The sequence below is a fragment of the Haliotis rufescens genome, unplaced genomic scaffold (assembly GCF_023055435.1).
Source record: "Haliotis rufescens isolate VD_foot unplaced genomic scaffold, xgHalRufe1.0.p SCAF_11, whole genome shotgun sequence".
NCBI classification, from domain to species: domain Eukaryota; kingdom Metazoa; phylum Mollusca; class Gastropoda; order Lepetellida; family Haliotidae; genus Haliotis; species Haliotis rufescens.
Window position 1 is genome coordinate 30018954 of NW_025963791.1, and position 72089 is coordinate 30091042.

Below are 72089 nucleotides of genomic sequence, written 5' to 3' on the forward strand. Positions count from 1 at the left end.
TAAAACAAGTCTAACAGAACAGACAAAACATCCAACTGATGACATAAACAATCTGAATTTTTTGTCAAACTGGTCCCATAACTTTCATACAAATCACAACTGACATTTTAGTCTCTGATCTTGGTCCAAAATACAGTTGTATGCAGTTATGTGCAGTAAGAGTTAATGCCAAATAAATGTTTGATTGAATAATACAAAGTAATAATACCTCAATTCTTGCTAGTTCTGCATGAAATAAATGTAAATGGTAGCATGCAAAAGGATAAACATAGTGTGATTGTTATCAATGATATATCCTACTCGTTGAAGAATGATGTAATCAAATCCTGATCCATTTTATTTTGAAGCTATTTCGCGTCACATTCCATACTTTGTATTTGATTTCCATTTTTAGTATACACCGGCCATAAGAGCACATGACTGTAGTTTGTACCTCATATCACTGAGAAAAGTTATAATGGACTTTTGAAATGAACTTAGTTCTTCAAACACTAGTACCTATACAATAGTAAACTGCAATATCTTCAATACCCTCAGCCAAGCAATGAAATAACTAGGATGAAAGTTTACATGTCACTACAAAGAGAGAACAACGTAGTTATAACCATGCCTTTCTAGTATTGAAGTTACACTCACAACCGTATCCTAGGTTAATATAATAAGCACTTTCACATTGGTCTCTGGATATGTTAAACATGGTCTGTTAAGGATTGAGCTGCACAATTTTCACATAACTCACGATGCTTTGTGTTTAGAGGGGAAACACTTGAGAACAACATTTGGATTGGTCAAGATCTTCATGAAACAATCAAAATGAAAGTGTTCTGTCACAGTGCACATACAGTAGAAGATGGTTATCTCAAACACGGAAGTGTACTAACAGTCATGATGAACTATTTCAAAAGTCTGACAGATACATTATCATTTAAGGAAGTCTCATGATGAATTTACAGCAAGCTGATTTTTCCGATTAGAATAATGTTTCACTGATGTGGGAATCATACTGGTCAACAGTGTCAGTCACCATGAGGGAAACAATGTACAACTAATTTTCCCGTTACCGTACTCTAAAGTTATTTACAGTTTTTTCAATATAACCAGAAATATATAATCTATCAAACTTTTCAGATTATCAACTTTGAATGATAAGAATGGCTGGTGAAATCAAAATGGCAGACGTGGTTCCACAAGAAGTGAACAAGGTCTACACCAATCCAATTTCACCAGTCCTTTGGAATTCATTCCAACCATGTTTTACTGTATACACTTTACTGTGAACCCCGGACATTTACAAAGCAGAGAGAAGTAGTGGTACAACTCAATAAAACTTGCACAAGTTGAGATTCTGACAGAGATAGCAGACGGTCAGAATTCAAAACTATGTACAAGACGTTCAGGTCATTTTGTGCTGTCTCCCATGATGATGGAGGAAAACTTCCTTGTTGTAATTTCATTCAAGTGGTAGTTGTTCATGGGCAATACTCTTGTTATCCCAGTTCACAGCAGATGCAAGACCTGAACAATGCTGAAAATAGTCATTGTGAAGTAATTATAAAATTAATAAAAAATATAAGGCTTGTTTGTTTGTTTGTTGTTTAATGCCGTACTTAGCAATATTCCAGCTATATGACAGCGGTCTGTAAATAATCGAGTCTGGACCAGACAATCCAGTGATTGACATCATGAGCATCGAAACCACGCAATTCGGATTCAATGACACACATCAACCAAGTCAGCGAGCCTGACCACATGATCCCGTTAGTTGCCTCTTACGACATGCATAGTCGCCTTTGCAGGAAGCATGGATTGCTGAAGACCTATGCTAACCCGGATCTTCATGGGTACAAAAACATAATTTAAGAACAGTACATCCACTCACGTACATAAAAGATAAAAGATAAAAGATAGAAAACCCTTTCCACATGTAAGATTTCACAAGAATCTCTGCTAAAAGCAGAGGTGTGATGTGATGTGCAGATGACTAGATCTTCACACTAACCTGTATAGCCTAATGAAGGGTGCTGTACATGTCAATCTACTTCATCCGAAAGGTTATCGTCATTGTCCTGAAAAATCAAACAAGAACTTAAACCTTGAGCATAGTAATAAACGTGAGTGAGTGAGTGAGTATGGATTTACGCCGCTTTTAGCAATATTCAAGCAATATCACGGCGGGGGACACCAGAAATGGGCTTCACACATTGTACCCATGTCGGGAATCGAACCCGGGTCTTCGGCGTGATGAGCGAATGCTTCAACCTCTAGGCTACCCGACCGCCCCTAGTAATAAACGGAGGGCACCTTATGCTTGGACTGATTCTGCTACACAGAGATCCATGAGGTCAACCTCTGCCACAGTCCATTCAACAACTTGCACATGTCTTTCATCTATTTCATTATTAAAAATCAACTCATTTAGATAAACAAATCTTTATGTCATGAAATGTTCAACTTTCACTGAAAAAACATAAAATTGTGAAAAACTATTTCAGTTTTCGTATTTGTCCTTTGTTTGCAATGGTTGTACTGTTCCACGGGTAGACATCAAAACCCTATGGATGGTTAGTGATATGGACATTTTGCTGTGCAAAAGATACATTGCCATACTTCTCACTGTCAAAGTTGTTGCAGTATATCCTGACAAATGATTGTGAAAATCAAACTGAAAAGATTCCTCTGTGTCAGACTGTGTAGATGTTGGAATTAGGGCAATTTGTTTACAATCAAAAGGTGAAATGGTGTTCAACTCGCATCAAAGATTACAGCTGCGTGCATGCTTGTGTGTGTGTGGCTACTTGTACCAGTCTGTACTGATGCCAATTCATAGTGCTAGCCCACTGAAAAACCATGCCACAGTTTACCATGAAAACCCCACTCAGACACAGCGTACTGACTCCCAGCCGACCAGTCCTTGTTTTAGCCCCTTAATGCCGAGCGCAAGACAAGGTAACAACAAGTGCCATCATTTAATGTTTCTGGGTATGACCCGTCCGGGGATTGAACCCCAGGCCTTCAGCTCTATGGGTGGACGCTCTACCACTAGACCACGTAGATGGTCTTTCAATCAAGAGAAATGTCCAGACACATGATAAGCAAAACAGCTTGTGGCAGTGGTGTAATGCTGTCCCCACCGTGCCAGAGAGTGGTTGCAGGGGCTGTTACTCACACATATTAAGTCTATGACTGCTGATATTGTACCTTAGATCATTTAAGTATTTTATTTTACACATTTAACAATTCCAAGTTAAGGTTGTCATGTTTGAAACGTAGTCTGCACAGTGAAATTGAACCATCATGATGTTCTTGTCATACATAGGTCACATAACATGCATAAGAATACATGTGGACATGAGTGAACGAAATGTAAATGGTTACATGTGGACATGAGTGAAGGAATTGTAAATGGTTACATTGGACATGAGTGAAGGAATTGTAAATGGTTACATGTGGACATGAGTGAAGGAATTGTAAATGGTAATTTGATATTTTAGTTTGTGCAACAACAACAGTACTTACTCGTTCATATTTAATCTACCAATTACAGGTCAATCACCTCATTACTTTTATATTCAACACAATTTCTTAAAACTCTGTCACCTGAATGTGTTTTCATTCCGTCTGGATCATGTTACAGTAATTACTTCCCACAATGCACTTCCAAACAGTCTGCGCATGCCCAGTAAGACGGACATGATGTCACTGTGTTTACCTTTATTAACCCATCAGCCCCGCACGAGGTTACTTTCTCCATTGTTGCAAGCCACTCAACCGTGTTACCCTCCAGCCACCCCTTAGCTCCTCCTGTCTTCCATGGCTTCATGTATTCATGTGCATCATGTATGTGGTTTCTTGTGGATTCGCTAGTACTAATGTATTGGCATGCATTCCATGGCATTTTATCAGGCGCCTATATATATATATTATGTATATATGTTATCTTCTGGGGCTGCCTCGGTGTCATAAGCCACTCCATACTCAGAGCATGGAAGGCTTGTGGCCCCAAAAGGCTATTTCGGCACCGTCCGGTCAGCACGACCAGGACCAGCTTATCTCTAGGGATCGTCCGGGTCATCGGACCCCAGGACTGACATATCTCTCCCACAGCTACACAGTCCGGGTCCCTAAGACCCATTAGTTGCCTTTTACGACAAGCATGGGTTGCTGAAGACCTATTCTGATGTAAATGGTTATATGTGGACATGAGTGAAGGAATTGTAATTGGCTATATGTGGACATGAGTGAAGGATGTAAATGGCTACATGTGGACATGAGTGAAGGAATTGTAAATGGCTATATGTGGACATGAATGAAGGATGTAAATGGCTATATGTGGACATGAGTGAAGGATGTAAATAGCTACATGTGGACATGAATGAAGGATGTAAATGGCTATATGTGGACATGAGTGAAGGATGTAAGTGGCTACATGTGGACATGAGTGAAGGATGTAAATGGCTACATGTGGACATGAGTGAAGGATGTAAATGGTTATATGTGGACATGAATGAAGGATGTAAATGGCTATATGTGGACATGAGTGAAGGATGTAAATAGCTACATGTGGACATGAGTGAAGGAATTGTAAATGGCTATATGTGGACATGAGTGAAGGATGTAAATGGCTATATGTGGACATGAGTGAAGGAATTGTAAATGGTTATATGTGGACAGGAGTGAAGGATGTAAATAGCTATATGTGGACATGAGTGAAGGAATTGTAAATAGCTATATGTGGACATGAGTGAAGGATGTAAATGGTTATATGTGGACAGGAGTGAAGGATGTAAATGGTTATATGTGGACAGGAGTGAAGGATGTAAATGGCTACATGTGGACATGAGTGAAGGATGTAAATGGCTACATGTGGACATGAGTGAAGGAATTGTAAATGGTTATATGTGGACATGAATGAAGGAATTGTAAATAGCTACATGTGGACATGAGTGAAGGAATTGTAAATAGCTACATGTGGACAGGAGTGAAGGATGTAAATGGCTATATGTGGACATGAGTGAAGGATGTAAGTGGCTACATGTGGACATGAGTGAAGGAATTGTAAATGGTTATATGTGGACATGAGTGAAGTGTTGTAAATGGCTGTATGTTGACATGAGTGAAGGAATTGTAAATAGCTACATATGGACATGAGTGAAGGATGTAAATGGCTACATGTGGACATGAGTGAAGGAATTGTAAATGGTTATATGTGGACATGAATGAAGGAATTGTAAATAGCTACATGTGGACATGAGTGAAGGAATTGTAAATAGCTACATGTGGACATGAGTGAAGGATGTAAAGGGCTATATGTGGACATGAGTGAAGGATGTAAATGGTTACATGTGGACATGAGTGAAGGAATTGTAAATGGCTACATGTGGACATGAGTGAAGGATGTAAATAGCTACATGTGGACATGAGTGAAGGATGTAAAGGGCTATATGTGGACATGAGTGAAGGATGTAAATGGCTACATGTGGACATGAGTGAAGGATGTAAATGGCTACATGTGGACATGAGTGAAGGAATTGTAAATGGCTGTATGTTGACATGAGTGAAGGATGTAAATGGTTACATGTGGACATGAGTGAAGGATGTAAATGGCTACATGTGGACATGAGTGAAGTGTTGTAAATGGCTACATGTGGACATGAGTGAAGGATGTAAAGGGCTATATGTGGACATGAGTGAAGGATGTAAATGGCTATATGTGGACATGAATGAAGGATGTAAATGGTTATATGTGGACAGGAGTGAAGGATGTAAATGGCTACATGTGGACATGAGTGAAGGATGTAAATGGCTATATGTGGACATGAGTGAAGGATGTAAATGGCTACATGTGGACATGAGTGAAGGATGTAAATGGCTACATGTGGACATGAGTGAAGTGTTGTAAATGGCTGTATGTGGACATGAGTGAAGGATGTAAATGGCTTCATGTGGACATGAGTGAAGGATGTAAATGGTTATATGTGGACATGAGTGAAGTGTTGTAAATGGCTGTATGTTGACATGAGTGAAGGATGTAAATGGCTACATGTGGACATGAGTGAAGGATGTAAATGGCTATATGTGGACATGAGTGAAGGATGTAAATGGCTACATGTGGACATGAGTGAAGGAATTGTAAATGGTTATATGTGGACATGAGTGAAGTGTTGTAAATGGCTGTATGTTGACATGAGTGAAGGATGTAAATGGCTACATGTGGACATGAGTGAAGGATGTAAGTGGCTATATGTGGACATGAGTGAAGGAATTGTAAATGGCTACATGTGGACATGAGTGAAGGATGTAAATAGCTACATGTGGACATGAGTGAAGGATGTAAAGGGCTATATGTGGACATGAGTGAAGGATGTAAATGGCTACATGTGGACATGAGTGAAGGATGTAAATGGCTACATGTGGACATGAGTGAAGGATGTAAATGGCTACATGTGGACATGAGTGAAGGAATTGTAAATGGCTGTATGTTGACATGAGTGAAGGATGTAAATGGTTACATGTGGACATGAGTGAAGGATGTAAATGGCTACATGTGGACATGAGTGAAGTGTTGTAAATGGCTACATGTGGACATGAGTGAAGGATGTAAAGGGCTATATGTGGACATGAGTGAAGGATGTAAATGGCTATATGTGGACATGAGTGAAGGATGTAAATGGTTATATGTGGACAGGAGTGAAGGATGTAAATGGCTACATGTGGACATGAGTGAAGGATGTAAATGGCTATATGTGGACATGAGTGAAGGATGTAAATGGCTACATGTGGACATGAGTGAAGGATGTAAATGGCTACATGTGGACATGAGTGAAGTGTTGTAAATGGCTGTATGTTGACATGAGTGAAGGATGTAAATGGCTACATGTGGACATGAGTGAAGGATGTAAATGGTTATATGTGGACATGAGTGAAGTGTTGTAAATGGCTGTATGTTGACATGAGTGAAGGATGTAAATGGCTACATGTGGACATGAGTGAAGGATGTAAATGGCTATATGTGGACATGAGTGAAGGATGTAAATGGCTATATGTGGACATGAGTGAAGGATGTAAATGGCTACATGTGGACATGAGTGAAGGAATTGTAAATGGTTATATGTGGACATGAGTGAAGTGTTGTAAATGGCTGTATGTTGACATGAGTGAAGGATGTAAATGGCTACATGTGGACATGAGTGAAGGATGTAAATGGCTATATGTGGACATGAGTGAAGGATGTAAATGGCTATATGTGGACATGAGTGAAGGATGTAAATGGCTACATGTGGACATGAGTGAAGGAATTGTAAATGGTTATATGTGGACATGAGTGAAGTGTTGTAAATGGCTGTATGTTGACATGAGTGAAGTGTTGTTAAGGGCTACATGTGGACATGGGTGAAGGATATAAGGGGCTATATGAGGGTTATTTTGGGTGTTAGCTGACCTAGCACACGCCATACACCACCTGCCCCTCTTCCAAGCCGGGAGACAGCCAGCTATTATCAGATTAACTCATTATCACATGCACTAGGAGGGCTGGCTCACTCTCCACAGATCATTTTCCTTGCATGTTTACCATGTTTACTGACTATGCTACTGCAATCACAGACAGATCCTGTTCATCTTATATCAAGCCAGATGAAACCCAGCAAATAAATCAGGCTACTTTTGATGATTGTGATCTCAATGTCCTTATATCAATGCAGGTTGTCACAGCAGATGCAAGGTTGTTCATCGTTACTAGATTACATGTCTTAATATACAAGATGAGCAATCATTATAACAGAATTATCCCTGAGAATATGATCACTGACTTACGTTAATTTAGTAATCTAGAACACTGTTACATTTAATGACTTGTCAAACTATTGCCAGTTTGTTTGTTTGTTTGTTTTTTAAGCCACACTCAGCAATATTCCAGTTATATGATGGCGGTTTGTAAATAATCGACCAGATAATCCAGTGATCGACATCATGAGCATCGATCCACGCAATTGGGATATGATGACATGCCATAAGAAGCGACTAAATGGATCCGTTGGTCAGGCCCAGTGACATGGTTGATTGCATATCATCTTAACTCAACTGCATGGATTGATGCTCATGATATCAATCATTTTATTGCCTGGTACATCTGATTGATACAGACCCCCATGATATAGATGCAATATTGCTTGAATGTTTTATAGTGTAGCCCACAGCATTATCATGTTAACATGTAGTTTGAAATATAGTATTAAGCTTTAAATTTTGAAAACATAATGTAACAATGTGTCAACAAGCAAGATGAAGGGGACATATTTTCATCCAAATCTCCATACACTTAAGGTTGCTGGAGTGAGTGAGTGAGTTGGGTCCAACGCCACTTTTAACATTATTCTAGTTACATCACTGCGTGTCAGCTTAATGTGGGAGGTAAGCCCGAAGTGATGCAGGTCTCAGAAGTTTACCACTTCGTGAAACCCACGAGCACGGGTATATTTTCTGGCATGCCCAAGGGACACAACTCTGCACAGCGAATCACGGTGTCTTAGACGACTGGGCCACCCGTGCCCCCTGAAGGTAGCTTGAAGGTATCAAAGGTTTGACATAATCTCATTCAACAGAGTTTGCCATCATGTTGTTGCAGTTTTGGAGAGTTAAGTCAAACATTACCTTTGTACAACTCAACATTGTATTAAACACTGGTAATGAGCAGTGTTACCTGAAGTACAGAGGACAGCCTGGCCAGCTGAGACTTGAGCAGATGGAGTTCGTCCAGGAGCTGACAGTAGGCCGACATGTTCATCATCACCATCTCCTGGCCGTTCACCATGGAGACGGTTACGTCCTGGGGCAGCGTCACACCCGACAACACAAAGCTGTCCTCAGACTCACTCATGCTGTGCCTGGAAAACATAGAAACAAATCAATGACCTTTTCCTATAAATTCTATCGATTGTGACAATGCCAACACTGTCCATTTCTTGTGACAAAAGAACACAGCATTTCGCAGGACTCCGGTATCCTGCATTTTCATCTACATTTACCATGTTTACTCCTTATCAGATTAATGATGAGTTAGACTAGATGCAATATATTTATCAGTTGATACTAGTTCATATACATCCAAGGAACAGAAACAGCGTTTGATAATATTTTTCCACATGACATGTTTCAATCAACATAATGTTCAGGAAGTTACCATATATGACCGTAGATAAGCCATCCCATAGATATTATATAAAGCCGAGGTATTAACTTGGTCCTTGAAATCTGTATCAACATGTCATGTGCAGTAAATAAGCCGGACCCATAACCAAAAATTTCGTCTCGTTATGATCTGTCATCAAAAATAGAATATCAACAAGTCCATATTGAATTAAGCAAGTTAATCATGTAGTTACATATAATATAATATAAAAAAGTGTTTTATAGCATATCTGGACTCATGTTTGTAATCCACGTAATTAGAGAATAAATTTTATTCACCTGAAGCAATACAATGTAGCTTTTTCACCAACAACGAAAAAAGAGTTTGATGAAAGTGTAACCCATACATAAGCCAACCCCTTTCTACAGAATCTTTTTTCTGGTCCTACAGTAATTGTTACATTGGACCCGTGAAGATTCCGGGGTAGAATAGGTCTTCAGCAACCCATGCTTGCCATAAAAGGCGACTACGCTTGTCGTAAAAGGCGACTTACGGGATCGGGTGGTCAGGCTCACTGACTTGGTTGATACGTCATCGATCCCAATTGCGTGGATCGATGATCATGATATTAATCACTGGATTGTCTGGTCCAGACTCAATTATTTACAGACCGCCGTCATATAGCTGGAATATTGCTGAGTGCGGCGTTAAACAACGAACAAACAAACATATTGTTCATGTTGTTATCAATATCTTTTTGGCTAAATGTTAACATTCAAGCTCATGACTCTCCATAGAATATTCAGTGAGTCATGATGACAGGGGCCTGCAGATATGTTAATAAATTTACTTTGGCCTTGAGAATACAACCTTACATGCATATTTACTTGTGATATATATTTGTACATGCAATCCAGTGGCGTATATCAGGACACTACATGACTAGGTCCCATAACCAGGTTGCCAACTACAGAAACATCAGTGCTTCTGTAGAGCGACTGACACAGATGTAGGTCAAGAGTACAGTCTCCATACTTAATGTGCTTAAGGGTCCAATGGTTGTGATGTTTTGATACTTTCTAATGACATTTTCAAAGACATCACATATGATTTGGGAAAACATGTTTAAAACAGAAAGTCCCTTCTTCTAGCTACTTCCATTGAAAAGCATGTTGTCTTTTTCCATAATCACATGCTTAAATATCACTAGTCGGACAAAGGGTCTGAGTTAGCTCTTACAAACATGTCATACCAACACAGGGTGAGTTCAGAACACAAAGAAATTGAACTAGCTCACAAATTACCATTTCAGTGACTTTGACCTTCAATGAATGTCACTCAAAACCTTACAACTTCAATATAACATCCTAAGGATAATATGTACCAAATTCCAATAATCACTGAGTCTTCTTCTACCATTTGCCTACAGTAAACACTTCTTGAGTTAAGAATATACAAAAGTTTTGAGTGTCATCATAACCTTGAGAGTGAATTTGACCTTCAACATGTTCAGTATCACTGACAAATATCTCAAGGCCATACAGCAAAAAAAGAAAAAAAAAAAAAAGGATTCCCTCAGGTGAAATTCAATGTACAACAAATATATAGCATATGCTACCTATCAAAAGTGGGTCACTGTAACATAGTATTGTTATCGAAACATTGTCATTACTTGTCAGCATGTGTATTAAATCATGTAACCATTGCAATTATCTGCCTACAGAACAGCAGCAGGAAAAAGGCTGTTCAGTGAAAATGGCAAACCCACTTTATGCAACAATGTCCCCTTTCCTGTGACCTTGATCTTATACCATGTACATAAAAGTCCTTCAAAACCTCCTTCTGAATGCCCTTTTCCAAAGGATAACAGGCACCAAAGACCTGGAGGATGACCTTGAGGATGACCTTGACAACTGACAAGACGGATCAGCGTAAAAATAATCCAAAGGGCACAAAACATGGTGATAACTGAAATAAAGTCCTGATAATTGACAAGATTTCCTTGACATGTCCTCACTTATCAGCACTGCATGGTCGAAAACATTCTGACAAAACCTTAACATGCTTAAAGAATTCACATTTACATGCAGCTGCTTAATTATCAGGATCATACTCCCATCAGCGAACATCTGATCAACAATAAACTTCAATCCTATGTACAGAAGAACCCTGAAAATTCTGTAAAGCAACTGAATTGCTGATTGTTGCTTGAAATAAAAGAATATAAATTTGTGATCATCTATTGCTTCTCTGATGACTCACACACATTATTAGCAAAATGTGTGACATACATGACCAAGGTCTAGCATTACCTTAGTGCAAATACACAGCAACATGATGAGATCTGAGAGAAACAGCCGGCCCATGGATCTGTATACAATTTGCTTCATAGTTCTTTAATCATCAATCATTGTGTCACACCATGTTTCACTGAACAGGGTTCCGGATTGCTTAGATGCCTTCGTAAGATTCAGACAGTGGGAATTGATTGCGATACTGTAAACTAAACCATTTTGTCAGAAAGTCAATGTATTGACAAGTAAGAGGTGACATGTTTAACATGCCCTTTCAACACATGGTAATGACTACATGTCAACAGAGTTGGAATGGTTGGATTGTTGTTGAACGCCGCACTCTGCAATATTCCAGCTATATCATGTATATGACTGCGGTCTGTAAATAATCGAGTCTGGACCAGACAAAATCCAGTTGTTGACATCATGAGCATCGATCCATGTATTTGGGATTGATGACATGCTTAAAAAAAGTCAGCGAGCTTGACCACCCGATCCCATTAGTCGCCCCTTATGACAAGCAAAGTCACCTTTTACGGCAAGCATGGGTTGCTAAAGACCTATTCTACCCTGGATTTTCACAGGTTTGTCAACGGAAAGGCCTGATTGGGGAGGGGTCTATGGTGTGAGGAGTGAACGCTTTAACCACTGGGCTACACCATCGCCGCGGCAAACTTTAGACCCATATCATGCTTACAATAATGCTTTATTATTTAAATCAGCATGGTAAGCAAGTGATATCCATGCACACTGAAACACATCACTAATATCAGTGAACGAAGCACCACATCCAGATGTTGACAATCATAAAAATTTCACCTACCCGGGTACATACAGGATATATCCTGAAAAATGTTGATCAATATGTCTAATGACTTGTACACCATGTACATTGATCAATGTACATTTGTTTCAGTGGGCCAAATACGTGAGAGTCCACTAGCCTGAACTGATGTTATTGACTATCACCTATTTGTTGAGCTTACAATTGAAAAGTAGTTTACTATACTCTGGCTTCAGATGAGTGGACGGTGCAGCTCACTGTTTTCATTCATCATTAATGGTCTAGAATCGGACAAAAGAATCATCCATCCCCTTCTCTCATAATGACAACTAGAATATGCAATGCTTAACTTAACAATCTGGGAAGCTTGCCGAACAGCATGAGGACTTACAGGTTAAAGCGCTATCTAAGAAAGTTTTAATACATCATCTTTGATAGTGGTGTTACTGCTGTTTGATGAGGGGCAGCATTCTTTGGGCCTGGACCAATATAGACTTGCTGACTATTGGGCTGTTTTGAAGGGTCTGAGTGAGAGTGAGTGAGTGAGTGAGTGAGTGAGTGAGTGAGTGAGTGAGTGAGTGAGTGAGTGAGTGAGTGTTAATGCCGTTTTTAACAGTATTCTAGTTATATCACCATGGAAACATTTATGTTTTCTGTTGCTAGGGATTTTCAAATATTTAAGCAGAGGTAACACTGAACTGGAGTAACAAATCTGATATTAATAGTATTCATTATCCATTCTTTTTGTTTGTTGTTTAACCCAGCACTCAGTTTGAATAACTTTGAATAAGTTGCATGTTATGAATCAACTGCTACCTTCTGATTGACCAATCAGTGTAGTGTATGGTACTGGTAGTTCTAAGTGAAAAAAAATATATATTTCATATCTGCATTCCTCTCAACTCTCACACATCACAGGGTCACCATGCTCATGTCGAGGTGCAAGGATTCTCAAGTTTATGAATACATGTTTTTTCAAACATGGTGTTGTCATTGCTGCATGTCCGTGGGAACCTATCTGTATCCTTTTATACAGAAAACGATCAGAATCAGACTGTTTGGCTAACCCATATCTGTCAAGACAATTTATTAAAAGACATCAACCAGGAAGTTTCGAGTACACAAAGCTTAGATAATATGCTTTGTAAGCATAATCATTGCTCATACCATGCATACTGATCTGATATGACTCTTAACAAAAAAACCACTAAAAATAAGCATGATAGCAATAAAGTTGGTACTTGTAACACTGGAATTATCTTTTTGTATCATGCAGGGTTTTACGTGATGCAAAAATGAGCGTCCAGTACGCACAAATGCAAAGAATGCAGAAAATAAATATACTGCATCCCAAAGGACACACAATAATATTCTTTGTAGCTACAGCATAAAAAGAGCAGCGATGGGTTTCTGTTATTTCATCCATCAATTAATGACCACTGTTCACATGATCATCAGATTCATTATAAGGCTCTAAAGTGAATATAAAGATGTACAGTTCACTACACCATATCATTACTTTACAGGACCCTCATATATTGCCTGCAAGGACCCTTAAAAGAAATTATTGGGGGACCTGGACCCCAAGTTTTGTAAGTCAAGGTAAAACCCTGATCATGCTTATTAAATGGTAATTGTTAATAAATGTTCATAAATTGTGTTCCACTTCAGTGTACTTAGTTGGGCACATTAAATAGCCATGATAGAATATTTTTATTTTCAAACCTAGCTGAATTTCATTCATATTTTTTAAAAGTTGTTATTCACCATCTGTGGTTGTGAAAATCATGAGCCATGAGTACATGAATTGATCCTTGAGATAACATGGACTGCCATGTCTTCATGCTATCTCCATCCTCTTCCCAGCTGGCTCCCCTCCCTGGTGAATCACTCCTAACAACTCCTGGGTATTTATAGATTTATATATCAGATGTTACCTAATGCAGTCGGAGCTGACTCATGGCATATGAAGTTTTTCTTTTTTTTTCTGAAATGCTTATTATGTATTCGGTTCGATGAATGCAGAGATAATATACATGTGCTAACTTGTGGTAATTGCAACCTGCAGGAAATGTTTATAATATACACGAACCTTGCCTATTGATTTGAAATGTAGGTATCTTAAATTGTCAAGGGCCCGTTCTTCAAACGTTCTTAACACTATTGGGGCAGTTAAAGTATAGGACTTTCTTCATGTTCTTAGCACAAGGATCACTTTGGGGAATAGGGCCCATGATGACATTCGAGAATAATCATCAGATCATAACAGCATATGCATACTTGTTATTAATACTTTCATTAAAAGATATACTACAGTAGCTATGGTAACACATTCTCCACAATAACATTAGAAAAGTAGAATGAAATTGTAAACATGGTAAAGATTATAATAGCATAAACTATCAAACATACATAAAATATGTATTGCAGGTTAAAATGTATACTATATTTCTACCAGACAACGTTACGGACTCATAGCCCTTGCATTTAATGGACCATGCCATATTTTACCAGACAATATCCAGTTTATTCCAGGGAGTGGAAACATGCATGGGTTTAGCACCGAGAGACCAAGGATTATGATCACACTCCAGCTCACAGGCTGGGTCTAGGAAGTGCTCAGTCATCTGTAATCCCTGCTAAGCCACCCAGTATGAACGTAATAATCGACACAAGTATGTGTCACCGAGGAGGATATATATATATATCAATCAATACCATATCCAGGGGGTTGTGTTGGTGTGTTGATGGCTGAACACACACCTGACTATACTGCCAGTGTCGGAGATGAACTGGTGAAAACCACCACAGAATACCTCTACACCTGTAGTATGTCATCTACACAAGATCACCAATGGCTTGTCACTGACCACACAAACCTGAGCATAGTTTGTTTGTTGTTTAACGCTGCACTCACCAAAGTTCCATCTATATGACGTCATGATTGACATCATGAACATCGATCCATACGATGGCATGCATCAACCAAGTCAGCGAATCTGACCACCCGATCCTGTTAGTCGCCTCTTAAGACAAGCATGGGTTAATTGCTGAAGACCTACTCTAACCTGGATCTTATGGGTTCCTGAGCATAGTGCCTGTGTCTACACCATGCACAATGTACTTGCATAAACACAAAGTCAGTGACTTGGATGGTTCACGTGTCATGGGTTCAACCCATTTCTGGTGTGCACCACCATGATATTTGAAGGGATACTGCTAAAAGCAACATAAGACCACTCACTCAATCAGGCAACACAAACCTCATCACAGAACTAGCAAAAATAATGTCAGGGTGTAAGCCACACAAGAATACATCTACATCCTGCACAGTACAAGCATGTACACAAAGTCACCCATGGCCTATAACTGATCAATAATGGATTCCTACAACATAGCCCAGCTGGGAAGTGTCTTAAACTAAATGGACCATTTCCCGGTTTGGATTAAGGTCTGAAATGGGCTGACCTTTGTTTGAGGATGTAACATCATGACCTGTGAGTGAAGAGTTGATGTTGCTGCAGCTGATACCAGGAAGTAATGAAGGCTGATGCACCTAAATATCAGCAGGTCCTGAAAGATCAGGTTTTAATGTCTGTTGTGGTTCCTGTTACCGTACCAACCTATCATGTTACCTCAGTACTCAGCCCATACTGTGACAATCCCTATATATATCTCTATGTAACAAATGTTATGTTTGGGATAACACTTTCTTAGTAAAATACAGATTGAAGTACTTTTGGGGGGTAAAGTCCCATCCAGGATTCGAACCCATACTGCCAGGATGAGGCACCTGATCGCCAGCACAGAAAGTCAGCAATCTGACCCACTCAGCCACCAAGGCTTCCATATATGTTAGATTGCTGACTTTGTGTGCTGGCGATTAGGTGCCTCACTCTGGCAGTGTGGGTTCGAATCCTGGATGGAGCTCAATCCAAAAAGTATTCGAATCTGTACTTTATTAACATGATCAAGAAAGTGTTATCCCAAATATAACATTTGTTACATTTGACCACTTTCTAAATGGCATTGTGTGTTTATATCTCTATGCTTGTCAACTGTTTTTTTAAAAATCCCATATGGAGGTTTATAATCCTTCCCTTTATCATGATTATGTATAAGGATTTGAGAAACATGTTTACAAAAGAAGAACAACATAGTTTTGAACTTCACCACTGCAATTTGTAAACCATGTGTACTAATCTATCTCAATCTGCTGCCATGGCAACAGCTAACAAAAATCACTCAATCATCATTACTTCAGTGGCATGTGTACATGGTGGAGGTGACAACAATGTGACTACACCTGAGGCACCGTCAGTCAACAGCTGATGGGGATGCAAATTAACCTGAAACCTTTACAAGCCCAAATAGTGATGACATATCAAACACCCCAAAATGCCTTACATTTTAATAGGCCTAAGGACACTTATAACACTAGACAAACTGACTTGGTTAGCAGGCTAATTATGTCTAAGTTCCCACAAGCGAGATGTTATCCTGACATTTCATCAGTAAATGAAGATCAGGGTGCGTTTGTAAAAAAATCCTCAGAGTTACGGCTGTTGTAAGTCTACGTTAAGGAATGGCTGTTACGATCACCTTTGCGCTAAGATTGCTTTGTACAACAGCACCCAGAAACTAAACACCTCACACAAAATGACAATTATGTTGGTTTTTTAATTCTACAGTATATTACCTTTATAACGAACACGCTCATAACAAACTGACGGACATAACAAACTTATTTATTGTGTCCCCGCCATTTGCTTCATATATGCTGTATATGTGCTTATAAAGAAATATGGTTATCAGTCTGGTTATCACAAACTAAACTTAGTGGTCCCTTGAGTTCGTAAAAACCATAGTTTTCTGTGCTACTGTTTTTTTAAAATATTTTCATGCATACTTGTACACGTGGATCTTAAAATTAGGTTATTGAGTTTTTTGCATAAATTACGTAGATAAGAATCTTGTCTGGAGCACTGGCATGCTCTGGAAACAGGAGGGTGGGGACACAACATACAAGCATTCCCTCTTCAACTTCATCAATCTGATGTTGGGGTCTCCACCAGCTCCCTGGTGATGGATGTGTATGTGTGGGTGCTACACTGAGCTGACAGCTGACAGTGGACATGATGGTGACATTGCTAATGGATAAATGATGGAAACCTATCTGCCCAGCCCCATGATTAAATTACACACACGGCCATGATGACTGGTGACCACAAGAGTGACCTTAAAGTATTAGGTCACATTAGCTTCATCGACCATCACAATGGTTCAGACTTCGTATTACCTCACTGTACACATAACATCTGTCAAGGAATTACTTCATGAGCAGGATGAACCAATTATCTGATGGGGGCCATCAGTCACTGATAATGAGAGTACAGCAAGAGAGTGCTCTGCTATACAATATCTATTTGATTGATGTCAGGTCACTTTTCCACACAGCTTGCTAATACTGAACAGTTCATCATAACTCATAATTTGATTTATTTGGCAAAATATTAGAATCTGTTAATGATGTTATTACCCTTAGTCAAAATGCTTTGTAAGCATGGTATGCAATTAAAAGGCAATATGGTATCACTTTTATACATTTAGATACATGAAATGTTGGACTCTTTATTCACAGGGTGTTGTGAATTGTTAACATGGTTAATGGCTGAACTTTTTGTTCCAAAGGGCAATAACTCTCCTTTCGAAATGACTTGAGCGACAGTCCAACTTGTTGCTACTAGTCTGGTTCCCGGAACAATGTGCGATGTGACAACTATTCACATGTAGAGACGAGGCCAAGCTAAAAAGTAACCCTGTTGCACCTTCATCCCAAAACGGATGTTTACTACTGAATATTTTTAACTAGCACATATTTTGAAGTGATTATCAGTTTAGAATATCGACATTTGTTCAGTATTCAACTAAAACGAGAATTGACAGGATGGACGATAGCAGGAAAAGTGCAATGAAAAAAGTTATATTGCCACTGCATTTTCTACGTAAAAAAACAGTGAGGCATTCTGTCAGTCTGGGGTAACATCACATCGGTGAAATAATGCAAACACGTTCTATTTATCAGCCTTTGTGTTATTACCCACTGCAGCATTCAAACATAACAAATATTTATCATACTTATAACCATGGACTTCAATGTAATAAAATTGGGAGATACACCTTCATTTACAGCACACGAACATCGGATATATAATTACTATACATCCGTGCCTTTATCATGTTTATTAATAATTGAGGAATAAATAATGTTCAGAATAAAACAAATGATTTTAAATGTTACTTTGATATCAACACGTCCTCTTACATCTGATTTCATGGCTTTTTTATTCTGACAATATTTTCTAGAAATATACCAAATGAAAATCTACCATGCATCCAGCAACCAATCAGTTACCCAGTTGCAATATACTGTAAATCGTGAAATTAATGCGCCTCCAAAAGAATGCGACCACTGGACCGTAGCCAAAAATGTGACTCAATATGAATGCGACACCCCCTCCTGCTCAAGCATCAGTGGATTTCTATCTAAAGATGTCCTCAGTCAGGTTTAGAATCCTTAGGCTCACCTTAATCCAACCTTACATTAATCGAATCACACACCAAACAGCACCGCTTACTTACTTACTTACTTTGGAGATTTAACGTGCGCTTTCCGACTGATGCATATTTCGCACACGGGCCCGGCCAGGCCATTTAATGTGTTTCCGAAAGGGGCGAAAGTGGTGTATGCAACCCAAGAGGGGGCTTAGGGGTTGCATATATAGAATTTGGGAATTTTGAGATTTGGAATAGATGCCTATGGGGTTGGGGAGTAGAACTAAGGGAGCTGGGTATGGTGGATGTTTGTTTGTTTGTTTCTGTGATTTTGAATTGGTAGATTATAGTGTGTTTAGATGCGTTTTATTAGTACCGCTTCTTAGCGCTGAGTAAAGTACTTCTGCAAAAACAATACATGCGCGCTGGCTCGTGTCGGCCTTTGACGCAGCACCTGGACTTGCAGGTGTGATCAGTGATGACATAAGTGAGCATGGTGAGTAGAACTCTTGTCTTGACACCAGCAGTGATAATTCACAGGACGTTATTAGTGTTTGAATGACATTGTTTATATACTTTTTATACAAGTGCTGCTCAATAAACAGTGGTGTGGAATACATCAGCGTATGTCTAAGTTGGTATTTTTGCTATCCAAAATGTCTTATTGTTGATATAAATGTGATGTTTAAAAATGTGAGCAAAGACCACTAGCATTTTTCGCATTTAATTGATCATAGTTTAAACAGTTGAAATAAATGATTTATTCAGATTATTCTGGCCCTTGTAAAATGTGTCCCATCATTTATCATGTTTATATTCAGTGCTTTGAGTCATCACATCACATTCATTGATCAGTTGATACATCATTTCTTACATAATTCTGATACTCTTAAAATAGTAGTAAATTACATATATTTGTCCCAACCAATAACAAATCATTCTGACTACCCCACAAGATGTGTATGATACATAAATAGATGTAAACGATAGTAACAGCTTCTTGTTTTGGCAACATATTGTGTTGACAAGTTATTTCCCTTACAACCCATTCACTATCCTTCTATGGCTATATATCCTGATTTTCACTCCAAAGTGCTTTTAGACACTTGTAGCATTTAGTCTATTTATTAGATATTATGATATAGCAAATGTGATTTTAGAAAGTAATATCTAATACTTTTATCATGACACAAATGCAAGTTTAAACCCACAATCATTTGATGTAGGTATGTCTAATACATTTATTTGTTATTTGTTTTCATATAAAATAGATTATACTTCTATATTATGACTGCTAAAAAGTCATGCACGTGTAATTTAATACTAGTACACATGCACAAGTCTACCATGTCTACAAAGATATCAAATTCAATTATAACATGGTGCAATCCAGATGACCTGGCAACATGGACAAATTGTTTTAAAGATTAATGTAATTCCACACCCTCTCCCGGAGTATTGGTGTAGAGCAGGTATGTCTGATAAAACAGGTTCAGTTACAATCAATAATCTAAACCAAAAGGTACCTAAATATATAATAAACACTTGCTATGGGAACCACTGATTGTGTAGCTTGACATAGTGAGATGTGATCTACGTGATCAATCCTGTATACATGGTATATGCTGATTGAGAATTTACGTCTCAACAAGCACATTTTTGTCGCAGACCAATCATGAACTACGTGATACACACTGACAGGACTATAAGACCAGTGCAACATACTTGTAAATGTTAATGCAAGCCACCCGATAGTCTGTCTCTCAGACCCTGAACCATATTATTTCCACTTCCGACCAACGGGTGCAGGCTAAAACGGCACCTCAGCAAAATGTCACTGGTTTCCCTGGAGAAAATGGCAACGCATTTGGCGAAAACGGCTACTACGTTTCGCTGAAAACGGCACCTCTATTTTTAATAACGATAAGAACAATTTATGTAGTATTAGATCTTCATCGCCCCATGTACCACCGAGCATTGTGATAGTAGCTGACTCAGCTAATTTCTCGGTAACGGGCCAGAGAAAGTCCGGTACCACATACACGATGGGTCCACTGGTCACAGTTGTCACAAGATACAGCGTTTTGATTTTTTCTGACATTCTTCTCGCATGCAACACATCGAAAGGCCATTGTGATCTGACATCACCATGTGAGGCCTCTTTTTTTTACAGTTTTAAATGTGATTTCAGCTTGACATTGAGTTAAATTGAGTAAAGGTACTTAAACTTCAAAGCGTATAGTGTTATCACAATAAGTTGGCTGCACCTCCCAATCAGAGTCGGATAGTAAATTGGAGTAGGGGGCTAATTTCTAAGGTAAACTTGTTTAAACATTTCGCAATTATTTGTGTTTGTAAGTGACAATGTGAGTTTAATTTCATTTATTTTACTTTAAAGCATGTTATGTTTTTACAATAAGTTGAGTTGCATATAGGCTAAGTTGGAATATAGTTGGAGTAGAGGCTAATTTCTAATGTAAACTTGTTTTAACATTTCACAATTATTGGTGTTTGCAAGTTACCATGTAAGTTTAATTCCATTTATTTGACCAAGGTAAAAAACAAATAAGGTGTCGTTTTCGGCAGGCAATAGTAGCCGTTTTTGCTTGAAGCGAGGTGCTGTATTCGCCAATCGGTGATGTTTTGCTGAGGTTCCGTTTTAGCTATAACCCCGACCAACCCTTTGTGTAATTTGTAAAGCAAAAGCTCTGAATGAAGCAAGTCTAGGTTTTCTAATCTCCCATCTCGCTGGGGCTCCTTTTCAGTGTAAATGGGGTTATTTGTTTCTATCAAATATATATATATTTTGAGAGAGTTAGCATTAATCATAGGAAGCAAGTTAAGGAACAAAGATTTGTTATATTTCAGAGGATTCAATCCCCAAATCCCATCAGTGTTTGATCATATGAATGCTAAGACATTATCTAAAATATGTATTAAGATTCCTTGTTACTTTCCAGCAATAGTAAAGAGTCTATACCAGCATCCATGGTTGAGTGTCCAGATGTTTTTTATGATGAAACGTTAAACGACTCAAGTACGGCATCATGAGCATGACATCAATATTCTTTTAAAAGTTAGACACAAATGACGAAATACTGCTTAACATAAATTAGAACTTGCTGCTTATTGCAACAAAGTAGACAAACAAAATGTCACCTAGACTTGATCTAGGTCCCACTAAGTATTTTCAATAATAACCTTCGAACATCGAATCGATGGTGGTCGGTTCAAAGACAACTATTACGAAAAACAATCTTAGACATAATGACGTAAACATTACCCTGTTACACCCTTCTGATACAAAATAAGATGTCAAAGCTCATTTGCATTGAGTTTACTGACACAGGGAAATAACAGTCCCAAATCTTACTGCCGGCTGGTTCATGACCACCTCATCAGGGCTCCCATGATATCTGCAAGCATTGAGGCTAAATTATACATTACCTTCTTCCATAAACTCTGATATCCTCAATGTTCCACACACATTAGCTGAGCATAATAACCAACTCTGAATATCATATGATACACCTTCCTGTCAATAAACTGCCTGTCTGCTTTGCTTTTATGGTCAATCTAGTTAACTTCTGCAAGTGTTTACCAATAATACACTGTTCTTCTAATATTTACATACCTTCCTGGCACTTTTATTGCTTGACTTAAGCAATGACGCCAAGCTTTGAAATCTAGCAACATCAACATTAACGACTGAATCATGACAACAAAGCACTATTCACAGAAGTACATGAACAGTATTGTTAGCTGTGATATCGTCAAGTACCTACCTGAAAGAATTAGGTCTTGAGATCCTATCCTTCAAAGAAACTGTTGTGAGAGATGCTGACAATTCTTCCTTGCCATTGCGCGCATAAACTTGACTTCTAGAAATGTCTCCATTCTTCTGTGCATCTCTACTCAGAAACAAAGGTCTAGCCATATCTTTCTTGGAAAATGAACTCCTCAAAACATCCTCGGTAAATCCATTTATGCAACTTTCACTTCGTTCGGGTGAGATCCGTGAATGTTGATCATTATTGTCCTGGTTGTCCTTATCAGTCTGTCCAGTTTCACTTGGTCTGTTCGAATGTACTCCACACTGACATATGCGAATGGTCAAATCTTCAATCTGACTGAGTGTCCTCTCTCTGCGGGATGCATCCTCTGAATCAAGCTGACAATCAACTGAATCAAATGCCGCAAGCGGTGCCCTCAAGCTCACATCATCACCAAATATTTCGGACACAACGCTCTGGGCATTGTCCATGCTGGTCATCATTGCACCAGCATAGTCTAAACTGTCAGAGGATTTGCATGAGAACTGGGACCTTCTTTCTGGTATCCTTCTCCTTCCCCTTTTTGAACTAGGTTTTACTTCGATGACATCGGAATGACGGTAAAATTTAGGGCTATGGGGATGTGTCTTGCATATAAGGTTCTTCTGCCACGTGTGTAATAGGGCGTTTCTTGGTCCACAAGAACAATAGGTATCTGGTTCCGATTTACTTGGCGAACATTTCAGCTGGGTTTGCCCACAGTGTTGGCATGATGTCTGACTCTGCTTCTGATACCGGTGGTTGCACTTCTTGCATGTGTCATCTTGACTTTCATCTGTAGAAGGTCCCAGACTCTCAATCCCGCTGTCTGATGGGACAACACCCTTATCGGCTGCCTGGTCCTCTGTCCTCATCAACTTCTCTCTCTCCTCTTCCTCATCCTTGTCCAGGCTACTGTGGGTTCCATATGCACATGTGTCCTCATCCCTAGTCTTAAAGCTATGGCCTCGTTTCCGCATAAAAGAACCCCTCCGATCTGCGGAGGAGCAGTTCCCCATGATCTTCACTCAGCTGTTACTTCTGAAAAAGGAATCATAATTCATGAAGGATTTGTTTGTTTGTTTGTTGTTTAATGCTGTACTCGGCAATATTCCAGCTATATGACGGTATTTCATGAAGGATATAAATATGATAAATGCATTTATTGATATGGGGCACAAGGATATAATGACATTAATACAAATATAATAATTTACATAATTGAATCAACATGATTAACGTAATGGTAACAATAATGTATTAGAATCTATCTAACACAACTCATGACATTAATAAAAATAACAAACTTAATAATATCATCAATCACAAACATATCCAAAGACATTAAAACAAACATGGAAAGCGTAAAATGTGGCAAACAAGAATTCAAAACAAACTCCTAACAATGCTTAATACACACAAAAGCAGACTTTCTGGAACAAAAGCCTCTACAGCCTCAAAAACGAACCTCTTCAGCTGTTGGCAAACCCAGACATACCATCAGTAAACAATAAAGCAAATAATATCCTCCCAAATGATAACCCAAAGTATCAAATATGACAAGAACAAACAAATGTAACAAAGAGCCGAAGAGCCTGAACAATGTCCAGGGCTCACATCCACCTGTAATCAGCTCATCAACATTACCAGGTGTGTGGCAAGAACTGGCAGCTGCTGACCGGCCGACCTGTATTCCCCCACCTCCCACACCTGGACGTGACAAGTGAACAGCTTTCTCCCAGGATGTGGGAACCTCCACAAGACGGGGACTGTTCTCTGATTGATCCACAGCCCAGTCTACATCACCTTACACACCAGTCATTGTTAGTATGTGATGTTTAGTGTGCAAACAACCAACCCTGAGCACATACCTACTGACCTACATACACATAGCACAGTCACCTAACTTGTTGAAATCAAGCTATAAGATGGTTTTGTTGCAGAAGCCTAAAGTTCCTGAGTCTAATCACTGTAAAAACTTTACATTAACAACAGCTCCTTTGTTTGGAACCAGGGATTAACTTACTCAATTGTTGGCCAAACATAACTTGGAAAAGACAACCTTTTTATCACTGACTTGATGGCAGACAAATTGTTGAAAAAAATATGTTGCCAACTGGATTGAACCTATGAAGTCCACTCAGAAGGCTAAGGAATGTAGTCTTTTGCCACTGCGATATAGAAGTTCTGTGAATTTAACAACTAAATCATGTGTAAATATTTACTAACATCAACTTGTCAACCTCATTATTATAATTTGGAACCTCGCGCTAAAGCGCTTGGTTCAAAATTATAATGAAGGTATCTATTCTACAGTGGGACTACATCAAATTTCAAAACACAGCAGGTTTATCTCCTAATTGGAAAGTAATATTTAAGTTATTGATGAATGTGTTTGAGTAGATCCCATATAAATTGTATACTAGCCCTAAAACTGCATTTCGTCACCCGTCAGTAGCCAGTCTGAGGTGAAAGACTCTGAGAATAACATTTCAGGTGCAGGAACAATTCAGTGTTCTCACAGTTATTTTGATTTTTACAGTCGTCAAAACAATGTTGTTTCACCATTTAGATAGTTAGGTTCTTTCAACAGTGTTCTCACAGTTAACATGGTTAAGCACAGATTTCGTGAATATACAGACGTCAAAACAATGTTGATTCAGCATTTTAGACAGCTAGATTCTTTCAAATTGGTCAATAAAAGCAGTATAAGAAATAGGTTAATCCACTTGGAGCCCTAGCATCTAATCATTAAAATGGTTCACACCAGGTCCTCAAATTTCAATAGCTAATCAATCGTAGAAATAGCACTGAAGCATTCAGTTCTTGTGTCCTGACGTTTACATTCATAGTGTTGAATAAATAGCTTACCAGCTTTAGAAGCCACAATATATTGACTGTTCAAGCAACAAATACCAGCTATGTTGTGAACAGGCAACCATTCTCAACTTCTGTGTAAGGACACTTCTTTAGATGTTACTACACATCTCTCTTTGAATTGATAAGGTCTGACAACACAATGGCCTCCTGCACATACAACAAACATTTGTGATGTTGGTTTCTGCTGCAGACACTAAGCTAATATGTACAATCACATTGTTGAAATAGCATGAAACCTATGTTCCAGTTATTGTTGTTTATCCTTACACAATGTTAACAAGCAGCACATGTTCCCTCCATCACGCTGAGTGAATAACTATTTGTGTGTGCAAAAACAAGTAACAGAGCTGCTGTCAAGACACAACCTTGTCCCAGCACAAGGTTAATGACATAAAATGCCTGTGTGGACGAATGTTCTCACCTGAACTAATATAGATTAGGTTGTCTTCCAAATTAAAACTTGTGTGTTGACAATTTCAATTCCTGAGCTATACTTCTTATGTTTTCTGCTGTGGAAGTTTGCTATGAATACATGATATTTAGTTGACTCACTGGCGTATAACAGGGTCTATTTGCACCGTGTGTGACATGCACCACCACACAAAGCTTCACCTAAGTCTTTCTATTATTCTGAACTCAACTTTCTGGAGTATATCTGGTCAAAGAAACAAAACATCAGCAATATTTTCCAGCTCTGTCAGCTACAGCTGCAAAAACACATATATTTTTTTTTATTAAAGCTACGAGTCGAAATATTTTCTTTCAAAAGATATCTTGCAAACAATGTATTTTTTGTTGCACGGTCTCAACAGTTTGAAGCATTAATATATTTTGAAGCATTGTCTGGAATAATTTATTTTTTTAAAGATAAAATTCCAGCTTTCCCCAGCATATTGATTGGCCAGCCTCTAAATTGTTGAATTTGTTCAGGAGTTAATTATATTGTATACTCCTATTCAAAATTGATATCTTTAATATATCTTACAATTACTTAAGTAAATTGTTCCATTCGAGCTATAAGTTCTCAGCCCTCATATTTGATGCAAAAGAAGAAACTAGAAATATTTATACATGTATTAATAAAACTATTTCTTTCTCATGAAACGATAATAAAGTTGATTTCCAGTAAGTTTCACATTTTACTGCTACCCAATCTTTTCTTCTCCTGCTCAAGTTGGATGGACCATTAAATGATTTGGGGAGGCAGATTTATAAAAGATCTCCAAGAAACCATGTTAATAGCCATGGCTATCTGTTGCTGTAATGAGGCATGGCAAATTGGTGGGAATAACCATACAGTCTATCAAGATCTTTGAGAGGCGTTTAGAAGATGGAAAAGAAAGGATAAGATATGTGGATGAACAACTTCCTTAATACAATTAGGAGTGATGGTTTGGTGTAGGTTCATATACTGTTACAGAGTAATACAGAGTATATTATTCAGTCTATCATCACACAAACTGCAGTAAATGTTCATGCTTAGACGCACTTGAGTGATTTGTGCCTGTCAGTAGCCACATAAACTGCCTCACCTTACTCTAAACACCTTGCCACAGACAAACAGCATCCAGCAGTACACACCTGTCTTTCACACTGGCATAAATACTTATCAATAATCAACACGCTTATTACCAAGGCTTCAATGATTCAACCAGTCCATTTCAATAAACCCGGTGATATGATACACAATATTATTTTGCTTTGATTTAGAATTCTTCTTCCAGTTTGAAGTTTGTTTTACAGAAATATTTAAATTATGAGTTAATTCTGACAGGTTAAGTTTGCTCTAACAAAATAAAAGTCCATATCCCAATCTGTTCATTAACTAATCTTAATTAAAAAGCGTGTCTATTAACCTTCTATAGATACTCACTGCCAAAAGAAACGCGAACCATAGAAACATATAGAGAAGTATGTACGTTATGAACAGATGTTTTCAATGTGTACCACTTACTGATACAACTAACCACCAGTCAAGTGTTTAACCACAGAGTGTCTTTATTCTTATTATGATATGCTGCACATGATTTCCAAACTTAATATGCTCTATGCTATACACTCACATGAAAGGATTTCAAAAATGGTAGGCATGTATTATACACAAGAATACATGGTACAATGAAGAAATATATTCAAACATTTGATGTTTTTATCTTCCTGTCTATAGATATTAACATCCAAAAAAATAATTATATTGGGATGGTCTTAAATCAAAATGAAAAGATTAATATGTACAACTTAGGTGTATGTATCATTTCAGTCCTAGTGTGCCTATTATTACAAGCATAATTAAAGATGAATCAAAGTATCTAAATGTATTAAAATGGTCTCAGTCACCATGTTAGAAATCACTACAATTGAAAATACTAAGCTACAAATCTGTTCAGTGTCTGGAGCCATATGTTCATTTGTCACCAATGTAAGTTATCTAAATAATTCCGGCAAAAATGTCATTCTTAAATATGACTGTATGCTCTTTTAAGATATATATTTCAACAATACATAGATTATGATCATGCTCAACATCCAGGACTTTAGAGGAATAAATTAAATCACAAAAAATTTCATTGTTATTCAAATACATTACAAGTTGACATAACACTGTATACAAAAACACAGGTCTTGGTTATGCATGGTCAGCTGGTCAAGTGTCATTGTTAACAAGCTCTTAATAGTCCTCTAATTGCCTTCCTTCACATGTGTGTCTGCTGCTAGACAATACCAGTTGACTGACATAACTTCTCACGCCTTCCCTACACACATCACTAATTGACTTGGCACCTGGTCAAGTGTAATTAACCATGTCCTGCTGTCAATTAGTAATTAGCACTTGTGTATAGCTGTCATGCAGTGATGTTTGTACACACTTGTCATGCTTGGTATACACATTACTTATTACTTTCCAGACTTGTTTCCGGGTGATTTCATTATGGGTTTGTTTTTGTTTCTTTGTTGTTTAACACCTCACTCAGCAATATTCCAGCGATATGACGGCCATCTGTAAATAATCGAGTCTGGACAAGACAATCCAGTAATTGACATCATGAGCATCGATCCACACAATCAGAGCTATTGAACTGTTAAATGTTGGCTTCCAATTGTCCATTGCTAATCACCTATCAGCGCGAATTAACTGTTGGCTTCCCCTGTTAAGTTTCCACCTTTGTTATCTTATTACTTTTGTTGACTAAGGTACATATTTATTCAACTGACGAAGGAGTAGGAAGTGGACACCTGGAAATTCTCTTCTTTATAATATAATATATATTTTTTAACACTTGTGTGTAAATATATTTACAATAATGTATGTACTGTTGAAATACTTTGAACTTGTAAGTCCTAAGTCCTAAGTGACCTGTAAGCCAAATGATGCCACTCAGTAGTCACTTCCTAGTGAATCAACAAATCAGATATGCAGCAGGTTCTGAGCAAACACCTGTTTGTCATTGATTCTGTATCAGTGAGTGAGGTAGGGCTTAATACTCAGCTTAATGTGGAAGAAAAACCCTTAGTGATGCAGGTGTTAGATCATATTACCACTTTAGTGACATTCTTGAGTAATGGTATGGTGCTGAATAACTAAATAAATAATCAGAGCAATTCTGGAACTTGAACATTTTATGATACGGTTCTGTCGTTTATAAGGACTAAACTCTTCACAGCAAATTCAAAATCAAGGATATATCCATCCGACTACATCATCGCCATTTCCATGCTCTCACATTACCACAAAATGCCAAGAAGCTTGACAGATCAATAGAAGAAACCAGGACAGTGGACTATGTCAACACCTGAACTAACAGCCCTGATTCAGAAGTGTTACAGGAACAACATGCTTAGCGCTTGAACTGTTTGCCTCCTACCCACTGATGCCATTGTCCACTAACTCCAGCGATAGACATGAACAGCTGGAAATTGAAGTCATCAAATCAGGAGGTTAAACTTCACTTATTTCTTAAATAGACTACACACAAAGGAGGTTCATTTCATTGTGAAGATCTAGGTAGAATAGTGAGTGAGTGATTATGGTTTTACACCGCTTTTAACAATATTCCAGCAATATCACCACGGGGGACACCAGAAATGGGCTTCACACATTGTACACATGTCGGGAATCGAACCCGGGTCTTCTGCGTGACGAGCGAACGCTTTAACCACGAGGCTACCCAACCACCCCTCTAGGTAGAATAGTTCTTCAGCAAACCATGCTGCCGATGATAAGAAGCCCAAGTAAAAACATAAAGCCAACAGACAGACAGACAGACTCCCAAAGCATGTCTTAAAAAAGTGTTCACAAAACTCATGACACTAGAGAAAATATGGTACTGAAAGTACTATTCTCCTTGTCAGCCATGGAACCTGTGAAGATCTGGGTTAGAATGGTTCTTCAGCAACCCACCAAGTCATAAGGACGCGACTAACGGTATCGGGTGGTGAGGCTCATGGACTTGGTTGATACATGTTATTATATCCCAATTGCGATGCTCATGATATGAATCACAAGATTGTCTGGTCCAGACTCGATTATTTACAGACTGCCGCCATACAGCTGGAATATTGCTGAGTGCGGCATTAAACAAACAAAACAAATATCAGCCATTGATGTCCAATGTCTACATGAGAATAATCGATTTATTGAATGTTGTTTTGTTCTGTTATCATCACCTTATCCCCTTTCAACAATAGCCCGAAACAGGTATATACCATTTGCTGATAGCAGGGGAGATAATCAATACTATTCATTATTACCACTGACAATTGGTCAGTCAGATCACACACTCCAACCTTCTGATCTTATATTTAGTGAACTCATAATCCCAGAATTCTCACACAATCTAACTATGGATAAATCATTGACCAGAAATGCCCAATGATACTGCCTAAAAAATCAGTTAATTATTTCAAAACCGTGCAAGGACGGAGACGGGTGTTGTCATAAAAGTGGGTATTGATCAGTTATGAGTATGAAAATCACTACTTATTATACTATCACATCAATGTACCAGAAATAATTTAATAATGCTTTAACCACTAGGCTACCCGACCGCCCCTCAAAATTAGAGAACTAAATGTCTGGACCAGACTCGATTACCTACAGGCCATCAGAACCTGCTGGAATAACTGACTGCCACATTTAACAACTAACAGCATGACAGATATGTATGTCAACAAACACAGATGGTGCTCCCTCTCAACATTTTATCAGGAAGGCAAGCATTAACAAAGAATTTTTTTTCTAATACATGTATTTCTAGACAAACAGTACAGGTGAAAAAGCATTTTCTATTCAGCAACTCAAAAGAGCAAGTCCCAGTATCTGAGAATGTCACTGTGGTCATGTAATAGTAGTGACAAGTATGAGTATGGTCAGTAGGTGGATCAGAGGTTATCTAGTAGCTATCTTTCACCCATAATGCAACGCCTAGTGAGCTGGTTTAATGATTACTGATATAGATTAGAAGATCTTGACTATAGCCAGTAATCTTTCATCCATATCCAAGATTGAGCATGAAAGTGAAGGAATCCTTGTTGGTTGGTTTGTTGTTTAACGCCGCACTCAGAAATATTCCAGCTATATGACGGCGGTCTGTAAATAATCGAATCTTGACCAGACAATCCAGTGATTAATATCATGAACATCGATCCACGCAATTGGGATTGATGACATGTATCAACCAAGTCAGAGAGCCTGACCACCCGATCCCCTTAGTCGCCTTTTAAACAAGTATGGGTTGCTGAAGACCTATTCTACCCTGGAATCTTCACGGGTCAGGAATCCTTGTCATAACCCTAATATTAAAAGGTAAAATGTAGAGGTCAAGTATTATAGGAACAAACCACAAGGGCCCGTACTACTTTTAGACTCTTCCTTTCCTACTCCTAGTTATTATGGCCATCATGGCAGGTATAGTATAGTTAGGATCATACAGGATATGCACGCGCCCAGGGTGCCATTGTACAAAGCGACCTTAACGCTAAGGTGATTAGAACTCCCATACTTTAACATTATGAGACTTACGTTTGTACAACGGCACCCTGGCATATAAATCCGTCAACACAGACTGCTATCCTAAGTAATTCATTCTAACACAAAACAGGCTTTGTACTTGTTCCAGTTTTTAACTTTTTAATGTATGTCACTGCAATAAATCTACTTTATTTATAATTCTTGTCAGAATAATAGCTAAATACAGCTCCTAAAGCTAAAATAATCTGATAAAAGTCATTTTATGTGTTAAATGTTCCACAAAGTATCTTCTTTCTTGAAACAAATCCTTTCCTTTTTCATGTTCAGCAGATATGGTTAAACTGCAACCTAGTCAAACGGAACAAAGATCTTACATCTCTCACTGCATATCCCAATCTCACAGAAAGATAACAATCTTTCAGCCTGAATAAACTTTCACCACATACACAAAAAAAAACCCGGTAGAAGTCCTACCTTTATCACAAAAGCTGATAACAGCAATATGTCCTGCCGTGAACAGTACTCCTACCATGGAGTGTTGCGTGACACCAACCCAGTGCACCAGGTACCAAGGCAAATGCAACTTTCAAACTGTACACAAAGCAAGGCGGCAAGCACAGACTGCCTAGTCAGCCCTACACATGCTAAATGTTAGCCAGTCATCCCATTATCTCATAAGACATGGGCTCAACATCTGGGCAAGTCCTGAGCCAGGGAAGTCAGTTCAGGAGCTGACAGCTGTATGCTCCTGTAATTCGATCCATTACTACAGCATCTCTATCAATGAGTTTGCCTGCATGACCCTGTTGAGTTGAGGCCTGTTGAGTTTCAAGCTGACATGGGCTAGTGTTGTACCTCCTGGGATCTTGTTTACATTCTCCACTTCAAAGTGTCCCTTCCCCTGTTAACTTGGAACTTTTGATTGGTAATGGGTGATGGCATAAGATAGAAGGTTCTTTCAAGTTTAAAAATAACTCTTTATCGTTACTTCAAGTTGGCTGTTCTTTGTCAGAACATCATTTTGCACTCTGTTTTCTTAATAATAATAACAACATCAATAACAATAATAACAACAGTTGTAGAAGTAGAAGAAGTAGTATCATAATCGGGGTGCGGGGGGGACCCTGAGGTACCTTGATATGTGACGCCATTGTATTTAAATGCAGCAATGCAACACAATCCGTGAAGATCTAGGGTAGAATAGGTCTTCTGCAACCCATGCTTGCCGTAAAAGGCGACTATGCTTGACGTAAGAGGTGACTAACAGGATGGGGTGGTCAGGCGAGCTGACTTGGTTGATGCATGTCATAGTATCCCAATTGTGTGGATCAATGCTCATGATGTCAGTCACTGAATTTACAGATCGACATCATAAAGCTGGAATAGTGCGACGTTAAACATCAAACAAACAAACAAATAAATGCAGCACCCCCTCCTAAATCTATACTTTTAACATAAGTATTATGACCTCTTGACATTCACTTTTAATTAAACTAACGATTACACACAGTTCTGTAAACATTTGTTGCTAGAAATTCAAAATTGTTATCATTTTGTACAAACAAGAACCAAAATGTATGCACGTTACTTTGTTCATATTCATTAACAGCATATACATTGGGTATACACTTGTTAATATTTCACTTGGAATTTTAGGATGCATGTACAGTAGAACACGGATATAACGAACTACAAGGGACCAGAGAAATCAGTTCGTTATATCAGTTGTTCGTTATACACGTTTTCGCAGTCGAGTCGCAGGATTCAAGAATGGATTCTCTCTTCTTCATAATGGTACTTAATGTTGATTTTGGAATGTCAAATTCCATTGCAATGTTTTTCTTGGTTTTTATGCCCGCATCAACAGCTGTAATAATTCTCAATTTCGTGTCTAAACTGATAGCTTTCCTCTTACTATTGCCCGCCATGTTAGCATATGGAATTGAACTGACACTTGGACACAATCTCGTAAAATTTATATGTTTAATGTTTGTTTTACAGACAAGATTACATGTGCAGGTAAGATTAACACAATGAAAATTTAACAAGGTTGATCCGTCATCGCTGATTGTATTGATTGGCCGCCACTGTGTTGATTCGCCGCTGATTGCGTACAGCCATTTGTCAGTGACACTTGACACTGTGTCAAAATTCTCAGTTCACTATACACGTCACTAATTAGTGATAGATGGGCCTGTCGGTGATCAGATATCAGTTCGCTATATCCGTTAGTTCGTTGTAGAGAGTTCATTATATACGTAAATTATATATGATATTATATAGGAGATAAATCTTGGATTGTTTAACAGTTCGTTGTATCCGTTTGTTGGTTATATCCGTGTTCGTTATATCTGTGTTCTACTGTATTTAAAAGAATTGACAAAGGAAGAGTTAGCATGAGTATCGATACACATAATATACAAAATATCTTTTTTCACCAACTACATTTACTCAATTCAAGATCCCCTACCATCTTACCCATCACCTCGCTCGGGTGACTTTGTACCCATACTGATAGGTGGTGGACAAGTGCTGGAAAACCCCTATTAAAGCACCAGGCACACTGGACGCCGGCCCTATCGTTGAAATTGTGAAGCGCTTCAAACACTGGTAGCCTCAGTGGAGGAATTTTTTGTTTGGAGGATGATTTTGCTTGTCATTTTTTATCTTCCGTTTAACAGTATTTATCTTTTTCAAATTTAATTTCTTTTTTGAATTTGAGATTTGGTATTCCCGAAAGTATTAAATTCTGCAAACTTGCTATGTTGACTTTACTTGCACCTTAAGAATAGGTCTATAATAAGGACCTCTTGACCAGTTGACTTCATGCTTAATCTAAAACACTGTAAAATAGACCCTGAGAGATGTATATGTCAGCGAAGATGTGACATGTAACATCAAGTAGGGCTGGGCTCATAATAGATTAGTGGCATTATATACAGCAAGTAAGTGTTAAGTGAAGTTGGTTAGAGTACAGTTGTAGAACAACTTCCTGGTGTGACATCACCTAAACATCCCTGCTGAACACAACTCCACATTTACGTGTTTTTGCAAGCAGTCATGTGGCGCCTGACATGTTTTCCCAAGGAGTCAATTCAGACACCTAGGAGCCCATCTAAATTCCAGGTAGCCAACATGTGAAGGAATCAAGGCTTATTCAAGATTTCTTGCTTTCCATAGATACAGGGTCATAATGATCATCTGTCCTAACAAAGAGTAATTTCCTCCTGGCACTGCATGGTATTTCAGTGTAATCAAGTTTACCTAAATTTGCGCCCCAAAAATATAAATGTCTATAGCATAATATCTTGAAAATCCACTTAAACAAATTCCATGGGAGTAAAAGACAAAACAGTGAAAACAAGTATTTGTCACAGAAGTGACGAAATGTCCCCCGCCTGTATATACACCAAAATACCAAATATGAAGACAATCCAGCGATTAGTTCTTGAGATATCGCGGCAACACCGTTTTCCAACTCCAAAAGCAGATTTGCCTGCTGTGACCTTGAAAATAGGGTCAAGGTCACCAAAACCGACTGGTGTCTGCGGTGTCTGTATATACACCATAGTTCCAAATATTAAGACAATCCTGCGATTAGTTCTTGAGATATCGCGGCAACACCGTTTTCCAACTCCAAAAGCAGATTTACCTGCTGTGACCTTGAAAATGGGCTCAAGGTCACCAAAACCGACTGGTGTCTGCGGAGTCCGTATATACACCCTAGTACCAAATAGGAAGACAATCCAGAGATTAGTTCTTGAGATATCGCGGCAACACCGTTTTCCAACTCCAAAAGCAGATATGCCTGCTGTGACCTTGAAAATGGGGTCAAGGTCACCAAAACCGACTGGTGTCTGCGGAGTCCGTATATACACCCTAGTACCAAATAGGAAGACAATCCAGAGATTAGTTCTTGAGATATCGCGGCAACACCGTTTTCCAACTCCAAAAGCAGATTTACCTGCTGTGACCTTGAAAATGGGCTCAAGGTCACCAAAACCGACTGGTGTCTGCGGAGTCCGTATATACACCCTAGTACCAAATAGGAAGACAATCCAGAGATTAGTTCTTGAGATATCGCGGCAACACCGTTTTCCAACTCCAAAAGCAGATATGCCTGCTGTGACGTTGAAAATGGGGTCAAGGTCACCAAAACCGACTGGTGTCTGCGGAGTCTGTATATACACCATAGTTCCAAATATGAAGACAATCCAGTGTTTAGTTCTTGAGATATCGCGGCAACAAACAGGTGGGACGTACGGACGGACGTACGGACGGTCGTGAATACTATATCCAGAGATCAACCTACCCTACAGATAGCTTCTGTCACCAGAGCTCCAGATAAGCTGCGTATCTGCGTAAAATACACATCAGAAATGCAGAAATACGCAGTAAAATAAAATCCAAGCGTATCAAATACCCAATAAACATTACAGATACGCTACAAAAATAAAACCTGTGCATATCATCAAAATATTGTGAAGTAACCCTGCATATTCGATTCGCAAATCAGTAACTTATTTTTAAATTATAAACGAGAATTCCGTCAACCTTGCCAAACTCCACGATGACAGTTACATCATGATTATTTGCCATCACACTTTCTTGTGGAAGTATCGTGGTATTTGTGAGTCCTACAAAGAGCTCGAACCCACACGACACCAGTTTACAGGGACTAGATGAATAGTGTTTTTAAATATTTAACTTAAATACCCACATGTGAAAAAACTAGTGGGTAACAGAAATTTGAATACCCAGATAAAATTACTGATACCCAATGATTTTAAAATGCATGGGTAAAATACCCACAACACCAAAAGCTTATCTGGAGCTCTGTGTCACTCACACAATTTGTATAAAAAAGTAAGTGTTTGTTGCCTGACATCAGTACTCCTGCCCTGGGATGGCATCCTGCAGAAAATCATGGCCCTACCAGACAATCCAGTGACACAACAGCTCATTTACTAATTTGAGTTATGCCTGTTGCTTATAAGTAAAGAGTGAGTGAGTGAGTTGGGTTTAACGCCGCTTTTAACAGTATTCCAGTTATATCGTGGCGTATCAGCTTAATGTGGGAGGAAATCCCGAAATGATGCAGGTCTCAGACGTTAACCACTTTAGTGAAACCCACGAGCACGGGTATGGTGCTGACAAACCTAGAAACATAATCGGGGTGAACCGGGATTCGAACCCACAATAATAGGTTTCTGGCATGCCCAAGGGATGCAACTCTGCACAGCGAATCGCGGCGCCTTAGACGACTGGGCCACCCGTGCCCCCTATAAGTAAAGAAATATGTTTGTTATGCAACACAATTGGAGGTAGTTTTAATGTCTCAACCCAAACATTTATTTAGTAGTTGACATAAATTCACATAATTGATAGAAACATTTGAATTATCAATATTCCTTGTTATGAGATGGGATACATACAGCAGTTTACCAGGTTCTGCAATCTTTGTGCTGATCTTATACCTGGGCATTCCAGTTCTTGATATTTTAATCTTGGCCTCCTATCTTTGGCCTTAAGATCTCTCAACTATCCTTCAGTTCGATTTCGATGCTAGATCAGTCTATGGTTCGCCAGTCGGGTTTTGATAACAGTTGTGAAAAGTGCTCCAAACCCCAAAGTGCAGCAGTTCTCTCTCACCATGCTCACCACCTCATTACATATTTTGTAAAACCGAAAACATAAATTAACATATTCATAACAATAACAATATTTCAAAATTAATAAGTGTGTTTGTTACAGATGTGAAAGAAGATACTGTCCACCCGGAGAAAGTCAGGCCTTCAATAACGACATACCAGACCCCAGCATATACTGAAATGTGTGAGTGACAATGTACGTTTTCGAAGAGTGAATAAAACACATTTTGAATCAGAAGTAGATATTGTATTAATTATTTAAAACCCCAATCATAATTACATTTTCATCTATATATGTATGTATTTGTGATCAAAACTGAAACCTACTGTTGAGTTTTCACAAAATGTGTCGGAACTTGGGACAACATTTGGTGCAATATCATATACACTTAACAAAATAAGTTAGGGATCATGAATATTTAGGGGGATATTTTTTGTTGTGAAGACTGAGCAATTTCATAAAATATATCCCCCCAAAATACATGATCCTATCTTTTTTGTTCAATGCTATTGATCTTGCTGATATTATCAACAGTATGTCTCCAACACAATACCTAAGCTCCAGACTTCAGGTGATAATCTACTACAACGGTACTTTAAGCATCACCGGCCATTAGAGGCCACCTGACACTATTTAGGTCAATAGAGTAACAGCCCTCTAGATTTATGGATCGATCATTTATCATAAAGTTGCCTAGTGGCTACCTCATGTCAAGACATCTTGAGGACAACAATTAGTTGTAGGTGGACGATACACAGATGCATTGGTGGATAAACATTTTTTTACTTCTCGATACAATTATCTATTACAATCGCACACTATCTTACCGTAAATGTATTCTTTAATAAATATTACACCAAACACTATATATTAAAACAAATATTTTCATCCTTGTACCATATGTTACACTGCCAACTGTAAATCGTTAGGGTGCCAGGTATTTGGCCATCCTGTCATTGAACAATATGGCTTACTCACCATAGATAAGAGCACATCTAAGTATCGTGATACGTATCGAATCGTGAGGAAGTATCATGATATGCATGATACTATCAGATCGCACAGTTGGTGTATCGTCCCAGCCCTAACAATAACTTCAAATACCATCACCAGTTACCACCTCTTTGGACGTCAAAACAAGGCATATCCATAATATAACAAGATTTTGTGTTTAGAATAGGTCATAACACTGCATCAAACATTTGATCTAATCTACTTATATATATATATATATATGTTTCTTATATTGACATAAACATATCACACTGGCTGTAAGGAAAATATCATTAGGAACAGGGCGACAATGGTAGAAAACAACAGTACGACTGTGAATACATGATAACCCACAGAAACATTTTGACTGCTTTGGTCTTTTCTCCTGAGACTATATTATCATGATAATAAGTAAAGAGGAAACACATTTATATTCCTAAACAGAAACTTGAATGATTGATAAAGGAAGACTAGCTACAAGAGAAACATTTATCTTTGAATACTTTTCTGTAATAGTGAGTGTGTATGGTTTTACGCTACTTTTAGCAATATTCCAGCAACATCACAGCGGAGGACACCAGAAATGGGCTTCACATATTGTACCCATGTTGGGAATCGAACCCGGGTCTTCGGCGTGACGAGCGAACGCTATAACCACTAGGCTACCAAACCGCCCCTTTTCTGTAAATAAATGCCTCCTATAACATGGAGAAGATGACACACAGTCAGAGATATGGTAGGCGGTTTCCAAATTGTGTCTGCTTCAGGGGATTACAGCCTAACACTATTCTATGTCCTGGAGCAGTTCTACACTTAATCAGCAATCATAATTATCAAAAGGCAAAGTCAAAGTCTAACCAAGGTTAAATTTTGGGCTGAGGACAAAAGCAAAATACAGTACTCAAGAGAAGGTAAAAAAACACTTGATTCTTTCATATCACTATGGTTAATCTGTCATGTCAATAAATGGGTATAAGTCAAAATATTTGAAACAATTTCCTGATTATTATTTCAAAGGGATTCAACATGTTCGTCAAAGGTCACTGAATTCAGATCCTCAGATATATCCACTAGTCAGTGACTACATAAGGTCACTATGGTTTATTACATCTAAAATAAAAACATTCAAGCAAGAACATGATCTGGGTTGTATACTCCCCAGGGAGCTGAGAATGCAAATTGAGTGCACCTTGATCAACTGACCAGGGTTATAGTAATGCTTTGAGCATGCTTTAGGATGTGGATTTGGTGCATTTCAAATATGGACTTTATAATCATTATCATATCAAGAAAACAGCACTACTTTTGAAATACTGTAAATCGTGAAATTAATGCGCCTCAAAAAGAATGCGAACGCTGGTCCCAAGCCAAAAATGTGACTCAATATGAATGTGCCACCCCTCTCTCCAGAATCAGTGGATTTATATCTTAAGAAAATGTCCTCTGCGAGGTTTACAGGAGAATCCTCACCTTAATCCAACCTTACATTAATCCAATCACACAACAAAAAGCACCGTTATTAGCGCCGAGTAGAGTACTTCCGCTAAAACAATACATGCGCTGGCTCGTGTTGGCCTTTGACGCAGTCGCAAACAACAAAGACACTGTGTTGCGTGGGTGGCGTCTGTCTGGACTTGCAGGTGTGATCAGTGATGACAAAAGTAAGTAGAACTTGTCTTGACCCAAGCATTGACAATTCAGAGGATGTAATTGGTGTTTGAATGACATTGTTTATTTTCTTGTTACAAGTACTGCTCAATAAACAGTGATGTGGAATACATAGTTGTTTGTTTTCAGCGAATGTCTAAGTTGGTATTTCTGCTTTCGAAAATGTCTTATTGTCAATATAAAGGTGATGTTGAATAATGCGAGCAAAGAGCACTCAAATTTTTCGCATTTAAATCACATTCGCGTTAATTTCAAGATTTACAGTAATTCCCACACCACAACATCCCTACCAGACAGGGCTATCTGACACATATAGAATTCTATCTTGGTGTAATGATACCATGTCAAAGTATAACAAGGTATACAAATAGAGCACGATGAGTCACAGCACTAAGCTGACTGTGTGAAATGGGACAAGTCATACAGGTCATATGAGGCGGCCCTTTCTTATCACTACACCTGCTCTAAACTAATTTCAAGTGGGAAAAGATATCAACTTTTCTCTTTGTGCTTTCCACTGAGTATACACTCGGAATATGTTTAGTGAAAAATATCACCATTCTATCAAATGTGTAGAGATTAGATCGTCAGCAACCCATGCTTGAGGTAAGAGGCAGCTAATGGGATTGGGTGGTCTGGCTCGCTGACTTGGTTGATGCATGTCATCGTATCCCAATTACGTAGATCAATGTACACGATATCAATCACTGGTTTGTCCGTTATACAGATGGAATTGTGCTGGGTGTGGCATTTATCAACAAACAAACATTAAATGTATTATAATTAGATAAAAAAAAACACTCTGGAGTATTGTGTATCCACTACAGCTAGCCTTCAAGCTGAATTATAAATTATAAAACATTACTTCCAAGAGTTTTCGTCAGAGCAAACTGAAACAGGGATCGGATGATTAAAATGTGTGGCCGGGCTGATTCTATGTCATTGTATCCATTGTAGTCAGATGGATCTGGAGTAGGACCTGGGTACCCACAGGATTTCCTGAACCCATAGTTAGTCACATGATATGTAGTATAATGGCAGCGACAGTACTAAAAAATCATTCATGTTTACAATAATAGTCGCTAAATAATTCTGCATGCAGGCATCAGATGCATTTATTCAGAACCCACCATACTTTAGGTGAAATATTGCTAAAATTAACAAAGGATGAAATATTTCTGACTTCTGTATATAAAAAGGAAAAGGTTCAGTCAACGTCAGCAAGATATGAGCATTAAATTTCCCGTTATTTCACCAATCATCCCTGTATGAGTCATTTGTAAACAGGTCTTCAGCAACCCATGCTTGCTGTAAAAGGCGACTAACAGGATCAGGTGGTCAGGCTCGCTGACTTGGTTGATGCATGTCATCGATCCCAATTGCGTGGATCGATGCTCATAATATTAATCACTGGATTATCTGGTCCAGACTCGATTATTTACAGACCGCCGTCATATAGCTGGAATATTGCTGAGTGCGGCGTTAAACAGAAATTTACACTTTATAGGCATTTACTGAATTTGTTGTTCCGAAATGATAAGCCACTCACTTGTCTAATATATACATGGGAGCTTGTACCTACCTAGGATATAACAGTACCCAATATAACTTCAAAGAATTTTAATGCAACAGTCGGAAGAAATTCAATCTGAAACCATAACTGAACCAAAAATAATATATTCTAACATAATGTGACTTTAGAAGCTGTTTTAATTATATATATTTAAAACAAAAAAACATTCATACTCTGGTATATTACTGGTTATTTTCTACATACAAAATAGTTTCCGACAGTCACCATTTTAGATCTACCAATCAGCAATCGCAACAACAGGGTCTCCCAATATTGACATGAAATAACAAATCAGTGAGTGTGAGTGAGTTTGATTTTACGCCGCCTTTAGCAATATTCCAGCAATATCATGGCGGGGGACACCAGAAATGGGCTTCACACAATGTACCCATGTTGGGAATCGAACCCGGGTCTTCGGCATGACGAGCGAACGCTTTAACCACTAGGCTACCCGACCACCCCTAAATAACAAATGACTTGTTTTAAGTTAAAGGATGGCATTTAGGACATATGTTTCCATTCTCTGGCTAGCAGGGTTTGTTTCAAGGCATCAATAGTAATAGTCTGAATGGGGTTGCTGTAAATAAAGGCCTGTTGGTGAAATCTGACGATCAGTTTACAAACTATTTCACCGAAACCAAAGACAATAGTACTGAATGGAATGTTGTATAAAATAAAATAAAAATAGAAGCCAGATATAGAATTAACTCTTTTTTCAGATAGTGTAATAACAGGACTTACTTGAGTAGTTTAGTAAATATTTGTTGACAATATATTTTGGCTGTTATGTGCCAGTGGCTTTGAAGGGAAAAATCAAAGCTTATTGTCTGCATGTAAAATGCACACACCCACTACATAGTTGTAATTAAAATATGTGCATTACACACCAAAATACAGTATTTATTAATGATCTGAATATGAATAATGCTGATGCAAGCAACCACTGTATTTTCTGGGACTAGCATCACAAAATGACCTATAAACAAGTTAAGCTAAGCGCTACAAATGTCATTACTCACATAATCTAACAAAGACTTACGATCGTCGCAATGATAAAGTCCCTTTGTATAACAGACCCATAGCCTTGATTATTTACAGGTAGATGTCCCATTGCCATAAAGTTAACTAAATTTGGTTGCTGCTGTTTTTTTTCCAACTCTCAACACTGTCTTGACATGAAGATGACAGAGTAAGATGTTCACTATATCCTGATCAGCTGATTCTGCAGATTGAAAACATTTATTTGAATGGAAAAAATCCAAGATACCCATGATACCCGTAAGCATGTACAAATAGGAATATTGTCAAACAACATGAAGCATACATAAACACATATTTCTTAGTAATAAGAGATCACGGAAACTCCTAATCACGATCCTACATGCAGTATGCAATCGTCATCACCTAAACTATCCATTCAAACTATCATCACATTTTCCGCCCAAAACGTATTCGCTACAAACTGCTACAATGAAGTATTACATGTGCTACAATGTTGTCGACTGTTCCACACGTTACTACGAAGCAATGAGTGTGTAGACTGTGCTGTAACTTACGTCTGATCGTGTCACTGTTGAGGGGAGATCGGCGAAATAGTTGACACCTAAAACAAACGCCCGAAAGGTAAAATAGAAGAACCACGGTCACGTTGACACGAGCGGACCCCGAGTCAGCGCCCTCTCGCTCGCGTGCAGATTCCAACAAGAGTTACCTGCCCTTCGCTGGAAAAAATAAAACCATTTGGACAAGTGTAGCTCATGAGGAGACCCACGAGGCACCGTTTTACTTGTTAGGGCTCCAAGCCGAAAGGCTGTAGAGCCCTATTGTAATCGTTCGATTTATTATTAGGGCTCCCTGCCATCCTGGCAAGAGCCCTATTGTAATTGTTCGATTTATTATTATTATTATTATTTATTATTATTATTATTATTATTATTATTATTATTCCGCCGATTTTTGTTCCAATCCTACCTCCAAAACTACTGCTCAGAATCTCTTCAAAATTTCCACAAAGATAGCTTAGGTCCTGAAGCAGATACCACAAAAATCTTAAGACTCTAGACTCAAAGACTAAGGGCAGATAACTCAAAACAACTTTAAAAATCGCGATTTCAACAGCTAATATCTCCGCCACGAAAGCTCCAAAGACTTCCAAAATTCTTGAACTGGTGCGCAATCAGATGGCCAACAAATTCTCTACACATCCAATGTAGCGAAATTGCTTCGTTTGGCCTCCAGATCGGATTAAGTGTTTTTGCACTGTTTTTTAGCAGATATCTCAGTACTTGACTCCCAAAATCTCCTCAGCTCAAACTACCAGCTCAAAAGCTTCCAAACTCTCCAGACTTTGGCTCCAAGTACCATACTAACAACTTCAAAGAAAAAATTCTGAGATATGTCTTCAATGGCCGCCATATTGACTGCAACTTCCGGCTGAAAGTTATTTTCAAACTTTTTATAGGACATCTTTAGCAAGCTCTAGCATTGGAAACTTATCAGGTAAGGCACTTGAACAACTTCTGATGAAACTTGCTTTGGTTTCTGAACAAGATCTCTTCTTGCTCTTATGTCAAAAGTCACGTGATGTGGCGGCCATATTGGATTTTGATAGCTTCTAATATTTTTACTTTGCAAACTACGTAGCTGCTAAAGTTCTTGATAGAAAGTGCTACAAATGACCACAATGCACCAGCATCAGACGCTGAACATTTCCTGTTCTTAGCTGTTTGTCAAAAGTTGCGTCATTTAGCGTCCATATTGGATTAAAGACCGTGAAAATGCCAAAAGTGATAAAAACGGCACAAAATAGCATATATCTCCGCCAAAATTGCTCCAATAGCTACCATATTTTGCATGTGACACCGTCATAAGATAGCGATCATTTTCGATCCAGGCCTAAAAATGGATATTTCCAGCCGTTTGGCCGCCATCTTGGATTTAAGTTTTTCTTCGTCAGGTTGCCATGGAAACCAAACTTGACAACGAAATGAATTGATATTCACAGCACTATTAGATACAGACCATGGGAAGATGTCTGCAAAGTTTCAGCTTTGTAAGTTAGATAGTTCGTGAGAAAATGACAAAACAGAGTTTTGGTGGACAGACGCGCGGACGGACGGCGGACATGCATATCATCAAAATTTACCTATACATGTGCTAGAACTGGTCGGGGTAATGCATAATTACCAACCACTTCCACCATACATGCAATAACAGTCGCGTGAGAGCTCGCCAAAAAAAGTACATTTTCGTTTTACGGACCACCTAAATGACCTTGACCCCGTGACCTTGGTGACCTTGATTTTTTTTAAATGGTTTTAGTCCAGCTACCCGATCCCAGGGTCAAAAGTGCCAAAATCGCAAAAATAAGGATTTCTTATTAGGGCTCCCTGCCATCCTGGCAAGAGCCCTATTGTAATTGTTCGATTTATTATTATTATTATTATTTATTATTATTATTATTATTATTATTATTATTATTCCGCCGATTTTTGTTCCAATCCTACCTCCAAAACTACTGCTCAGAATCTCTTCAAAATTTCCACAAAGATAGCTTAGGTCCTGAAGCAGATACCACAAAAATCTTAAGACTCTAGACTCAAAGACTAAGGGCAGATAACTCAAAACAACTTTAAAAATCGCGATTTCAACAGCTAATATCTCCGCCACGAAAGCTCCAAAGACTTCCAAAATTCTTGAACTGGTGCGCAATCAGATGGCCAACAAATTCTCTACACATCCAATGTAGCGAAATTGCTTCGTTTGGCCTCCAGATCGGATTAAGTGTTTTTGCACTGTTTTTTAGCAGATATCTCAGTACTTGACTCCCAAAATCTCCTCAGCTCAAACTACCAGCTCAAAAGCTTCCAAACTCTCCAGACTTTGGCTCCAAGTACCATACTAACAACTTCAAAGAAAAAATTCTGAGATATGTCTTCAATGGCCGCCATATTGACTGCAACTTCCGGCTGAAAGTTATTTTCAAACTTTTTATAGGACATCTTTAGCAAGCTCTAGCATTGGAAACTTATCAGGTAAGGCACTTGAACAACTTCTGATGAAACTTGCTTTGGTTTCTGAACAAGATCTCTTCTTGCTCTTATGTCAAAAGTCACGTGATGTGGCGGCCATATTGGATTTTGATAGCTTCTAATATTTTTACTTTGCAAACTACGTAGCTGCTAAAGTTCTTGATAGAAAGTGCTACAAATGACCACAATGCACCAGCATCAGACGCTGAACATTTCCTGTTCTTAGCTGTTTGTCAAAAGTTGCGTCATTTAGCGTCCATATTGGATTAAAGACCGTGAAAATGCCAAAAGTGATAAAAACGGCACAAAATAGCATATATCTCCGCCAAAATTGCTCCAATAGCTACCATATTTTGCATGTGACACCGTCATAAGATAGCGATCATTTTCGATCCAGGCCTAAAAATGGATATTTCCAGCCGTTTGGCCGCCATCTTGGATTTAAGTTTTTCTTCGTCAGGTTGCCATGGAAACCAAACTTGACAACGAAATGAATTGATATTCACAGCACTATTAGATACAGACCATGGGAAGATGTCTGCAAAGTTTCAGCTTTGTAAGTTAGATAGTTCGTGAGAAAATGACAAAACAGAGTTTTGGTGGACAGACGCGCGGACGGACGGCGGACATGCATATCATCAAAATTTACCTATACATGTGCTAGAACTGGTCGGGGTAATGCATAATTACCAACCACTTCCACCATACATGCAATAACAGTCGCGTGAGAGCTCGCCAAAAAAAGTACATTTTCGTTTTACGGACCACCTAAATGACCTTGACCCCGTGACCTTGGTGACCTTGATTTTTTTTAAATGGTTTTAGTCCAGCTACCCGATCCCAGGGTCAAAAGTGCCAAAATCGCAAAAATAAGGATTTCTTATTAGGGCTCCCTGCCATCCTGGCAAGAGCCCTATTGTAATTGTTCGATTTATTATTATTATTATTATTTATTATTATTATTATTATTATTATTATTATTATTATTATTCCGCCGATTTTTGTTCCAATCCTACCTCCAAAACTACTGCTCAGAATCTCTTCAAAATTTCCACAAAGATAGCTTAGGTCCTGAAGCAGATACCACAAAAATCTTAAGACTCTAGACTCAAAGACTAAGGGCAGATAACTCAAAACAACTTTAAAAATCGCGATTTCAACAGCTAATATCTCCGCCACGAAAGCTCCAAAGACTTCCAAAATTCTTGAACTGGTGCGCAATCAGATGGCCAACAAATTCTCTACACATCCAATGTAGCGAAATTGCTTCGTTTGGCCTCCAGATCGGATTAAGTGTTTTTGCACTGTTTTTTAGCAGATATCTCAGTACTTGACTCCCAAAATCTCCTCAGCTCAAACTACCAGCTCAAAAGCTTCCAAACTCTCCAGACTTTGGCTCCAAGTACCATACTAACAACTTCAAAGAAAAAATTCTGAGATATGTCTTCAATGGCCGCCATATTGACTGCAACTTCCGGCTGAAAGTTATTTTCAAACTTTTTATAGGACATCTTTAGCAAGCTCTAGCATTGGAAACTTATCAGGTAAGGCACTTGAACAACTTCTGATGAAACTTGCTTTGGTTTCTGAACAAGATCTCTTCTTGCTCTTATGTCAAAAGTCACGTGATGTGGCGGCCATATTGGATTTTGATAGCTTCTAATATTTTTACTTTGCAAACTACGTAGCTGCTAAAGTTCTTGATAGAAAGTGCTACAAATGACCACAATGCACCAGCATCAGACGCTGAACATTTCCTGTTCTTAGCTGTTTGTCAAAAGTTGCGTCATTTAGCGTCCATATTGGATTAAAGACCGTGAAAATGCCAAAAGTGATAAAAACGGCACAAAATAGCATATATCTCCGCCAAAATTGCTCCAATAGCTACCATATTTTGCATGTGACACCGTCATAAGATAGCGATCATTTTCGATCCAGGCCTAAAAATGGATATTTCCAGCCGTTTGGCCGCCATCTTGGATTTAAGTTTTTCTTCGTCAGGTTGCCATGGAAACCAAACTTGACAACGAAATGAATTGATATTCACAGCACTATTAGATACAGACCATGGGAAGATGTCTGCAAAGTTTCAGCTTTGTAAGTTAGATAGTTCGTGAGAAAATGACAAAACAGAGTTTTGGTGGACAGACGCGCGGACGGACGGCGGACATGCATATCATCAAAATTTACCTATACATGTGCTAGAACTGGTCGGGGTAATGCATAATTACCAACCACTTCCACCATACATGCAATAACAGTCGCGTGAGAGCTCGCCAAAAAAAGTACATTTTCGTTTTACGGACCACCTAAATGACCTTGACCCCGTGACCTTGGTGACCTTGATTTTTTTTAAATGGTTTTAGTCCAGCTACCCGATCCCAGGGTCAAAAGTGCCAAAATCGCAAAAATAAGGATTTCTTATTAGGGCTCCCTGCCATCCTGGCAAGAGCCCTATTGTAATTGTTCGATTTATTATTATTATTATTATTTATTATTATTATTATTATTATTATTATTATTATTATTCCGCCGATTTTTGTTCCAATCCTACCTCCAAAACTACTGCTCAGAATCTCTTCAAAATTTCCACAAAGATAGCTTAGGTCCTGAAGCAGATACCACAAAAATCTTAAGACTCTAGACTCAAAGACTAAGGGCAGATAACTCAAAACAACTTTAAAAATCGCGATTTCAACAGCTAATATCTCCGCCACGAAAGCTCCAAAGACTTCCAAAATTCTTGAACTGGTGCGCAATCAGATGGCCAACAAATTCTCTACACATCCAATGTAGCGAAATTGCTTCGTTTGGCCTCCAGATCGGATTAAGTGTTTTTGCACTGTTTTTTAGCAGATATCTCAGTACTTGACTCCCAAAATCTCCTCAGCTCAAACTACCAGCTCAAAAGCTTCCAAACTCTCCAGACTTTGGCTCCAAGTACCATACTAACAACTTCAAAGAAAAAATTCTGAGATATGTCTTCAATGGCCGCCATATTGACTGCAACTTCCGGCTGAAAGTTATTTTCAAACTTTTTATAGGACATCTTTAGCAAGCTCTAGCATTGGAAACTTATCAGGTAAGGCACTTGAACAACTTCTGATGAAACTTGCTTTGGTTTCTGAACAAGATCTCTTCTTGCTCTTATGTCAAAAGTCACGTGATGTGGCGGCCATATTGGATTTTGATAGCTTCTAATATTTTTACTTTGCAAACTACGTAGCTGCTAAAGTTCTTGATAGAAAGTGCTACAAATGACCACAATGCACCAGCATCAGACGCTGAACATTTCCTGTTCTTAGCTGTTTGTCAAAAGTTGCGTCATTTAGCGTCCATATTGGATTAAAGACCGTGAAAATGCCAAAAGTGATAAAAACGGCACAAAATAGCATATATCTCCGCCAAAATTGCTCCAATAGCTACCATATTTTGCATGTGACACCGTCATAAGATAGCGATCATTTTCGATCCAGGCCTAAAAATGGATATTTCCAGCCGTTTGGCCGCCATCTTGGATTTAAGTTTTTCTTCGTCAGGTTGCCATGGAAACCAAACTTGACAACGAAATGAATTGATATTCACAGCACTATTAGATACAGACCATGGGAAGATGTCTGCAAAGTTTCAGCTTTGTAAGTTAGATAGTTCGTGAGAAAATGACAAAACAGAGTTTTGGTGGACAGACGCGCGGACGGACGGCGGACATGCATATCATCAAAATTTACCTATACATGTGCTAGAACTGGTCGGGGTAATGCATAATTACCAACCACTTCCACCATACATGCAATAACAGTCGCGTGAGAGCTCGCCAAAAAAAGTACATTTTCGTTTTACGGACCACCTAAATGACCTTGACCCCGTGACCTTGGTGACCTTGATTTTTTTTAAATGGTTTTAGTCCAGCTACCCGATCCCAGGGTCAAAAGTGCCAAAATCGCAAAAATAAGGATTTCTTATTAGGGCTCCCTGCCATCCTGGCAAGAGCCCTATTGTAATTGTTCGATTTATTAGGGCTCCCTGCCTACAAGGCAAGAGCCCTATTGTAATTGTTCGATTTATTATTATTATTATTATTATTCTTTATTATTATTATTATTATTATTATTATTATTATTCCGGCGTTTTTTGTTCCAATCCTACCTCCAAAACTACTGCTCAGAATCTCTTCAAAATTTCCACAAAGATAGCTCAGGTCCTGAAGCAGATACCACAAAAATCTCAAGACTCTAGACTCCAAGACTAAGGGCAGATAACTCAAAACAACTCTAAAAATCCCAATTTCAACAGCTCATAACTCCGCCACGAAAGCTCCAAAGACTTCCAAAATTCCTGAACAGATCCAGAATCAGAAGCCCAACAAAATCTCTACACATCCAATGTAGCCAAATTGCTTCGTTTGGCCTCCATATTGGATTAAGTGTTTTGGCACTGTTTTTTACCAGATATCTCAGTACTTGACTCCCAAAATCTCCTCAGCTCAAACTACCAGCTCAAAAGCTTCCAAACTCTCCACACTTTGGCTCCAAGTACCATACTAACAACTTCAAAGAAAAAATCCTCAGATATGTCTACAATGGCCGCCATATTGACTCCGACTTCCGGCTCAAAGTTATTTTCAAACCTTTGAGAGGACATCTTTAGCAAGCTCTGGCATTGGAAACTTATGAGGTAAGGCATTTGAACAACTTCTGTTGAGTCTTGCTTTGGTTGCTGAACAAGATCTCTTCTTGCTCTTATGTCAAAAGTCACGTGATGTGGCGGCCATATTGGATTTTGCTAGCCTCTCATATTTTTACTTTGCAAACTACCTAGCTGCTAAAGTTCTTGATAGAAAGTGCTACAAATAACCACAATGCACAAGCATGAGACGCTGAACATTTCATGTTCTTAGCTGTTTGTCAAAAGTTGCGTCATTTGGCGTCCATATTGGATTAAAGACCGTGAAAATGCCAAAAGTGATAAAAACGGCACAAAACAGCATATATCTCCGCCAAAATTGCTCCAATAGCTACCCTATTTTGCATGTGACACCGTCATAAGATACCGATCATTTTCGATCGAGCCGTCAAAATCGATATTTCCAGCCGTTTGGCCGCCATCTTGGATTTAAGATTTTCTTCGTCAGGTTGCCATGGAAACCAAACTTGACAACGGAATGCAGTGATATTCACAGCACTATTAGATACAGACCATGGGAAGATGTTTGCAAAGTTTCAGCTTTGTAAGTTAGATAGTTCGTGAGAAAATGACAAAACAGAGTTTTGGTGGACAGACGCGCGGACGGACGGCGGACATGCATATCATCAAAATTCACCTATACATATGCTAGAACTGGTCGGGGTAATGCATAATTACTAATCACATCCACCATACATGCAATAACAGTCGCGTGAGAGCTCGCCAAAAAAAGTACATTTTCGTTTTACGGACCACCTAAATGACCTTGACCCCGTGACCTTGGTGACCTTGAATTTTTTTAAATGGTTTTAGTCCAGCTACCCGATCCCGGGGTCAAAAGTGCCAAAATCGCAAAAATAACGATTTCTTATTAGGGCTCCCTGCCTACAAGGCAAGAGCCCTATTGTAATTGTTCGATTTATTATTATTATTATTATTATTCTTTATTATTATTATTATTATTATTATTATTATTATTCCGGCGTTTTTTGTTCCAATCCTACCTCCAAAACTACTGCTCAGAATCTCTTCAAAATTTCCACAAAGATAGCTCAGGTCCTGAAGCAGATACCACAAAAATCTCAAGACTCTAGACTCCAAGACTAAGGGCAGATAACTCAAAACAACTCTAAAAATCCCAATTTCAACAGCTCATAACTCCGCCACGAAAGCTCCAAAGACTTCCAAAATTCCTGAACAGATCCAGAATCAGAAGCCCAACAAAATCTCTACACATCCAATGTAGCCAAATTGCTTCGTTTGGCCTCCATATTGGATTAAGTGTTTTGGCACTGTTTTTTACCAGATATCTCAGTACTTGACTCCCAAAATCTCCTCAGCTCAAACTACCAGCTCAAAAGCTTCCAAACTCTCCACACTTTGGCTCCAAGTACCATACTAACAACTTCAAAGAAAAAATCCTCAGATATGTCTACAATGGCCGCCATATTGACTCCGACTTCCGGCTCAAAGTTATTTTCAAACCTTTGAGAGGACATCTTTAGCAAGCTCTGGCATTGGAAACTTATGAGGTAAGGCATTTGAACAACTTCTGTTGAGTCTTGCTTTGGTTGCTGAACAAGATCTCTTCTTGCTCTTATGTCAAAAGTCACGTGATGTGGCGGCCATATTGGATTTTGCTAGCCTCTCATATTTTTACTTTGCAAACTACCTAGCTGCTAAAGTTCTTGATAGAAAGTGCTACAAATAACCACAATGCACAAGCATGAGACGCTGAACATTTCATGTTCTTAGCTGTTTGTCAAAAGTTGCGTCATTTGGCGTCCATATTGGATTAAAGACCGTGAAAATGCCAAAAGTGATAAAAACGGCACAAAACAGCATATATCTCCGCCAAAATTGCTCCAATAGCTACCCTATTTTGCATGTGACACCGTCATAAGATACCGATCATTTTCGATCCAGCCGTCAAAATCGATATTTCCAGCCGTTTGGCCGCCATCTTGGATTTAAGATTTTCTTCGTCAGGTTGCCATGGAAACCAAACTTGACAACGGAATGCAGTGATATTCACAGCACTATTAGATACAGACCATGGGAAGATGTTTGCAAAGTTTCAGCTTTGTAAGTTAGATAGTTCGTGAGAAAATGACAAAACAGAGTTTTGGTGGACAGACGCGCGGACGGACGGCGGACATGCATATCATCAAAATTCACCTATACATATGCTAGAACTGGTCGGGGTAATGCATAATTACTAATCACATCCACCATACATGCAATAACAGTCGCGTGAGAGCTCGCCAAAAAAAGTACATTTTCGTTTTACGGACCACCTAAATGACCTTGACCCCGTGACCTTGGTGACCTTGAATTTTTTTAAATGGTTTTAGTCCAGCTACCCGATCCCGGGGTCAAAAGTGCCAAAATCGCAAAAATAACGATTTCTTATTAGGGCTCCCTGCCTACAAGGCAAGAGCCCTATTGTAATTGTTCGATTTATTATTATTATTATTATTATTCTTTATTATTATTATTATTATTATTATTATTATTATTCCGGCGTTTTTTGTTCCAATCCTACCTCCAAAACTACTGCTCAGAATCTCTTCAAAATTTCCACAAAGATAGCTCAGGTCCTGAAGCAGATACCACAAAAATCTCAAGACTCTAGACTCCAAGACTAAGGGCAGATAACTCAAAACAACTCTAAAAATCCCAATTTCAACAGCTCATAACTCCGCCACGAAAGCTCCAAAGACTTCCAAAATTCCTGAACAGATCCAGAATCAGAAGCCCAACAAAATCTCTACACATCCAATGTAGCCAAATTGCTTCGTTTGGCCTCCATATTGGATTAAGTGTTTTGGCACTGTTTTTTACCAGATATCTCAGTACTTGACTCCCAAAATCTCCTCAGCTCAAACTACCAGCTCAAAAGCTTCCAAACTCTCCACACTTTGGCTCCAAGTACCATACTAACAACTTCAAAGAAAAAATCCTCAGATATGTCTACAATGGCCGCCATATTGACTCCGACTTCCGGCTCAAAGTTATTTTCAAACCTTTGAGAGGACATCTTTAGCAAGCTCTGGCATTGGAAACTTATGAGGTAAGGCATTTGAACAACTTCTGTTGAGTCTTGCTTTGGTTGCTGAACAAGATCTCTTCTTGCTCTTATGTCAAAAGTCACGTGATGTGGCGGCCATATTGGATTTTGCTAGCCTCTCATATTTTTACTTTGCAAACTACCTAGCTGCTAAAGTTCTTGATAGAAAGTGCTACAAATAACCACAATGCACAAGCATGAGACGCTGAACATTTCATGTTCTTAGCTGTTTGTCAAAAGTTGCGTCATTTGGCGTCCATATTGGATTAAAGACCGTGAAAATGCCAAAAGTGATAAAAACGGCACAAAACAGCATATATCTCCGCCAAAATTGCTCCAATAGCTACCCTATTTTGCATGTGACACCGTCATAAGATACCGATCATTTTCGATCCAGCCGTCAAAATCGATATTTCCAGCCGTTTGGCCGCCATCTTGGATTTAAGATTTTCTTCGTCAGGTTGCCATGGAAACCAAACTTGACAACGGAATGCAGTGATATTCACAGCACTATTAGATACAGACCATGGGAAGATGTTTGCAAAGTTTCAGCTTTGTAAGTTAGATAGTTCGTGAGAAAATGACAAAACAGAGTTTTGGTGGACAGACGCGCGGACGGACGGCGGACATGCATATCATCAAAATTCACCTATACATATGCTAGAACTGGTCGGGGTAATGCATAATTACTAATCACATCCACCATACATGCAATAACAGTCGCGTGAGAGCTCGCCAAAAAAAGTACATTTTCGTTTTACGGACCACCTAAATGACCTTGACCCCGTGACCTTGGTGACCTTGAATTTTTTTAAATGGTTTTAGTCCAGCTACCCGATCCCGGGGTCAAAAGTGCCAAAATCGCAAAAATAACGATTTCTTATTAGGGCTCCCTGCCTACAAGGCAAGAGCCCTATTGTAATTGTTCGATTTATTATTATTATTATTATTATTCTTTATTATTATTATTATTATTATTATTATTATTATTCCGGCGTTTTTTGTTCCAATCCTACCTCCAAAACTACTGCTCAGAATCTCTTCAAAATTTCCACAAAGATAGCTCAGGTCCTGAAGCAGATACCACAAAAATCTCAAGACTCTAGACTCCAAGACTAAGGGCAGATAACTCAAAACAACTCTAAAAATCCCAATTTCAACAGCTCATAACTCCGCCACGAAAGCTCCAAAGACTTCCAAAATTCCTGAACAGATCCAGAATCAGAAGCCCAACAAAATCTCTACACATCCAATGTAGCCAAATTGCTTCGTTTGGCCTCCATATTGGATTAAGTGTTTTGGCACTGTTTTTTACCAGATATCTCAGTACTTGACTCCCAAAATCTCCTCAGCTCAAACTACCAGCTCAAAAGCTTCCAAACTCTCCACACTTTGGCTCCAAGTACCATACTAACAACTTCAAAGAAAAAATCCTCAGATATGTCTACAATGGCCGCCATATTGACTCCGACTTCCGGCTCAAAGTTATTTTCAAACCTTTGAGAGGACATCTTTAGCAAGCTCTGGCATTGGAAACTTATGAGGTAAGGCATTTGAACAACTTCTGTTGAGTCTTGCTTTGGTTGCTGAACAAGATCTCTTCTTGCTCTTATGTCAAAAGTCACGTGATGTGGCGGCCATATTGGATTTTGCTAGCCTCTCATATTTTTACTTTGCAAACTACCTAGCTGCTAAAGTTCTTGATAGAAAGTGCTACAAATAACCACAATGCACAAGCATGAGACGCTGAACATTTCATGTTCTTAGCTGTTTGTCAAAAGTTGCGTCATTTGGCGTCCATATTGGATTAAAGACCGTGAAAATGCCAAAAGTGATAAAAACGGCACAAAACAGCATATATCTCCGCCAAAATTGCTCCAATAGCTACCCTATTTTGCATGTGACACCGTCATAAGATACCGATCATTTTCGATCCAGCCGTCAAAATCGATATTTCCAGCCGTTTGGCCGCCATCTTGGATTTAAGATTTTCTTCGTCAGGTTGCCATGGAAACCAAACTTGACAACGGAATGCAGTGATATTCACAGCACTATTAGATACAGACCATGGGAAGATGTTTGCAAAGTTTCAGCTTTGTAAGTTAGATAGTTCGTGAGAAAATGACAAAACAGAGTTTTGGTGGACAGACGCGCGGACGGACGGCGGACATGCATATCATCAAAATTCACCTATACATATGCTAGAACTGGTCGGGGTAATGCATAATTACTAATCACATCCACCATACATGCAATAACAGTCGCGTGAGAGCTCGCCAAAAAAAGTACATTTTCGTTTTACGGACCACCTAAATGACCTTGACCCCGTGACCTTGGTGACCTTGAATTTTTTTAAATGGTTTTAGTCCAGCTACCCGATCCCGGGGTCAAAAGTGCCAAAATCGCAAAAATAACGATTTCTTATTAGGGCTCCCTGCCTACAAGGCAAGAGCCCTATTGTAATTGTTCGATTTATTATTATTATTATTATTATTCTTTATTATTATTATTATTATTATTATTATTATTATTCCGGCGTTTTTTGTTCCAATCCTACCTCCAAAACTACTGCTCAGAATCTCTTCAAAATTTCCACAAAGATAGCTCAGGTCCTGAAGCAGATACCACAAAAATCTCAAGACTCTAGACTCCAAGACTAAGGGCAGATAACTCAAAACAACTCTAAAAATCCCAATTTCAACAGCTCATAACTCCGCCACGAAAGCTCCAAAGACTTCCAAAATTCCTGAACAGATCCAGAATCAGAAGCCCAACAAAATCTCTACACATCCAATGTAGCCAAATTGCTTCGTTTGGCCTCCATATTGGATTAAGTGTTTTGGCACTGTTTTTTACCAGATATCTCAGTACTTGACTCCCAAAATCTCCTCAGCTCAAACTACCAGCTCAAAAGCTTCCAAACTCTCCACACTTTGGCTCCAAGTACCATACTAACAACTTCAAAGAAAAAATCCTCAGATATGTCTACAATGGCCGCCATATTGACTCCGACTTCCGGCTCAAAGTTATTTTCAAACCTTTGAGAGGACATCTTTAGCAAGCTCTGGCATTGGAAACTTATGAGGTAAGGCATTTGAACAACTTCTGTTGAGTCTTGCTTTGGTTGCTGAACAAGATCTCTTCTTGCTCTTATGTCAAAAGTCACGTGATGTGGCGGCCATATTGGATTTTGCTAGCCTCTCATATTTTTACTTTGCAAACTACCTAGCTGCTAAAGTTCTTGATAGAAAGTGCTACAAATAACCACAATGCACAAGCATGAGACGCTGAACATTTCATGTTCTTAGCTGTTTGTCAAAAGTTGCGTCATTTGGCGTCCATATTGGATTAAAGACCGTGAAAATGCCAAAAGTGATAAAAACGGCACAAAACAGCATATATCTCCGCCAAAATTGCTCCAATAGCTACCCTATTTTGCATGTGACACCGTCATAAGATACCGATCATTTTCGATCCAGCCGTCAAAATCGATATTTCCAGCCGTTTGGCCGCCATCTTGGATTTAAGATTTTCTTCGTCAGGTTGCCATGGAAACCAAACTTGACAACGGAATGCAGTGATATTCACAGCACTATTAGATACAGACCATGGGAAGATGTTTGCAAAGTTTCAGCTTTGTAAGTTAGATAGTTCGTGAGAAAATGACAAAACAGAGTTTTGGTGGACAGACGCGCGGACGGACGGCGGACATGCATATCATCAAAATTCACCTATACATATGCTAGAACTGGTCGGGGTAATGCATAATTACTAATCACATCCACCATACATGCAATAACAGTCGCGTGAGAGCTCGCCAAAAAAAGTACATTTTCGTTTTACGGACCACCTAAATGACCTTGACCCCGTGACCTTGGTGACCTTGAATTTTTTTAAATGGTTTTAGTCCAGCTACCCGATCCCGGGGTCAAAAGTGCCAAAATCGCAAAAATAACGATTTCTTATTAGGGCTCCCTGCCTACAAGGCAAGAGCCCTATTGTAATTGTTCGATTTATTATTATTATTATTATTATTCTTTATTATTATTATTATTATTATTATTATTATTATTCCGGCGTTTTTTGTTCCAATCCTACCTCCAAAACTACTGCTCAGAATCTCTTCAAAATTTCCACAAAGATAGCTCAGGTCCTGAAGCAGATACCACAAAAATCTCAAGACTCTAGACTCCAAGACTAAGGGCAGATAACTCAAAACAACTCTAAAAATCCCAATTTCAACAGCTCATAACTCCGCCACGAAAGCTCCAAAGACTTCCAAAATTCCTGAACAGATCCAGAATCAGAAGCCCAACAAAATCTCTACACATCCAATGTAGCCAAATTGCTTCGTTTGGCCTCCATATTGGATTAAGTGTTTTGGCACTGTTTTTTACCAGATATCTCAGTACTTGACTCCCAAAATCTCCTCAGCTCAAACTACCAGCTCAAAAGCTTCCAAACTCTCCACACTTTGGCTCCAAGTACCATACTAACAACTTCAAAGAAAAAATCCTCAGATATGTCTACAATGGCCGCCATATTGACTCCGACTTCCGGCTCAAAGTTATTTTCAAACCTTTGAGAGGACATCTTTAGCAAGCTCTGGCATTGGAAACTTATGAGGTAAGGCATTTGAACAACTTCTGTTGAGTCTTGCTTTGGTTGCTGAACAAGATCTCTTCTTGCTCTTATGTCAAAAGTCACGTGATGTGGCGGCCATATTGGATTTTGCTAGCCTCTCATATTTTTACTTTGCAAACTACCTAGCTGCTAAAGTTCTTGATAGAAAGTGCTACAAATAACCACAATGCACAAGCATGAGACGCTGAACATTTCATGTTCTTAGCTGTTTGTCAAAAGTTGCGTCATTTGGCGTCCATATTGGATTAAAGACCGTGAAAATGCCAAAAGTGATAAAAACGGCACAAAACAGCATATATCTCCGCCAAAATTGCTCCAATAGCTACCCTATTTTGCATGTGACACCGTCATAAGATACCGATCATTTTCGATCCAGCCGTCAAAATCGATATTTCCAGCCGTTTGGCCGCCATCTTGGATTTAAGATTTTCTTCGTCAGGTTGCCATGGAAACCAAACTTGACAACGGAATGCAGTGATATTCACAGCACTATTAGATACAGACCATGGGAAGATGTTTGCAAAGTTTCAGCTTTGTAAGTTAGATAGTTCGTGAGAAAATGACAAAACAGAGTTTTGGTGGACAGACGCGCGGACGGACGGCGGACATGCATATCATCAAAATTCACCTATACATATGCTAGAACTGGTCGGGGTAATGCATAATTACTAATCACATCCACCATACATGCAATAACAGTCGCGTGAGAGCTCGCCAAAAAAAGTACATTTTCGTTTTACGGACCACCTAAATGACCTTGACCCCGTGACCTTGGTGACCTTGAATTTTTTTAAATGGTTTTAGTCCAGCTACCCGATCCCGGGGTCAAAAGTGCCAAAATCGCAAAAATAACGATTTCTTATTAGGGCTCCCTGCCTACAAGGCAAGAGCCCTATTGTAATTGTTCGATTTATTATTATTATTATTATTATTCTTTATTATTATTATTATTATTATTATTATTATTATTCCGGCGTTTTTTGTTCCAATCCTACCTCCAAAACTACTGCTCAGAATCTCTTCAAAATTTCCACAAAGATAGCTCAGGTCCTGAAGCAGATACCACAAAAATCTCAAGACTCTAGACTCCAAGACTAAGGGCAGATAACTCAAAACAACTCTAAAAATCCCAATTTCAACAGCTCATAACTCCGCCACGAAAGCTCCAAAGACTTCCAAAATTCCTGAACAGATCCAGAATCAGAAGCCCAACAAAATCTCTACACATCCAATGTAGCCAAATTGCTTCGTTTGGCCTCCATATTGGATTAAGTGTTTTGGCACTGTTTTTTACCAGATATCTCAGTACTTGACTCCCAAAATCTCCTCAGCTCAAACTACCAGCTCAAAAGCTTCCAAACTCTCCACACTTTGGCTCCAAGTACCATACTAACAACTTCAAAGAAAAAATCCTCAGATATGTCTACAATGGCCGCCATATTGACTCCGACTTCCGGCTCAAAGTTATTTTCAAACCTTTGAGAGGACATCTTTAGCAAGCTCTGGCATTGGAAACTTATGAGGTAAGGCATTTGAACAACTTCTGTTGAGTCTTGCTTTGGTTGCTGAACAAGATCTCTTCTTGCTCTTATGTCAAAAGTCACGTGATGTGGCGGCCATATTGGATTTTGCTAGCCTCTCATATTTTTACTTTGCAAACTACCTAGCTGCTAAAGTTCTTGATAGAAAGTGCTACAAATAACCACAATGCACAAGCATGAGACGCTGAACATTTCATGTTCTTAGCTGTTTGTCAAAAGTTGCGTCATTTGGCGTCCATATTGGATTAAAGACCGTGAAAATGCCAAAAGTGATAAAAACGGCACAAAACAGCATATATCTCCGCCAAAATTGCTCCAATAGCTACCCTATTTTGCATGTGACACCGTCATAAGATACCGATCATTTTCGATCCAGCCGTCAAAATCGATATTTCCAGCCGTTTGGCCGCCATCTTGGATTTAAGATTTTCTTCGTCAGGTTGCCATGGAAACCAAACTTGACAACGGAATGCAGTGATATTCACAGCACTATTAGATACAGACCATGGGAAGATGTTTGCAAAGTTTCAGCTTTGTAAGTTAGATAGTTCGTGAGAAAATGACAAAACAGAGTTTTGGTGGACAGACGCGCGGACGGACGGCGGACATGCATATCATCAAAATTCACCTATACATATGCTAGAACTGGTCGGGGTAATGCATAATTACTAATCACATCCACCATACATGCAATAACAGTCGCGTGAGAGCTCGCCAAAAAAAGTACATTTTCGTTTTACGGACCACCTAAATGACCTTGACCCCGTGACCTTGGTGACCTTGAATTTTTTTAAATGGTTTTAGTCCAGCTACCCGATCCCGGGGTCAAAAGTGCCAAAATCGCAAAAATAACGATTTCTTATTAGGGCTCCCTGCCTACAAGGCAAGAGCCCTATTGTAATTGTTCGATTTATTATTATTATTATTATTATTCTTTATTATTATTATTATTATTATTATTATTATTATTCCGGCGTTTTTTGTTCCAATCCTACCTCCAAAACTACTGCTCAGAATCTCTTCAAAATTTCCACAAAGATAGCTCAGGTCCTGAAGCAGATACCACAAAAATCTCAAGACTCTAGACTCCAAGACTAAGGGCAGATAACTCAAAACAACTCTAAAAATCCCAATTTCAACAGCTCATAACTCCGCCACGAAAGCTCCAAAGACTTCCAAAATTCCTGAACAGATCCAGAATCAGAAGCCCAACAAAATCTCTACACATCCAATGTAGCCAAATTGCTTCGTTTGGCCTCCATATTGGATTAAGTGTTTTGGCACTGTTTTTTACCAGATATCTCAGTACTTGACTCCCAAAATCTCCTCAGCTCAAACTACCAGCTCAAAAGCTTCCAAACTCTCCACACTTTGGCTCCAAGTACCATACTAACAACTTCAAAGAAAAAATCCTCAGATATGTCTACAATGGCCGCCATATTGACTCCGACTTCCGGCTCAAAGTTATTTTCAAACCTTTGAGAGGACATCTTTAGCAAGCTCTGGCATTGGAAACTTATGAGGTAAGGCATTTGAACAACTTCTGTTGAGTCTTGCTTTGGTTGCTGAACAAGATCTCTTCTTGCTCTTATGTCAAAAGTCACGTGATGTGGCGGCCATATTGGATTTTGCTAGCCTCTCATATTTTTACTTTGCAAACTACCTAGCTGCTAAAGTTCTTGATAGAAAGTGCTACAAATAACCACAATGCACAAGCATGAGACGCTGAACATTTCATGTTCTTAGCTGTTTGTCAAAAGTTGCGTCATTTGGCGTCCATATTGGATTAAAGACCGTGAAAATGCCAAAAGTGATAAAAACGGCACAAAACAGCATATATCTCCGCCAAAATTGCTCCAATAGCTACCCTATTTTGCATGTGACACCGTCATAAGATACCGATCATTTTCGATCCAGCCGTCAAAATCGATATTTCCAGCCGTTTGGCCGCCATCTTGGATTTAAGATTTTCTTCGTCAGGTTGCCATGGAAACCAAACTTGACAACGGAATGCAGTGATATTCACAGCACTATTAGATACAGACCATGGGAAGATGTTTGCAAAGTTTCAGCTTTGTAAGTTAGATAGTTCGTGAGAAAATGACAAAACAGAGTTTTGGTGGACAGACGCGCGGACGGACGGCGGACATGCATATCATCAAAATTCACCTATACATATGCTAGAACTGGTCGGGGTAATGCATAATTACTAATCACATCCACCATACATGCAATAACAGTCGCGTGAGAGCTCGCCAAAAAAAGTACATTTTCGTTTTACGGACCACCTAAATGACCTTGACCCCGTGACCTTGGTGACCTTGAATTTTTTTAAATGGTTTTAGTCCAGCTACCCGATCCCGGGGTCAAAAGTGCCAAAATCGCAAAAATAACGATTTCTTATTAGGGCTCCCTGCCTACAAGGCAAGAGCCCTATTGTAATTGTTCGATTTATTATTATTATTATTATTATTCTTTATTATTATTATTATTATTATTATTATTATTATTCCGGCGTTTTTTGTTCCAATCCTACCTCCAAAACTACTGCTCAGAATCTCTTCAAAATTTCCACAAAGATAGCTCAGGTCCTGAAGCAGATACCACAAAAATCTCAAGACTCTAGACTCCAAGACTAAGGGCAGATAACTCAAAACAACTCTAAAAATCCCAATTTCAACAGCTCATAACTCCGCCACGAAAGCTCCAAAGACTTCCAAAATTCCTGAACAGATCCAGAATCAGAAGCCCAACAAAATCTCTACACATCCAATGTAGCCAAATTGCTTCGTTTGGCCTCCATATTGGATTAAGTGTTTTGGCACTGTTTTTTACCAGATATCTCAGTACTTGACTCCCAAAATCTCCTCAGCTCAAACTACCAGCTCAAAAGCTTCCAAACTCTCCACACTTTGGCTCCAAGTACCATACTAACAACTTCAAAGAAAAAATCCTCAGATATGTCTACAATGGCCGCCATATTGACTCCGACTTCCGGCTCAAAGTTATTTTCAAACCTTTGAGAGGACATCTTTAGCAAGCTCTGGCATTGGAAACTTATGAGGTAAGGCATTTGAACAACTTCTGTTGAGTCTTGCTTTGGTTGCTGAACAAGATCTCTTCTTGCTCTTATGTCAAAAGTCACGTGATGTGGCGGCCATATTGGATTTTGCTAGCCTCTCATATTTTTACTTTGCAAACTACCTAGCTGCTAAAGTTCTTGATAGAAAGTGCTACAAATAACCACAATGCACAAGCATGAGACGCTGAACATTTCATGTTCTTAGCTGTTTGTCAAAAGTTGCGTCATTTGGCGTCCATATTGGATTAAAGACCGTGAAAATGCCAAAAGTGATAAAAACGGCACAAAACAGCATATATCTCCGCCAAAATTGCTCCAATAGCTACCCTATTTTGCATGTGACACCGTCATAAGATACCGATCATTTTCGATCCAGCCGTCAAAATCGATATTTCCAGCCGTTTGGCCGCCATCTTGGATTTAAGATTTTCTTCGTCAGGTTGCCATGGAAACCAAACTTGACAACGGAATGCAGTGATATTCACAGCACTATTAGATACAGACCATGGGAAGATGTTTGCAAAGTTTCAGCTTTGTAAGTTAGATAGTTCGTGAGAAAATGACAAAACAGAGTTTTGGTGGACAGACGCGCGGACGGACGGCGGACATGCATATCATCAAAATTCACCTATACATATGCTAGAACTGGTCGGGGTAATGCATAATTACTAATCACATCCACCATACATGCAATAACAGTCGCGTGAGAGCTCGCCAAAAAAAGTACATTTTCGTTTTACGGACCACCTAAATGACCTTGACCCCGTGACCTTGGTGACCTTGAATTTTTTTAAATGGTTTTAGTCCAGCTACCCGATCCCGGGGTCAAAAGTGCCAAAATCGCAAAAATAACGATTTCTTATTAGGGCTCCCTGCCTACAAGGCAAGAGCCCTATTGTAATTGTTCGATTTATTATTATTATTATTATTATTCTTTATTATTATTATTATTATTATTATTATTATTATTCCGGCGTTTTTTGTTCCAATCCTACCTCCAAAACTACTGCTCAGAATCTCTTCAAAATTTCCACAAAGATAGCTCAGGTCCTGAAGCAGATACCACAAAAATCTCAAGACTCTAGACTCCAAGACTAAGGGCAGATAACTCAAAACAACTCTAAAAATCCCAATTTCAACAGCTCATAACTCCGCCACGAAAGCTCCAAAGACTTCCAAAATTCCTGAACAGATCCAGAATCAGAAGCCCAACAAAATCTCTACACATCCAATGTAGCCAAATTGCTTCGTTTGGCCTCCATATTGGATTAAGTGTTTTGGCACTGTTTTTTACCAGATATCTCAGTACTTGACTCCCAAAATCTCCTCAGCTCAAACTACCAGCTCAAAAGCTTCCAAACTCTCCACACTTTGGCTCCAAGTACCATACTAACAACTTCAAAGAAAAAATCCTCAGATATGTCTACAATGGCCGCCATATTGACTCCGACTTCCGGCTCAAAGTTATTTTCAAACCTTTGAGAGGACATCTTTAGCAAGCTCTGGCATTGGAAACTTATGAGGTAAGGCATTTGAACAACTTCTGTTGAGTCTTGCTTTGGTTGCTGAACAAGATCTCTTCTTGCTCTTATGTCAAAAGTCACGTGATGTGGCGGCCATATTGGATTTTGCTAGCCTCTCATATTTTTACTTTGCAAACTACCTAGCTGCTAAAGTTCTTGATAGAAAGTGCTACAAATAACCACAATGCACAAGCATGAGACGCTGAACATTTCATGTTCTTAGCTGTTTGTCAAAAGTTGCGTCATTTGGCGTCCATATTGGATTAAAGACCGTGAAAATGCCAAAAGTGATAAAAACGGCACAAAACAGCATATATCTCCGCCAAAATTGCTCCAATAGCTACCCTATTTTGCATGTGACACCGTCATAAGATACCGATCATTTTCGATCCAGCCGTCAAAATCGATATTTCCAGCCGTTTGGCCGCCATCTTGGATTTAAGATTTTCTTCGTCAGGTTGCCATGGAAACCAAACTTGACAACGGAATGCAGTGATATTCACAGCACTATTAGATACAGACCATGGGAAGATGTTTGCAAAGTTTCAGCTTTGTAAGTTAGATAGTTCGTGAGAAAATGACAAAACAGAGTTTTGGTGGACAGACGCGCGGACGGACGGCGGACATGCATATCATCAAAATTCACCTATACATATGCTAGAACTGGTCGGGGTAATGCATAATTACTAATCACATCCACCATACATGCAATAACAGTCGCGTGAGAGCTCGCCAAAAAAAGTACATTTTCGTTTTACGGACCACCTAAATGACCTTGACCCCGTGACCTTGGTGACCTTGAATTTTTTTAAATGGTTTTAGTCCAGCTACCCGATCCCGGGGTCAAAAGTGCCAAAATCGCAAAAATAACGATTTCTTATTAGGGCTCCCTGCCTACAAGGCAAGAGCCCTATTGTAATTGTTCGATTTATTATTATTATTATTATTATTCTTTATTATTATTATTATTATTATTATTATTATTATTCCGGCGTTTTTTGTTCCAATCCTACCTCCAAAACTACTGCTCAGAATCTCTTCAAAATTTCCACAAAGATAGCTCAGGTCCTGAAGCAGATACCACAAAAATCTCAAGACTCTAGACTCCAAGACTAAGGGCAGATAACTCAAAACAACTCTAAAAATCCCAATTTCAACAGCTCATAACTCCGCCACGAAAGCTCCAAAGACTTCCAAAATTCCTGAACAGATCCAGAATCAGAAGCCCAACAAAATCTCTACACATCCAATGTAGCCAAATTGCTTCGTTTGGCCTCCATATTGGATTAAGTGTTTTGGCACTGTTTTTTACCAGATATCTCAGTACTTGACTCCCAAAATCTCCTCAGCTCAAACTACCAGCTCAAAAGCTTCCAAACTCTCCACACTTTGGCTCCAAGTACCATACTAACAACTTCAAAGAAAAAATCCTCAGATATGTCTACAATGGCCGCCATATTGACTCCGACTTCCGGCTCAAAGTTATTTTCAAACCTTTGAGAGGACATCTTTAGCAAGCTCTGGCATTGGAAACTTATGAGGTAAGGCATTTGAACAACTTCTGTTGAGTCTTGCTTTGGTTGCTGAACAAGATCTCTTCTTGCTCTTATGTCAAAAGTCACGTGATGTGGCGGCCATATTGGATTTTGCTAGCCTCTCATATTTTTACTTTGCAAACTACCTAGCTGCTAAAGTTCTTGATAGAAAGTGCTACAAATAACCACAATGCACAAGCATGAGACGCTGAACATTTCATGTTCTTAGCTGTTTGTCAAAAGTTGCGTCATTTGGCGTCCATATTGGATTAAAGACCGTGAAAATGCCAAAAGTGATAAAAACGGCACAAAACAGCATATATCTCCGCCAAAATTGCTCCAATAGCTACCCTATTTTGCATGTGACACCGTCATAAGATACCGATCATTTTCGATCCAGCCGTCAAAATCGATATTTCCAGCCGTTTGGCCGCCATCTTGGATTTAAGATTTTCTTCGTCAGGTTGCCATGGAAACCAAACTTGACAACGGAATGCAGTGATATTCACAGCACTATTAGATACAGACCATGGGAAGATGTTTGCAAAGTTTCAGCTTTGTAAGTTAGATAGTTCGTGAGAAAATGACAAAACAGAGTTTTGGTGGACAGACGCGCGGACGGACGGCGGACATGCATATCATCAAAATTCACCTATACATATGCTAGAACTGGTCGGGGTAATGCATAATTACTAATCACATCCACCATACATGCAATAACAGTCGCGTGAGAGCTCGCCAAAAAAAGTACATTTTCGTTTTACGGACCACCTAAATGACCTTGACCCCGTGACCTTGGTGACCTTGAATTTTTTTAAATGGTTTTAGTCCAGCTACCCGATCCCGGGGTCAAAAGTGCCAAAATCGCAAAAATAACGATTTCTTATTAGGGCTCCCTGCCTACAAGGCAAGAGCCCTATTGTAATTGTTCGATTTATTATTATTATTATTATTATTCTTTATTATTATTATTATTATTATTATTATTATTATTCCGGCGTTTTTTGTTCCAATCCTACCTCCAAAACTACTGCTCAGAATCTCTTCAAAATTTCCACAAAGATAGCTCAGGTCCTGAAGCAGATACCACAAAAATCTCAAGACTCTAGACTCCAAGACTAAGGGCAGATAACTCAAAACAACTCTAAAAATCCCAATTTCAACAGCTCATAACTCCGCCACGAAAGCTCCAAAGACTTCCAAAATTCCTGAACAGATCCAGAATCAGAAGCCCAACAAAATCTCTACACATCCAATGTAGCCAAATTGCTTCGTTTGGCCTCCATATTGGATTAAGTGTTTTGGCACTGTTTTTTACCAGATATCTCAGTACTTGACTCCCAAAATCTCCTCAGCTCAAACTACCAGCTCAAAAGCTTCCAAACTCTCCACACTTTGGCTCCAAGTACCATACTAACAACTTCAAAGAAAAAATCCTCAGATATGTCTACAATGGCCGCCATATTGACTCCGACTTCCGGCTCAAAGTTATTTTCAAACCTTTGAGAGGACATCTTTAGCAAGCTCTGGCATTGGAAACTTATGAGGTAAGGCATTTGAACAACTTCTGTTGAGTCTTGCTTTGGTTGCTGAACAAGATCTCTTCTTGCTCTTATGTCAAAAGTCACGTGATGTGGCGGCCATATTGGATTTTGCTAGCCTCTCATATTTTTACTTTGCAAACTACCTAGCTGCTAAAGTTCTTGATAGAAAGTGCTACAAATAACCACAATGCACAAGCATGAGACGCTGAACATTTCATGTTCTTAGCTGTTTGTCAAAAGTTGCGTCATTTGGCGTCCATATTGGATTAAAGACCGTGAAAATGCCAAAAGTGATAAAAACGGCACAAAACAGCATATATCTCCGCCAAAATTGCTCCAATAGCTACCCTATTTTGCATGTGACACCGTCATAAGATACCGATCATTTTCGATCCAGCCGTCAAAATCGATATTTCCAGCCGTTTGGCCGCCATCTTGGATTTAAGATTTTCTTCGTCAGGTTGCCATGGAAACCAAACTTGACAACGGAATGCAGTGATATTCACAGCACTATTAGATACAGACCATGGGAAGATGTTTGCAAAGTTTCAGCTTTGTAAGTTAGATAGTTCGTGAGAAAATGACAAAACAGAGTTTTGGTGGACAGACGCGCGGACGGACGGCGGACATGCATATCATCAAAATTCACCTATACATATGCTAGAACTGGTCGGGGTAATGCATAATTACTAATCACATCCACCATACATGCAATAACAGTCGCGTGAGAGCTCGCCAAAAAAAGTACATTTTCGTTTTACGGACCACCTAAATGACCTTGACCCCGTGACCTTGGTGACCTTGAATTTTTTTAAATGGTTTTAGTCCAGCTACCCGATCCCGGGGTCAAAAGTGCCAAAATCGCAAAAATAACGATTTCTTATTAGGGCTCCCTGCCTACAAGGCAAGAGCCCTATTGTAATTGTTCGATTTATTATTATTATTATTATTATTCTTTATTATTATTATTATTATTATTATTATTATTATTCCGGCGTTTTTTGTTCCAATCCTACCTCCAAAACTACTGCTCAGAATCTCTTCAAAATTTCCACAAAGATAGCTCAGGTCCTGAAGCAGATACCACAAAAATCTCAAGACTCTAGACTCCAAGACTAAGGGCAGATAACTCAAAACAACTCTAAAAATCCCAATTTCAACAGCTCATAACTCCGCCACGAAAGCTCCAAAGACTTCCAAAATTCCTGAACAGATCCAGAATCAGAAGCCCAACAAAATCTCTACACATCCAATGTAGCCAAATTGCTTCGTTTGGCCTCCATATTGGATTAAGTGTTTTGGCACTGTTTTTTACCAGATATCTCAGTACTTGACTCCCAAAATCTCCTCAGCTCAAACTACCAGCTCAAAAGCTTCCAAACTCTCCACACTTTGGCTCCAAGTACCATACTAACAACTTCAAAGAAAAAATCCTCAGATATGTCTACAATGGCCGCCATATTGACTCCGACTTCCGGCTCAAAGTTATTTTCAAACCTTTGAGAGGACATCTTTAGCAAGCTCTGGCATTGGAAACTTATGAGGTAAGGCATTTGAACAACTTCTGTTGAGTCTTGCTTTGGTTGCTGAACAAGATCTCTTCTTGCTCTTATGTCAAAAGTCACGTGATGTGGCGGCCATATTGGATTTTGCTAGCCTCTCATATTTTTACTTTGCAAACTACCTAGCTGCTAAAGTTCTTGATAGAAAGTGCTACAAATAACCACAATGCACAAGCATGAGACGCTGAACATTTCATGTTCTTAGCTGTTTGTCAAAAGTTGCGTCATTTGGCGTCCATATTGGATTAAAGACCGTGAAAATGCCAAAAGTGATAAAAACGGCACAAAACAGCATATATCTCCGCCAAAATTGCTCCAATAGCTACCCTATTTTGCATGTGACACCGTCATAAGATACCGATCATTTTCGATCCAGCCGTCAAAATCGATATTTCCAGCCGTTTGGCCGCCATCTTGGATTTAAGATTTTCTTCGTCAGGTTGCCATGGAAACCAAACTTGACAACGGAATGCAGTGATATTCACAGCACTATTAGATACAGACCATGGGAAGATGTTTGCAAAGTTTCAGCTTTGTAAGTTAGATAGTTCGTGAGAAAATGACAAAACAGAGTTTTGGTGGACAGACGCGCGGACGGACGGCGGACATGCATATCATCAAAATTCACCTATACATATGCTAGAACTGGTCGGGGTAATGCATAATTACTAATCACATCCACCATACATGCAATAACAGTCGCGTGAGAGCTCGCCAAAAAAAGTACATTTTCGTTTTACGGACCACCTAAATGACCTTGACCCCGTGACCTTGGTGACCTTGAATTTTTTTAAATGGTTTTAGTCCAGCTACCCGATCCCGGGGTCAAAAGTGCCAAAATCGCAAAAATAACGATTTCTTATTAGGGCTCCCTGCCTACAAGGCAAGAGCCCTATTGTAATTGTTCGATTTATTATTATTATTATTATTATTCTTTATTATTATTATTATTATTATTATTATTATTATTCCGGCGTTTTTTGTTCCAATCCTACCTCCAAAACTACTGCTCAGAATCTCTTCAAAATTTCCACAAAGATAGCTCAGGTCCTGAAGCAGATACCACAAAAATCTCAAGACTCTAGACTCCAAGACTAAGGGCAGATAACTCAAAACAACTCTAAAAATCCCAATTTCAACAGCTCATAACTCCGCCACGAAAGCTCCAAAGACTTCCAAAATTCCTGAACAGATCCAGAATCAGAAGCCCAACAAAATCTCTACACATCCAATGTAGCCAAATTGCTTCGTTTGGCCTCCATATTGGATTAAGTGTTTTGGCACTGTTTTTTACCAGATATCTCAGTACTTGACTCCCAAAATCTCCTCAGCTCAAACTACCAGCTCAAAAGCTTCCAAACTCTCCACACTTTGGCTCCAAGTACCATACTAACAACTTCAAAGAAAAAATCCTCAGATATGTCTACAATGGCCGCCATATTGACTCCGACTTCCGGCTCAAAGTTATTTTCAAACCTTTGAGAGGACATCTTTAGCAAGCTCTGGCATTGGAAACTTATGAGGTAAGGCATTTGAACAACTTCTGTTGAGTCTTGCTTTGGTTGCTGAACAAGATCTCTTCTTGCTCTTATGTCAAAAGTCACGTGATGTGGCGGCCATATTGGATTTTGCTAGCCTCTCATATTTTTACTTTGCAAACTACCTAGCTGCTAAAGTTCTTGATAGAAAGTGCTACAAATAACCACAATGCACAAGCATGAGACGCTGAACATTTCATGTTCTTAGCTGTTTGTCAAAAGTTGCGTCATTTGGCGTCCATATTGGATTAAAGACCGTGAAAATGCCAAAAGTGATAAAAACGGCACAAAACAGCATATATCTCCGCCAAAATTGCTCCAATAGCTACCCTATTTTGCATGTGACACCGTCATAAGATACCGATCATTTTCGATCCAGCCGTCAAAATCGATATTTCCAGCCGTTTGGCCGCCATCTTGGATTTAAGATTTTCTTCGTCAGGTTGCCATGGAAACCAAACTTGACAACGGAATGCAGTGATATTCACAGCACTATTAGATACAGACCATGGGAAGATGTTTGCAAAGTTTCAGCTTTGTAAGTTAGATAGTTCGTGAGAAAATGACAAAACAGAGTTTTGGTGGACAGACGCGCGGACGGACGGCGGACATGCATATCATCAAAATTCACCTATACATATGCTAGAACTGGTCGGGGTAATGCATAATTACTAATCACATCCACCATACATGCAATAACAGTCGCGTGAGAGCTCGCCAAAAAAAGTACATTTTCGTTTTACGGACCACCTAAATGACCTTGACCCCGTGACCTTGGTGACCTTGAATTTTTTTAAATGGTTTTAGTCCAGCTACCCGATCCCGGGGTCAAAAGTGCCAAAATCGCAAAAATAACGATTTCTTATTAGGGCTCCCTGCCTACAAGGCAAGAGCCCTATTGTAATTGTTCGATTTATTATTATTATTATTATTATTCTTTATTATTATTATTATTATTATTATTATTATTATTCCGGCGTTTTTTGTTCCAATCCTACCTCCAAAACTACTGCTCAGAATCTCTTCAAAATTTCCACAAAGATAGCTCAGGTCCTGAAGCAGATACCACAAAAATCTCAAGACTCTAGACTCCAAGACTAAGGGCAGATAACTCAAAACAACTCTAAAAATCCCAATTTCAACAGCTCATAACTCCGCCACGAAAGCTCCAAAGACTTCCAAAATTCCTGAACAGATCCAGAATCAGAAGCCCAACAAAATCTCTACACATCCAATGTAGCCAAATTGCTTCGTTTGGCCTCCATATTGGATTAAGTGTTTTGGCACTGTTTTTTACCAGATATCTCAGTACTTGACTCCCAAAATCTCCTCAGCTCAAACTACCAGCTCAAAAGCTTCCAAACTCTCCACACTTTGGCTCCAAGTACCATACTAACAACTTCAAAGAAAAAATCCTCAGATATGTCTACAATGGCCGCCATATTGACTCCGACTTCCGGCTCAAAGTTATTTTCAAACCTTTGAGAGGACATCTTTAGCAAGCTCTGGCATTGGAAACTTATGAGGTAAGGCATTTGAACAACTTCTGTTGAGTCTTGCTTTGGTTGCTGAACAAGATCTCTTCTTGCTCTTATGTCAAAAGTCACGTGATGTGGCGGCCATATTGGATTTTGCTAGCCTCTCATATTTTTACTTTGCAAACTACCTAGCTGCTAAAGTTCTTGATAGAAAGTGCTACAAATAACCACAATGCACAAGCATGAGACGCTGAACATTTCATGTTCTTAGCTGTTTGTCAAAAGTTGCGTCATTTGGCGTCCATATTGGATTAAAGACCGTGAAAATGCCAAAAGTGATAAAAACGGCACAAAACAGCATATATCTCCGCCAAAATTGCTCCAATAGCTACCCTATTTTGCATGTGACACCGTCATAAGATACCGATCATTTTCGATCCAGCCGTCAAAATCGATATTTCCAGCCGTTTGGCCGCCATCTTGGATTTAAGATTTTCTTCGTCAGGTTGCCATGGAAACCAAACTTGACAACGGAATGCAGTGATATTCACA

The 72089-nt window shown here is 38.9% G+C and overlaps 1 protein-coding gene across 3 annotated transcripts; it reads right to left on the reverse strand.

Annotated features, from left to right (window-relative positions):
- Positions 1–404: 404 nt before the first annotated feature.
- On the reverse strand, positions 405–42975 carry LOC124132589. Of its 3 annotated transcripts, none has more exons than XM_048392522.1 (5): positions 42863–42975; positions 22546–23613; positions 8699–8882; positions 2000–2066; positions 405–1515 (listed from the first exon to the last, which is right to left on the reverse strand). In XM_048392522.1, exons 2-4 carry the CDS (start codon positions 23589–23591, stop codon positions 2031–2033), a joined length of 1266 nt encoding a protein of 421 aa, XP_048248479.1. In that variant the 5' UTR covers positions 23592–23613; positions 42863–42975; the 3' UTR covers positions 405–1515; positions 2000–2030. The 3 variants fall into 3 exon arrangements, with proteins under 3 accessions (XP_048248479.1, XP_046352523.2, XP_046352522.2); XM_046496567.2 differs by having other exon boundaries at positions 405–1525; XM_046496566.2 differs by lacking the exon at positions 42863–42975 and adding an exon at positions 31895–32026 and having other exon boundaries at positions 405–1525.
- Between the last annotated feature and the right edge of the window lie 29114 nt (positions 42976–72089).

What these genes read in the sequence shown, in the direction of transcription:
- LOC124132589 (XM_048392522.1), bottom strand. Translation starts at nt 23,591, where the DNA reads ATGGGGAACTGCTCCTCCGCAGATCGGAGGGGTTCTTTTATGCGGAAA. An exon ending in TCAAGACCTAATTCTTTCAG is followed by an intron (nt 8,883 to 22,545) that starts GTAGGTACTTGA and finishes TATGTTTTCCAG; the next exon opens with GCACAGCATGAGTGAGTCTG. An exon ending in GGCTGTCCTCTGTACTTCAG is followed by an intron (nt 2,067 to 8,698) that starts GTAACACTGCTC and finishes TTGATTTTTCAG; the next exon opens with GACAATGACGATAACCTTTC.